The sequence below is a fragment of the Euphorbia lathyris genome, chromosome 7 (assembly GCF_963576675.1).
Source record: "Euphorbia lathyris chromosome 7, ddEupLath1.1, whole genome shotgun sequence".
NCBI lineage: Eukaryota > Viridiplantae > Streptophyta > Magnoliopsida > Malpighiales > Euphorbiaceae > Euphorbia > Euphorbia lathyris.
Window position 1 is genome coordinate 49,718,250 of NC_088916.1, and position 72,089 is coordinate 49,790,338.

General features: G+C 35.5%; 3 protein-coding genes and 1 pseudogene across 7 annotated transcripts in view; 1 reads left to right on the plus strand and 3 right to left on the minus strand.

Moving 5' to 3' along the window:
• The first annotated feature begins 24,700 nt into the window (after positions 1–24,700).
• Positions 24,701–29,796, plus strand: LOC136234801 (triacylglycerol lipase OBL1-like). 3 transcript variants are annotated; one of them, XM_066024281.1, is made up of 5 exons: positions 24,701–25,276; positions 25,382–25,575; positions 25,653–25,686; positions 28,575–29,177; positions 29,365–29,534. In XM_066024281.1, the coding sequence occupies exons 1-5, from the start codon at positions 24,961–24,963 to the stop codon at positions 29,397–29,399; spliced, it is 1,182 nt and encodes a 393-aa protein (XP_065880353.1). In that variant the 5' UTR covers positions 24,701–24,960; the 3' UTR covers positions 29,400–29,534. The 3 variants fall into 3 exon arrangements, with proteins under 3 accessions (XP_065880353.1, XP_065880352.1, XP_065880351.1); XM_066024280.1 differs by having other exon boundaries at positions 24,703–25,276; positions 28,695–29,182; positions 29,365–29,796; XM_066024279.1 differs by having other exon boundaries at positions 24,704–25,276; positions 28,575–29,182; positions 29,365–29,795.
• Positions 29,797–30,645: 849 nt separating this feature from the next.
• On the minus strand, positions 30,646–33,752 carry LOC136201066 (DEAD-box ATP-dependent RNA helicase 35-like; annotated as a pseudogene).
• Positions 33,753–56,132: 22,380 nt separating this feature from the next.
• On the minus strand, positions 56,133–60,794 carry LOC136201053 (uncharacterized). 2 transcript variants are annotated; one of them, XM_065991601.1, is made up of 8 exons: positions 60,432–60,794; positions 59,963–60,122; positions 59,696–59,788; positions 58,943–59,608; positions 58,327–58,687; positions 57,644–57,725; positions 56,581–56,803; positions 56,133–56,408 (listed from the first exon to the last, which is right to left on the minus strand). In XM_065991601.1, exons 1-7 carry the CDS (start codon positions 60,624–60,626, stop codon positions 56,597–56,599), a joined length of 1,764 nt encoding a protein of 587 aa, XP_065847673.1. In that variant the 5' UTR covers positions 60,627–60,794; the 3' UTR covers positions 56,133–56,408; positions 56,581–56,596. The 2 variants fall into 2 exon arrangements, with proteins under 2 accessions (XP_065847673.1, XP_065847672.1); XM_065991600.1 differs by having other exon boundaries at positions 59,948–60,122; positions 60,432–60,793.
• A 9,779-nt stretch (positions 60,795–70,573) lies between these two features.
• The window catches only part of LOC136235788 (uncharacterized), a 9,247-nt gene continuing 7,731 nt past the window's right edge, over positions 70,574–72,089 (minus strand). For both annotated transcript variants that reach the window (XM_066025816.1, XM_066025817.1), the window contains 2 exons: positions 71,925–72,048; positions 70,574–71,148 (listed from right to left, as the gene is read on the minus strand). In XM_066025816.1, the coding sequence (XP_065881888.1) occupies positions 71,056–71,148; positions 71,925–72,048 (217 nt within the window). In that variant the 3' untranslated portion in view covers positions 70,574–71,055. The remainder of the gene's footprint in view (positions 71,149–71,924; positions 72,049–72,089) is intronic.

Consider the following 72,089-nt stretch of genomic DNA (forward strand, 5'->3'; position numbering starts at 1 on the left):
ACCAACTTCGGGGGCGATTGATGGATATTGAGACACAAATTGGTCCATCTGTAAGGCAAATTCAAACCATTCTCGACCGACTGCATGCCTTGGAGAGGTTAGCTCGTGACTCTAACAATTAGATTCCTAATTCTTTTTGGTTGTTTTTTGAAAGGAGGCGCTATATCCAATCCAAGACCTCCCACCTTAATATTAGAGGTGTACCAAACTGTATAGGCTTATTTTGGCAAATTACATCAGTATATGTATTTTGGTACTTGGCTAGTTTAATATTAACTCTAGCTTAGTTTATTTGTAACTTTAATTATATTACTTATAAACATATATTTTGTTAAATGAATTTATATTATTTGTTTTATTATGGAAGTTCTTAATATAAAATTTTAGTTTAATATTAGTAATAAGAATTCACAGCAAAAATATTACAGGAGCTGTCTAGAAATTTACAGACGGAAATTACCGTCGGTAATCCGACAGTATAATGGTGGGCGACGAAGTGAGCTTTTAATTTTCCGTCAAAAAAACCGTCGGTGAATTTTACAACCAGATTCGTTGCAACCAAAAGCTCGTCTCTAACGATATTCGATACACAACTTTTAAATTTGATTTTGAAACCAAATAGTGGTTGCAAAGTAACGATTTGTAACTTTGCAACCAACTTAACAACCAATTTATTGATTGCAAACATTGCTACCGTAAGGCTAGACGTGGTTTCAAAGATTTAGCAACCTAGCAATTAGCAACCGGTCCATTTTGGTTGCTAAAAACATAAATCTGGTTGCAAAAGTGTATTAGAGACCGATTTAGCAACAACTTTCTGGTTGCTAATTACTGTTTTTCTTGTAGTGTTCCCTCAACTTTCCTAACTTCCATGCCACATCACCCAACTAATTTGTGGTTAGAGAGAGTTTTAAGGCTAGACATAAATGTGAGCAGAGAGTTAGTCTTCGTGGGTTAGCTTGTGGTTCCGTTTGGTACGTGTTGGAGAAATCAGATGGACCGAAACGAAACAATATATGCTGAAAATGCAAGTCACACGACGTGCGAACTTATGTCACATGGCGTGTCGCTTGCCTTCATGCATGCCTTGTCCTGAAAATATAAGTCAGCACGTCGTAGAGGTTGATTTTTCTTTTGAGACAGGAACTCGGTCACACGTCGTGCCGATTAGGCACACAGCATGTCGCTTGCCTGGCGATATTTTTTTTTACATAATTTTTATTCTAATTGAAACTTGACTCTAAAATAAGTTATTATTTAGATAAATTACACCCATGGCCACTAACTTTATCCATTTTAATATTGTGGCCACTAAACTTCAATTCTTAATAGTATGACCACTGAATTTTACACTTTTTAACATCGGTGTCCATTCAACTTTAACTAACTCCTCAGAATGACCGTTAACGACCTCAAAATGAAAATATTCGAAAATTACTATGAAAACCACATTTTTTATTTTCCAAAATCATATTTTTTTGGAGCTTTCACTCTCTAAAAATTCTTTTTCTCTCTCCTAACCAAACAACACCTAAATGATCTTAAAACGAAAATTTTCAAGAATTAAAGTTCCTTAGAATATCATTAACTCTTCGAATTTTTTATTTTGAGACCGTCGATTGTCGTTTTGAGGTGTTGAGTGGCAACCGATGTTAAAAAGTGTACAATTTAGTGGTCATACTGTTAAGAAAATTGAAGTTCAGTGACCACAATGTTAAATGGGTGTTCAGTGGCATGGATGTAATTTACCCAAATTTATTTATAGGACCAACACCCTTCTAATAATAATCTTATATTTTTTTTTAAGTATTTTAGAATTTTTTGATTTTGTGCGTATATTATAAAAAGAAGTATCTGTTAACAATATATATACTTTAGGTAAAGGCTATACGTTCGATTTTCTTTTAAGTAGTCCAAAGCATAAAATATAATATAATATATTTATATATTTCATTTATATATTTTATTTTTATTTTTAGCTACTATTTGTTTATTCTTGTAGTTACCGAGAGAAAATAAAAATAACAACAATAATAATAATAATAATAATGGTTAGAGAATGAAGCAAAGAGAAGAGAAGGCATGTGAAGATTTCCACAAAGATCCCAACATCCATATATTGTTGTATTAAAATGAAGCTTGTCCTATTAACTTAGGGCATACATCTTTTACTACAAAAGCCTATGAACTGTATTAATTTCCCCAGACAGCCATTTAATATTTACAAATAATGATCAAAATCATGTTTATTATACCTTTTTATTTTAGTAATGCAACAGAGCCACGTCGATTACAAAATCAGCACATGTTCTATCTATCAATTTCTTTTTAATTTCCTTTTCAAATAATAATAAATTTATATGAAATGTTCACACCAAACGTAGATATGGCTTGCTAGGCGCTACCCAATTATCAGAAAGATAAAAATAAAATAAAATGTATAAACAATTAGAAATATCATAGAATGATTGTTAATTAATTTAATAGTGAATATTGAATTTGTGGAAAAAGATATCATGTCGGATTTTTATAAATATAAAGGGATCAAGAACTTTATAATTATAACTAAACCATGAGAATCCAAAAAAAAAAAAAAAAAAACTAAACCATGGATATCAATTTACATGGATCAGACATCGTCGAAAACCTAATGAAGTTCAAGAAAAACTTGACTGTGTCTTTGTTAGTAATCAGTAGCTGAGTTGATTTCCTATTGGATCATCTTTCAATACGTTAGCGCCATTATCTGACCATAGTCCTATTCTCCTTCAGACAACTTCTGAGATACAATCACACCCCAGCAAAAGGTTTATGTTTGAAAATAAATGGATGAGGGAACCAGCTTTGGTATCCATTGTGAGTAACGGCTGGACGATGTCTGTCAGATCTCCTCTCTTGGATCGGTTGGCTGAAATGGCTGGTATCCTGAACACTTGGGGTAGAGAGCTTTTAAAGGCCGAGAGAGGTGAGATAAGAGAGTACTCGGCCCGTTTGGAACAATTACGGATGGGGGATTCTATTCTGAATGCGGAAGAGTTTGAATTGACTAGACAAAAATTGGTTGAACGACTTGTGCAACATGAGGATCATTGGAAACAACGTGCTAAGTTACTATGGCTCACGGAAGGGGATTCAAATACTAAACTCTTTCATGCGGTTGCTAACGGAAGACGAAAACGAAACAGGATTCGGCGCTTGCAGAAAGCTGATGGTACATGGGTTTCTGCTAAGAATGAATTATGCTCAATGGCACAAGATTACTTCAGCGAGTTGTTTGCAGGAAGTTTAAGTAACCATCAGGAGATATCTGATCTAATTACACCTAAAGTCACAGTTGCCCAAAATGATCAGCTTCTGACTCCGTTTACCATTGATGAATTTCGCAGTGCTTTATTCGAGATGCATCCTGATAAGGCCCCTGGCACTGACGGCTTTAATTCGGCAGAAATTTTGGCCGGTTTTAGGTCATGATATTTTTCAGGCTGGATGTAATTGGTTGGAGCAAGGTACATTTCCTAAAGGCATAAATGATACTATAATCACTCTTATACCAAAATGTGAGGAACTAACAACTATGCGTGATCTTAGACCCATTGCACTTTGTAATGTTGTCGATAAAATTATCGCTAAAGTGTTAGCGAATCGGTTGAAACCTTTACTTCCTGCACTTATCTCTGAAAATCAATCAGCATTTATTAAGGGTCGATCCATTTATGATAATGTTCTCATAGCTTTTGAAGTGATCCATAGTATGAAGCGGAATAGTTGTCGCAAAAAAGGTGCAGTTGCGTTGAAAATTGATATTAGCAAAGCCTATGATCGGGTAGACTGGAATTACTTGTTTGCTATCATGGCTAAATTAGGATTTTCTGATCGTTGGTTGAAGTTGATCAAGATGTGTGTCACATCTATACAGTACTTAGTAAAAGTGAATGATCAACTTGTTGGCTTGTTCTCTCCTGAGAGAGGTCTCAGACAGGGGGACCCCTTATCTCCCTACTTGTTCTTATTCTGTGTGGAGGGCATGTCTGCCTTGTTGTCTAATGCAGAACATAAAGGCAGATTACATGGGGTCAGGGTATGTCGTAGGGCCCCATCGATATCTCATTTATTATTTGCAGATGACGCCTTTTTGTTTTTTCAGGCTAATATTGATGAAACCAGGGAAGTGAAGAGGCTGTTGTCTGTGTATGAGCTTGCTTCAGGGCAGGCGATCAATTTTGCGAAATCTAGAGTCCTTTGTAGCAGCAACGTTGCCCCTATCTTTACTGATGCCATCTCTCATATTATTGGGGTATTCCTCCCAATCAACACTGGTCGCTATTTGGGGTTACCCTCACTTGTTGGGAGAAAGAAAAAGGCTATCTTTGCCCACTTCAAAGCTAGATTGTGGCAGAAATTACAAACTTGGCGAAGTAGACCTATTTCTAAAGTAGGAAGGGCAATTTTCATCCGTGCAGTGGGTCAGGCTATACCGGTATATTTTATGAGCGTTTTTATACTTCCAACTTCCACTGCAGATGAGCTTCAAAAAATGTTGAATTCTTTTTGGTGGGGTAATAAAAAGGATGGGTCTCGGGGGATTAATTGGATGGCATGGGATAAATTGTGTGTTCAAAAGGATGATGGAGGATTGTGTTTTCGTGATTTCACGGCTTTTAACTTAGCAATGTTAGGTAAACAAGGATGGCATTTGATGCCATCCCCAAATTCTCTTGTTAGTAGAATTTTCAAAGCCAAATACTACCCAGAGGGGAATTCTTGAGTGCTCGGTTGGGTCACTCACCTAGTTATATTTGGCGGAGTATCTGGAGCTCCCAATTATTGCTTGAGCAAGGAGTTCGTTGGAAGATTGGGAATGGTCAAAAATTCGTGTTTGGCATGATCCTTGGCTTCGTGGGGAGGGTCTAAAGAAAATTACATCTCCCATTATTGCGGGTTTGGAAGGATTAAAGGTGGCTGACTTGATTATCCTCAATTCATCTAATTGGGATGTTGAATTGCTTCATGAACTGTTTTCTCCAAAAGATGTACATGCAATCGGACGGACACCAGTAAGGGTTTCAAGACGGCTCGATTCACTCATTTGGCATGGTTCTAAAGATGGCTGTTATTCTGTGAAAAGTGCCTACCGATTAGCTAAGGAGGGGTTGGAGGATAACACGGAATTACATATCACTGGGTATTGGAACCTCACTTGGAAAGCAAATGTCCCTTACAAAGTCTGGTACTTCTACTGGCGCCTTATTCGTGACTGTTTACCTAATAGAGTTCGTTTGAGAGTAAAAGGTGTTGATGTATGTGAATCTTGTGTCATGTGCTCTGAGGATATTGAGGATGCCTGGCATTTATTTGTTCTATGTCCGAAGCTGCAAGATGTTTGGGAAGAGGCGGGACTGCTACATTTTTATCACTGCATTAGCTGCTGTTGCAGAAAATTTTTCTGCATTTTTCTTTGTTGTGTGCAGGTCCGGAGGTAGGATACAGGTCGAGAAATTTATGGTTACTCTTTGGAGTTGGTGGCATGCCAGAAATACATTTATATGGCGTCAGGTATCCACGACACCTGCTGAAATCGTGCATGGCGGGATGCGTTGCCAAGTGTTATCTTGCATTTTCATATAGTTTTTAATATATTTTAATTATATTAGTCATACATTTTAAGATAGTTTTTAATATTTTATAACTGTTTTATGTTTAGTTTTTTTGTTTTAAGAAATAATGCTTGTTCCATATGTTTTTAGGTACTATTTGAGGCAAAAAGGCAATTATTGAATCATTATTGAAGTAAATAAAGTTGCCTAGTCAGAACTTCTTCTAGTTGGTGACTTTGTAGCAGTTCAAGAATGAAGAAACCATTATTCTTTAAATAAGTCTTCATTGTCATAAATTCATCAATAACCATCCAAGGAATGTTATGACTATTTGAAGAGTCTTTGAATGCTCAAAGAGGAGTTACGCTACTTAATGCTCCCTTAACCTTCTCTTTAATTGCATTAAAGTTAAGAAGTTGCAAAGAAGAATTCAATCCTCCATTAATCTTCTCTTTAATAACATTAAAGTTGGAAGTTACAAGGAATGCATGAAGGCATGTGCAACTATAAATACCTAATTTGGGAAGAATGAAAGGAGACCTGGAACAAACATGGAACAGACCTCACCACCTCTTTTTAGCTCTCCCTTTTAGACTTTTTGTAGTTTTCTTTTTGTTCATTTCCTTTCTCCCTTTGTAACCGATTCTAGTTTCTATTTCAAAGTTTATTCTCTCTTCATCTTTTCTTTTCTTCTCTTTATAATTATGTTTTCTAAGTTGTTTTCTATTAAATTTTTTATTTTCTTTCCATCTGCCATGAACTAACTCCTCCATAGCTAGAGTTATGGCAGATCCTAATCGAAGTAGATGATTTACTTTCAATCCTATTTCAGGTTCATGATTTATTAATTAGAGAATTAAACTATGGAGCTTAATTTCCTAGTTAGATATTTGGCCAATATTTAGCTAAATTACAATTAATGATTTTGGTTGACCGATACTAAGATAATTAATGGAACTACATAGTTTAGACATGTGTCTATGCGGTGCGGTTTTCGGGGTTTAGTTTCACGACATAACTTTGAGGTTATTTCAGAGAACTTAATGCTTTCATTATACTTTTATTCTTGACTGAACCAAAGCTAGGCTAATTGTATGTGAAATAGGATTAATCTTGACTGGACCAAAGCTAGGTAAATTACTTTAGGAAATAATCACAGTCTCTAGATTAAAACTTAAGAACTTGGATAGGATTATAGTTGATTATATATATTAGGTTAGGTGAAGTTTTGCTCTAGTGATTCACATCATATCTAAACTCATTCTATTTCCTTACTTGTTTACTTTATTTAGTTGTTTTAAATTCATTAATTTCGTATCACAACCAATTCAAGTTTCGATTACTTAGATAATAGAAATTCACAAAAATCAATAGCTATAAACACAATCCTCGTGGGAACGATACTCTACTTATCCTTTATTACTTGATCACGATGGGGTGCACTTGCCCTTAGTTTTGCACGATACACATTTCGAGCATCACCAAGCGGACTGGCAGCAGGCACAAGCCTTGAAACTCGGAACTCGACAACCTCAATCTGCCTCCCTGTGTGATTCGCTTTGGCACAGACCACCGTTGGGGACATTCTCATGCTGCTCGGATATGGCACTCTTCTCAGCGACTAATCGGACAGGTATGGGGGCTGTTCTAAGGGATTCAATAGGGCGGTTCATCCTTGGCAGAACAAACACAGTGGATTACCTTATGGATGTCAGGGAGGGAGAGGCTTTTGCACTCTTACAGGCGATCAAATGGATTAGGGAGCTGGGCTATCAGAACGTTACGCTGGAGATTGATTCCAAAGTGACCAGTATTGCTATTAGGTCTACTGCAATTGACAACTCTGAGTTCGGTGATATTATTACGGAGTGTAAGAGCCTTCTTGAAGATAATAACGGATTCTCTGTCCGTTTTATTAGGAGACAAGCAAATAGCGTGGCCCATGCTTTGGCTAGGTCCGCTTCTCATAATGCGAGTCTGACTCTTTATGATGTTATTCCAAGTTTTATTTCGTTCTCTATGTTGAACTATTGTTGTTCTTTGGCTCATTAATGAAACTCCTTTTCAAAAAAAAATTGTATTTTATATAATAGTTTTTTTTGTTAATAAATAAGAAAACACAAAAGATTATAAATGTGATTAATTTCTGATTAGTTGATATAATGTTTTTTTTTTTTACTATCTTGCTTATAGTTAAATAATAATAATAATAATAAAAGAAAAGAGGGATCGAATAGAAATATGTTGGTTGGTTGGATTGGGTGATAAGGGTCCCAAAAGAGAAGAGGGAGGACAAAAGACCTAATCTTTTAAGGCACAATATTCTTTATGATTGGGTTGGGTTGGGGGTGCCTCTACAACAAACAATTCATCCAATCTTTTTTTTTATATATTATCTTATAAGTTTGATTGGGGGTACCTTTTTCTTTCTTTTTCTTTTCAATTGCTCTCTGGCTAAGTAAAGATAATTTTTTAATTATTTATATGCTTAGGATAATAATAAAAATATATATCTATTTTTATATATACTACAAAAATATTGTAGAATCTCTATGTGAGATTCAAGATTGTGTGAATCTTGTGTATGAACAAGATCAAACAACTAAAATATCTTTTAAAAAAAACATAGGCGTTCATGTCTTGGTAAGTTGATTTCCAAAAGTGTTTGCTTTTCTTTTAAAATGAGTTCTTTTTTCTATCCTAAGGAGCTTCTAGTGAATATTAAAGTTATTTTCAAAAATTGGAGCATTTAGTGATTTTTTTATTTATTTTGGATTTAGTGTCCTTTTGTTTTTTATTTGTTTTCATTTTTCGAATTATTATGTACCTTTTAATTCTAAACAAGAGATAAAAATCGTTTAGTAAAATTTTGAAACAACTACTTTTAGCAGAATATGACACTAACACCATGATACATATTAATGACGAACGAGTTAATTTAATCTTAAATCAACAAAAAGGTTTCTTCTCTAGCTAAACTAGAAAGAGTGAATCCCAATATTCACGAGCTAAACTCGTAGGAATTGTAAAATCCCTCATTGTTAAAGGGGTGAACCTTAACAAAAGCTCACAAAGAGAAAGATAATATTTGATTGATAAAAATTTAAACATTACAAATGAAAGAAATGAATTTATATCATCTCAAACCCTAATGAACAAATTACATAAAAGTCCAATTTACATAAATAATTAAAGGAGTAAGGTTAAGGTTAAAATGTGGTAAGGATAAAGGGTGACAAACTTGCAAATAGGATGGTAGTATAAGTTGTAAATAAGGAGAAAGTTGGAGTGAGGGTCAAATCTGATCTACATGGCTGCCCACATGGCATGTGGGTTTGGTGTTGAGCCTCTGATGTTGAAAACAAAAATTCTAAAAAGAACAGCAAAAACTACAAAACAAAACTCTAAAATTTAACTTTAACATTTTTTTATGAAGTGCATATTTAGCTGTAATGTATCAAATGTTTCAAATTTAATTTTAACATTTTTAGGCAAGGTTGATTTTAAATACATTATCAATAATTTGAAAAAAACGGTTTGATTGTTATTTAACCGTCACTTAGGACTGTTCAAACATCAATTACGTCTAATATAATTAATGTGTCACTAATACAATTACAAAAAAAAAGTTTGTTATAATGCTAACAACTAAGGCCCTGTTTGGTAAAGAGCGTTTTGGAATAAAAAGAGCGGTTTTGACCAACTTTAGAGGTTTGACCACTGAAACCGCTAATTGGAGTGTTTGGTGGAGAGAGGTTTGGGAGTGAGTTTTGGGATGAAAACGCTAATTTAGAAAAAGCTCTTAAAAGGAGCTTTTTCAATTAGCGTTTTGCAATATTAAAATTAATGGACTTCTTTAACCCTAATAGATAGACTCCCTCTTCTCCTGCGCCAAAATTAATGCCCTTATTCGTCTTTTTGCACAAACCGCTATTATCAATCAGCTAATTTTTACCAAACAGGTCTACACAAACAGCTAATCAAATTAGCTAGTCAAATCAGCTAATGTAATCAGTTAACAGTTAACAGCTAATGCAATCAGCTAACAGCTAACAACTAATTCCCAAACAGGGTCTAAGTTTGTCAAATACAAGTTAATCACAATTTTTTTTTGTTAATGTGTTGAAAATATTTAATCTGTCACTAATATAGTTACAAATAACCAACAAAAAAAAATATATGAAACTACTTTAATTTATTGACAAACTTTTTTTTGAAGGTCTAATGTGACAATTAAATAACAGTCAAATCAGTCTTTTCAAAATTTCGGTAACGTAAGATTAAAATTGATTTTTTTTGGAAACGTTAGAACTAAATTTATACAATTTTATATATTAAGGTTAAACCTGCATTTCTTAAAAAACGTGAGGTCAAAATTTAACAAAGAAAACCAAAAAAAAAGTCGTGTTAAAAATATATTTTTTTTGTATAGGAAAAATAATCATATAAGACAACTATTATTTTAAAGAAATAAAGTAGAGTAATTGAATTATAATAAAACAAATATGGTTCAAGGAAAAGGAAGGATAGTTTCAAATAATAATAAGAAAGTAGACATTTTACGTAGATAGTGGAGTGGGCCAATTTTAGGCAAGCCCAATCCAGATGAATGTACAGAGTGGATGAGCCCAAGTTTCAATATTGGTCTATAATGAGGCTGGCACTAAGGAATTTGGGAGAAAGTAAATTGAAAAACTTCATGAAAACAATGTGAAATGTTTGCCTCCACAGAGACTTATCCTGTGAGTATGAATTATTAACTTAGATACCACCCGATTTAGATAATAAAAAAAAAAATACAACTTTTCCAAATTCATGTATCAACTATGACAACACCAATCAGAGGATGGGAAAAACATTCATCTGTGACAAGGTTGTTAAAAAAACTTGACGCTAGTCTCATGTACAAAGCCATAAAAATGAAAAGAATTACTATACTCAGCCTCAAATTCTCATTCCTAGCCTCTGGAAAAGACTAAAATACCCTTCTATCAAATTTCAAAATTCTCAAATCCTCTCAAACACTCTAAACCCTCTTGGATCAAATCCAGACTAATTTATCAACGAAAACATGGATCGGCGGATGGGCATCAAAGGACTCTGATACATAATTTCGTTTGATTTTGTTGATTTTTGGATGTTTTTTGCATCAGAGTTTGATGTTTTTCGAAATCCGAATCGGGACATGGGGCGTGCGACGATCACACCGTCACCACTGGTGCGGCGTATGAACATCACCTGTGGTGCGGCGTGATGCCCATACGCCCGTGTGGTGTATGGACAATTTTTTTTTTTTTAATTTAGTTTAATTTAATTAGATTTTTGTTATTTTTAGTTTGTTTAATTTAGTTTAACAAAAATTTTATGTTGTAAATTTTAATTTGTTAATTTTAGTTGTTCTAAATTATAATTTGTTAATTTTAGTTAAATTTAGTTGTTGTAAATTTTATTTTGTTTAATTTTAGTTAAATTTTAGGTGTAGATGGAGAGGGAGAATGTAGCCAAGAAATCTATCTCGTCAGCAGCTAGGCAGCTAGATATGGATGTCGATGATACGAGAAGGCATGATGTTGATATACACCACACATTTTAATACATATTTGATACTTCATGGAGGAACGGAACCGGGCGAATTGACTTGTTGTAATATTTTAATATTTAGAATTCTTTAGAACTTATTATTTTTAACACATTTTAATACATATTGGATACTTCATGTATATTATTTAATTATAAATTATAATTCAAATTATAATGTTAATAATTAAAATATTTAGAATTTATGTTAATAATTAAAAAAATCACACGTGGGGAGCGGCTTGGACTATATTACATTGGTGTATATGAATCTATGTGTTTTAATTGATAATATTTATTCATGAACTTATATTATTGTTACAGGTTCTAATCAAAATTGTATGGTATTTACAGGTTTTAATTAAAATTTTGTAGTGTTAACAGGTATTTACGGGTTTAATCGAATAACGGGCTAATTTTTTTTGCCCTTCCGACACACGGACGTGTGGCTATCATGCCCCACCGTGAGGTCGGACGTGATAGCCACACGTCCGCGTGTCGGGAGGGCAAAAAAAAAGAAAGCCTTTTCCACCCTCAACCCTTGAAAGGACATTGTCGTCCTTTCACGGGGCTAGGGGTGGGAATTTGTGGCTGGATATAAAAATAAATAAAATAATGTGCCAATAAAATAATGTTATTAACAAATGTACCAATAAAATAATATTAATATCATTAAAGATAACATATAATAGTGTTGTTAGTTTTGTTAGTTTTTGGTTATTTAATATTTTATTTAAAATTTTAAAAATGACATTAAATTTAAGAGTGGATTTTCTAAAAAGACCGACTAGAACCACCTAGGTCCACCTAGAGCCGTTTTGGGCCGCCTAAGTGTCCAAAAATTCGTAAATCAATTTTCGCTGCCGATTTGAGAAAATTAGGATGACGTTGTAAAAATCTCCGATGAGGCATCCCTTAGACCAATTTTTAGAACAACTGCCTGTGAATGCAGATTTACGAGTCCGGTAGTGTAAGCAGTTTTACCCGACGAAGATAGAAGTATAAATGAGTTTTGCGTTGCAAATTATTCAAAGAGCATTATGAAAATCTTTGAATAGCAGATCTGAAAATGAACTAAAATAAATATAAACATCATTTTTTGTAATTTTGGTATATGAAGGGTATTTTTGTAATTATGGCAAGCTAGTCGGAAAATCCTGAAGTGTTGAGACACAATGGAAACATTGCGATTTTACCCTAAGAAATTGTTTTGTTCTCCGAGGTGGGGCCCGAGCCACACTCTTCCCCTTTTGGTACTCCAATAAATAGAAACTCCCATTACCAATTGGAGTGAGAGAATTTTAAAAACCTAAAGCGAGAAAGAGGGAAACCATTTTTAGGAAAATTGAGAATTTAAGAGAGAGAAAAGATTATTAGGAGATACAAGAAGCGACTTAATCATACTATGACGAAACATCTAAGAGAGATGACAATAGTGATCAATGAGTTTAGTGATGCTGGTCACCAGTTAATTGAAGAGAAGAAAGTCCAAGTTGTATCCGCTCATCGTCAAATAGTTAGGAGCATATGAAGATGCACCTGACACACTCTAAAGGTGTCTCAACATTCGAATCAGTTGTTCACCACCTTGAACTTGAGGAGGACCGCCTTGCATCGATTAGTATCACTTTTTAGGCCAACTATGTTGGTTCAAGCTCAGCTGAAAAAGTTCCAACTATGAAGGCAAGGCACGTATGCGTTTCAATGGAAAAGGCAGGGAGAAGGGTAAAGAGCCCGAGCAGCTCTAGCAAAAAATGAATAGAAGACCAAAGAACAAGAAGAAGGCAAACATGTCATATGTGAAATGCTTCAACTACGAACAGCAGGGGCACTATGCAAAAGATTGTACTTCCCATGAGTTACATTCTTTTAACTCAAGTGTGAATGAATTACATGTATCAAACATTGTTCTTTTAACTAAGTTAGATCCTATGTGAATTGTTGATTCGGTGCAACAGACCCTATAGCTAAGGATAAAGACGCCTTTGTTGAATTCCAATGAGTGCCAAGAGGAAAAAAGTGGATCTACGCTGGGGAAAATTTACGAGTTGAAGTTTAATGGATAAGAGCTTATAGATTGAATATGCGTGGTGGTCGAACTCTATTTCTTTAAGATGTCCTTTATGCTCTTAAGGTTCGAAGAAATCTCCTTTCTGCAACAACTTTATTGAACTTGGGGTTTAATTTTCTCTTTAAAGGTAACAGTTTAAACTTGTGTTTGAATGATGAATATTTTGGTTCTGGTTATATTAGAAATGTTTTAAATATTTTCGATGTTGATTTGAGCCATGATAGTAGTTTTTCCCATTATACTTTAAAAGGAAAATGTCTAGAAAACCATTTGCTAAGGCTACTAGTGTCGAAGTTCCTTTACAACTAATTCACTCACATGTCTGGGGTCCAAGGAATGTGAGGATTAGGCATATGGCTTACTACTTCATCACTTTTATACATGACTATACAAGGTATGGTAACATATACTCGTTGTCTCATAATTTTGAAGCACTAAGCTATTTCAAGGAGTTTATGAAATTCACCGAGAATCAACTAGAAAGAAAGATTAAAGCTTTGAGAACTGACCATGGTCAGGAATATCTTTCAGATGAATTCAAACCTTTATATGACGAAACGAGATTGGACCTTAATTGTCCATCCCTTATACTCTGTAATAGAATGGCGTTGCTGAGAGGAGAAATATATCTCTTCTCGATATTGTTAGGTCAATGATAGCTGAAGTGAATCTACCAATTTTATTAGGGAGATGCATTGTTAATAGCCACTTATGTCCTAAACCGAGACCCTCCAAATCTATCACATCGACCCCATATCAATTATGGGTAAGTCGAAAACCAGATTTGAGTATGCTCAAACCTTGGGGTTGTACTGTCTTCGCCCATGATACCCCATTTAAATTTGGAAAATTAGGTCCAAAAGGTAAACTGTGTATCTTTGTAAGATACCCAGATGTATCAAAAGGATATGTCCTAGTGGGAGAAAATGAAGACATATTGTTGAAACACCTTTTCACATGATTTTGATTTGACAAAATTATTTAAGTTAATCCCATAATTAAACAATTAAATTTAAGTGCTTTGATTTAATTGTACTAATGAGTTTGTTCAATGTTGAGTAAGTTAACTAACAAGAACAGGAACTAAGAGTCTATAAAAGAAAGACAAAACAAAGTCAGCAAGAGCAAGTCACACAGCAGAAGCTGAGTGGAATACAACTCAGCTTTGCGAAAGAAATGTCTTCTTTAGAAAAGCTTGAAGGCGAGACTGCTAAAGTCAAGAGGAGTAGTCGTCAGGTCAGCATCAATAATCCGTCAATTTGGAAGACAAGGTCTGACTAATTTCTGAAACAAATCAGAAGCCTCAGAAATTTGTCTTGAAGACCTTTTCGAGAAGCATGGACCATTTGATAAATTACTAAAAGACAAACCTGGCACAAAAAGACAAACCTGGCATAAGAAGATGAATCTGGCAACCCTAGCTCCTGGCGTAAAACAGAAGACAGGATTGGCCTACAGCTCAGAAAGCTGACCAAGTGGTGACGGAAGAAGACCGTTTTCCCACAACGGCTATGTCGAAATTCAAATCATTGAAGCCACAAGATTGCTATAAAAAGGCCAAATCATCACTTGGATCTTATATACATACAACAACATATAGACAGAAAAAGAAAATCTTCACGAAGTGAAAATCCAAAATAGAAGCTGTCTGAAAAGAAAAAGCAAGCTCTTACACCAAACTCCAATCATTGTGTAAAAGTCTAGATTGATTCAGTCATCTAAAGTGTTCTTTGTTGTATTAAGAACAATTTATTATCATTTGTAAAAGGTTAAAAGAGTGAAGCTGAGTACTCGGTTATAGTACTCAATGGTACAGAGAAGCTGAGTACTCGGTTATAGTATTCATTGGTAGATAGGATTGAGTAGACGAATAGAGGACGGTACTCTTGCATACTCAGTTGCTATTGTAAAAGGTTTGTGCTCTACCTTTAAAGAGCTCAGTAGAGGATTGAAAAAGCTCGGAAGGATTCCGGGGACTGGACATAGGCGGAGAGGCCGAACCAGGATAAGTCTGCTGAGTAACTTCTAACCCTTTCTCTTGATATATATATTTGTATGTGTTGCTTGCTTAAAATTACTCAGTAAATAATCTGTATAAGCTGAAGCTGAGTAATCTGAGTGCTGAGTTGGAAACTGAGTTAAGTGTTACTTCCCAACTCACAACTGAAACAGCTCTAGTCAGTATCTGATTAAAGCTGTCTCACACCACACTCAGCCCTGCTGACCTGAAACTAAGTTAAACTATCAAACATCCAATTAAGTCAGCATTATTAATCGAAAAAGTTATATTAGTTCCTAACCCCCCTGGAACTAATTCTAATTACGTTACACGGGACCAACACAGATATGTGACGAAATTAGAATCGTGAGACATTGTCTTTTTAGAGAACGAGTGCCTTGAGTTAAGAGAAGTGGACCATGGCCTCATTTTATTTAAGGAACTAGAATAAAATGAACCTCTCCATTCGAGTGGGAGAAATTTTGAGGAACAAGAGCGAGATCCAGTACATCAAAACATAATGAATCATCTAGATCATACCTTAAGTGGGAGTGGGATTCCTAATTCTTATTAGAATATGGATCTTGGACTGAGTAGAAGCATACCGAACTATGATGAATATATTCGACATGTTTATCAAGATTCAGAGCCATATGCACTAAAAGGAAAAAAAAATCGAACGACACCAATTTAGTATTGAATGTATGACTCTTTTAGTTACCCAACATGTTGCGGAGCCGAGGAATGTCCAAGAGGCTCTCTTATATTCTAAAAAAGACAAGTGGATTAAGGCAATGGAGGAAGAAATGTCTTTCATAAGATCAAACCATGTTTGGTAGTTGGTTGATCTACTAGAATGCTGTATTATTGGGGTTTAGTGTCCTATAGACAATTGTTCTAGAATATAAACCAGCTGTAAATGAATTGTTCTTTATGTCATTTGTTTTGATAAGATATGGTTTCATAACTGTATAAAGGCAATTACTTTTAAGAACTAAATAAGTCAAAATAAAAGGAAATCCCTAAGTTTATTTAAAGTGATTATAAAGTGTTCATACAAGCATGAAGTGAGACAAAACATTATAATAAACTAATAAACTTAAAACCACCCCAAGTCAAGTAATATGTTTTGAATAGGGATTGACATAATACTGTTGAGACTTGCATGTAACAATGTTTTCTGTCGAGACAGCGAGCTGATCTCACAAGCTTCAAATATGCGGATATCTGGACAGTTACATGAATCCAGTGAAAAAGTTCATTAGGATTGGAGACTGGCTTGAGATAACAGGATGGATAGATTTATCCTTGTCACCTGTTAATCTCATTGGTATTAATAGGTATAAGTAATCCTTAGACTCAAAGGAATGTTAATTAGTGATTCTGGATTATGGAATGTGATGCTTTGATCCTGTTCTAACACGATCCATAACAGGGATGACTCTGGGGTGTGTTCGGCAAACGTTGGGTATCACATGAAGTAATTGCAGGGTAGTTAACATTGGATTGAGCATTTGTCACTCCTGATAAATAGGAGATACGTCCAAGGATCGCTTGTGGAAGACTTGACTCTAAATCCTTGCAAGGTGATAGCTTAAGACTTGAAATGGAGATTTCACTTAACCTATCTAATTGGAGTTAACTCGGCCTGCACAAGTAAAACGAACGTCTCATTATATGTGACTTGACATAATCCATAGTCATAAGATTCTGTTCAAGGATGTAGTTGATAAAGGATCGAATTATACTGTAACTAATACGGAAAGGTCAACGACGGAATCAACCTGTCTTCTTATAGCTCTAGGGGAATGTTTCGGATCTGCCAATCACAGTTCGCGCACTCATTCTGTTATACAAAGATTGAATGTAATTTTGAGAAATTAATTTAATGGTTGTATACGGCTAGAAGCAATAAGAACCTAATGGGTCACACATAAGACTTGGAACCAAAAAAAGAAATGGATATTAATTAATTGATGGAAGCCCAACTTAGTCCACTAAGACCCATATATGGAGGGGGGGGCGAAATTCATGTGCTGGGACACATGTGGGAATTAATTTAATTTCGACAATTTTAATTAGATTATAATTGTGGATTAAATTAATTATAGGATAATTAAGTTAGAAGGTTTATTGAGATTAAATTGCTTCTAATTATTATCCTATTAAATAAATTAATATTATCTTTATATATTTAGATATAATTATAGATAATAATAACAAGAGTATTATTCGGAATATAACTCTTAATAGGTAAACTAATTCTATCTAACTAGGGTTTAGATACAAGATGTTATATATACCCCCTTCCATTGCAAATTTCGGCCAACCCTAGTCTCTCCCGCAGACTGAGATTTTCGACCCCTACAGTAGAGGACGGAATTCCACCAATTGCTTCCATTCGATTGATTTTATTTCTTCCTTTTTCTCCTTGATCTTGTGTTGATTAATTAGAGGCAATCTATCTTGATTGCTATTACTTGGTTGAGTTCTAATCGTTTACTTATATGTTTTGTTATGTTCATGAAAGTAGAAAAGACATACAAAAGGAGAAATTCTTTTTGCTCCTCCCACATCAGGTCAGTTCACGATTTCACGGATTCCCAGAGATTCAACCGTCGGATCGTCACGATTTTTGGACAGGAGCTTCTAGACATATTCTTCCTTGTTTTCACCGTTGGGATTGTCATTCGGGGATCTAGAATGTCTATTCGGGTAGAGGCAGATTGGTTGACAGATTCCATCTCTTTTGAACTTGTGGGAACTTCGTTTGCAACGGTAGATTGATCGTCATAAAGGTATGTTGAAACCCTCTTTATATGAAATAACGATTAATGGATCTTGGGAAAAGGAAATAGGTAAAAATTTTATATTTCCGCTGCCAAACGTTTGCTTATTTTCCATCATGTATAACTATTAAGAACAAATGGGTTCTCAAAGTTAAGCGAACGACGGATGGAAGTATCGAAAGATACAAAGCCCATCTGCTCGCTAAGGGCTATACTCAACAGAAATGGATAGACTTTGAGGCGACATTCTTACCTATTGTAAGGTTTGCATCGATAAGACTTGTCCTAGCTATAATGGCAACTTTATTAGAGTGACATCAAATGGATGTAAAGACTCTTTTCTCAATGGAGAATTGCATGAAGAAATGTATACGGAATAACATGTAGGTTTCATTGAAGCAGACTACGAACAAAAGGTTTGCAAATTGATTAAATCAATTTATGCCCCAAAATAATCTTCTAGACAATGGTATATTCGATTTCATAATGAAATGATATCAAATAAATTCAAGTTGATTGAAGAAGACCATTATGTCTGTACAAAGAGCTCCGGTAGAAAATTTGTCATTTTGTCACTATATATAGATGACATCCTTTTAGCTAGAAATGACATTGAATATGTGAACCAAGTTAAATCTTGGTTAAGCTCATGTTTTGAAATGAAATATATGGGAGAAGAGGCATATATTCTCGGAGTTAAGATTTTAAGAGACTATTCAAATAACTTGTTGGCACTATCTCAACATGCTTATATCAACAAAATTCTTGACTGATTCGATATGCAGAACTGCAAGCCCATTGATAGCTCAATTTTAAAGGATTCGGTCCTTAGTACTGACATGCGTCCTCAAACATGATTTCCATATGAAATGTTATGTACAAGACCTGATATTTGTGACATCATTGGTATTATGAGTAGGTATAAGCCCAACCTTGGACAAACACGTTGGTAAGCGGTTAAGAGAATAATGAGTTGTCTCAAAGCAACTGCATATTATTCTCTGTGCTATTAAGTAAAGGTCTCCAACTAAAAGGATACACAAACGTTGATTGGGTGGGAGATGTGGATGAGAGTAATTCCACGTTAGGCTACATTTTCTTGCTAGGAAATGGGGCGACATCATGGAGCATCAAGAAATAAACATGTGTAACATTGTCCACCATGGAAGTAGAGTGTGTGTCATACTAATTTGCAGAACAACAAGTAGTAGGGCTCGATAGATTCATAAACCATCTGAATCTTACTACCTCTAATACTGCACTAGTGATAAATAGTGATAGCCAATCTTCTATTAAAGATCAGAGGTTCCATAGAAAGACGAAGAATATAGAGATCAAGCATCACTTTGTTAGAGAATTAATCGCACATAAACAAGTTAGTGTGAAGTATGTTTCTACTCATGGCATGGTAGTTGGCCCCCTTACTAAACCTATCAAAACATATGTTTGTGTGAAACATATTAGATCAAATCATTTGCTTAGGATCTAAACACATTTCTACTTTCATGTAATTGTAAAAACATGATTATCCAATAAAGTTCTTTGGAAATTTTTGAATACATGAGTGATAATATTATATGTTGATATTTGTTGTTACACATTGGTATGCATGTCAAACAAAGAGGTAGCTCACTCACACGAGCATTTACCCTTATTTTGTCATAACATTGATAAAAAGAGTAAACCAGAGCTAGCTCAATAAACATCAATCGCCCTATATAAAGGATGGACTTAGTTTCATTTAAAGAGCAAAATAAATATGTATATGTGTGATATAATGTATAGACATATAAGAGAGTTATATGATATCAAGGTCACAAGTTAAGAGTAACTTGAGAAATTTTGTTTTTAAAGTCAGAAGTAGTCTCTGAATGGTGTAGACTGAAGTTAGATGTTTTGGGACATCTGAACTGGGACTTTTATATGTTTTTTTTTCTAAGAAGGCATACTCTCATTTTAGAAACAAATGGATAGAACGCCATAACACATGTTTTCGTACCATGTGTGCTTAGCGATCATGAGATAGTAAAACATCAAATATAATGGATCTCAACTTTTCCTAGTGTGAGACTGACATCATAAAACTATGTTTTCTTAATTATTTTATCCTAATGGCCCTTAACTTATTGTAGAAGTATGATCTAGTTTGACTCATCTTGGAAGGAAATTCTGAAGGCCATGAGATAATACGGACCATAAAAGAACCCGACCATTTAAGCAAATTTGATCACAATGGAAAAAACACAGTAAGAGGGAAATAATTACATTTAATCACATCTGAATGTTTTATTTATCATTGTCCACACACTTGATGCATATGTGCATATTTGTGAAAATATAAAATTGTAATTAAGATCAAAGTATTACATATGGTTGTGAGGTGGATTCTAGGATAAAGCGTGCCATATGTCACTATACATTTTCAAATAAAAAGGTTATGTATCTCTAACGAGTATATAGTAGCTGCTTTGAAACATGCCCATCAAGACCCTATATATCTCCAATGAGTATATAACACTAGTGCTCTTGAATGTATGTCGATCGCACGAGCTATTTGTAAGTATGAATGAGATTGAAAAAGAGTTGGATTACGTGCCATTACATGCGAGTGGTTGGAAATGTTCGGGTTTGGGTTGAATGTAAAGTTCGCCCATGAATGGAATGGGCAACACCCAAAAGAGAGGCAGAGAGGCTAGGGTTTGCCCTAGCCACTTCCTATACATAGACTATGAGCTATCTAACCCTAAAAAGAAGAATACATAAGAGACAACGAAATGTTGCTTCTCTCTCTCCCTACTGTGTGTCGTCCCTTTCTTTCTCATAAGTGCAGTCGCTCTTAGTTCGTGGATCAGTCATTTCCTAACAAATTAACTTTGGCGTAGTTGAAACATGACCGGTAATACGAAGGTCGTGGTGATTCATTCTTCCATTACAACTCACATTAAAGGTTATTCGCATGAACTAATCTGATAATCCGAATAACATATGTGATAAATAAAACATTATATTAAAAAAACTAAAGGGTAATATCCTCAACAAAAATTTCCAAGCTATCAACCGGAAGAATCGCCTTGAAATTTTGTTTTTTTATGGCAAAAACCTTATATTAAAAAACTAAAGGGTAATATCCTCAACAAAAATTTCATCCCGCACGAGGGATCGAGCCCATCCTGCCATCAAGTGTGCGGCCATGAATAGATGGCAAGGGGGGATAAGCAAGAGCTGTGCTTACTGTGAATCTGTCTCATAGCCTTCAAAGCGTGGACAAGAAGGAAAGCTGTCTGTGAATAGAATCAATCCCTTCTCGATAGCCTTAGGAAGAGTGAATAGGCACAGTACAGGGATCGAAGGAAGAAAGTAGCCAATTCTCTTTCTAGCTAGTCTTCCTTTACCAATGGGTTTGCTATATCCTCTCATAAATCATGTCATAATGCCAAAATTCTATAGTTAATGGATAATATTATCTACCAGAACCCCCTGCCAATTCGACCCTTCCCATTTCCAAGCTATCAACCGGACTGCTTCTTGACAGTCTGAAGTAGCCATCATGGAGAAGAGGGCCTTTTGAGCCACCCCAAGACTTCATTGAAGAGCCATTAATTCGGCCTAAAGAGCATATGAGACCAATCCCAACGATTCTCCCCCTGCTAGTAGAACCGCACCAGCTTGATCCCGAACCACGAACCTAAAGAAGCTAGAGCCATTCACTGGATTTACTGTAGCGTCACAGTTCATCTTGAACTGTCCAGCTAGTGGCGGAGTCCATTGGTCCTGTAGAGTCTGGTTTCCGTTAGGCGCATGTTCCACCAGAACCATGAAACCCTCCTACCGGGAACCATCCATTAACACCCCTTCCACACAGTGAAGAGCTTTGGTAACCTCTAACCGGACCTCCTTGCGAGCCAGTCGATTTCTCTCGAATCATAAAATCTAGATAATACCGCAGACCTGAGCCAACTGTCTAACCCCAACCACATCTGAAACCTCCTCCATCCATTCCAACATACTAACGCCCCGAATTTGATAAACTTTGACCCCCACATTCGAAGCTTTCCAATACTCCTTCGAGATAGAACAGTCCCAGAAGATGTATAAAAGAGACTCTCGATGCCCCCACACTGCCAGCACCCCCTGAACCGGTATATGCCACCATAAAATTTCTTCATTGCACGGTAGGCAGTTCGTTCTGGCACACCAAATCAAATGCCCCACCTTAGGCAGAAGCTCCAACTGCCAAAGCTTCTTCCAGAATATTGAAGGCTCGAATGAGGAGGACACCCGACCATCTTCTCCCAATGGTTCAACTGAGCCACCTAATATCCTAACCTCACCACGTACTCACCGTCCTTCGACCCTAGCCAGAACAATGAATCTGATCGATGATTCCTACTTAACGGGAGACAAAGAATTGCAGCAGTGAAGTCTAGAGTACAGCAGTGTTGAATTAGCGCCTCCTTCAACCGGAACCTGTCAAAGTCAAGAAAATAGGAAACCCACTCAGATGGTAGATTATTAAGAAAAACAAGAGCTCGATTGGACGGAATCAACGGGATCCATCTTTATTTCAGTCCCTAACTATTGATTTTCTTGTAGTGGCAACATATTAATACTTCTACCTACCCCACCCTCCAACAACTCTCTTCCATAATCACATGGCCGGCTCCCAGGAGACTACACCATATAAAGCTCGGATTATACCGAGAGAAGGTGGTAAGAACATCATTCCGGGGATAATATTTCGTCTTAAAAATGCGTGCACAAAGGGAATCCGGAGACTTCAACAACCGCCAAACATGTTTAGTCAACAATACCACATTAAATGCATAAAAATTCCGAAAACCCAGCCATCCTTTATCCTTTGATAGACCCAAACCATCCCATCTCCCATCCAATGAATATGTCTCCTCTCCCTGTTATATCACCCCACCAAAAACGTGCTATCATTGTTGCTTCAAGGAAATTCATAAGCATATACAACATAATTAGTCAATATTTTATTTGGAGTCATCTATTTATCCAGAAAATTACAAGTCATATAACAATTATGAAAATAATTAACTTGCAAGTATGTGCTGTGTGGGACCAACTCTTGAGGTATGTATTTTAATTTTAATTTTCTTAGAAAGAATAATTCGAAATTGGAATGTCACAATGAAGCAAAATGTTGCTTCAAGGAAATTCATAACAATATAGGAAATAATTAGTTAACTAAAGATAATGAAAGGCCCACTCATGCACGCGGAACACTACATTCATATATCATAAGCCAATTCATACTCATACCACGTAAATAAGGGCTGTCAATAAGTCGAAGCTCGTCGCTTCGTTGTATATAGCCTCGATGATATTTAGCTCGATTTATAAATGAATCGAGTTTAATATGATTTTAAGACTCAGTTTGTAAACGAATTGAATTTAAATATAGTGAAATTCGGTTTGAGAGTTCACAAGCAAATTTAATTATAAGTTCGTAAATAAGTTCATGAATGAGCTCAATTATAATTATAATGTTTATGAACAAATTCGTAAACAAACTCGGTTCGTTTTATTAATAATAAAATTTATAAAGAGATAAATGTAAAACTACGTAATTATGTGTAAAACTTTAATTTATAGGTTTTATGACTACATAGTTTTATATTAAAGAAATTTCAATGAGATTGCAAATTTATGTTCGACTTCCCATTGTTCATTTATAATTAATTAATGAACATAGTTAATGAGTTGATTGTGAGCAAATTCTGTTAACAGAATTAACGATCAAAGCTCGTGAACAAAATAAACGAGCTACTCGCATTGAGCTCATAATCAAATAATTTTTTGAATGAACCAAGCTCTAGCTCGTCCATTTTTTGCTGAACCGATCAGCTAGGCTCAATTTCAATATATATATATATATATATATAACATTCGAAAATATATAGTTGGAGAAATAAACTTGATCAACTCTTTCTTATTAGATCAGATAAGTTTCAAATTATCTTGAATAGAATATTTTAGTCATGTTATAATTAGAAATTCGAGAAATTATACTGTGTGTCAGGCATACCACGTCATAATCTGATGTGGTATGCCTGACCAATAAAAATAAAACATGTGGCACTTTTAATTAAAGTTTAATAATTTAAAAAATATATTTCACTTCTCTTCCGGATCAGCGACCTTCCCCATCCTATTTGATGTTCTCTTCATACAAATATATTTTTTTAATTATTAAACTTTAATTAAAAGTGGCACTTGTCTTATTTTTATTGGTCAGGCATACCACATCAGATTATGACGGGTATGCCTGGCATACAGTATAATTTCTCTAGGAATTCTAGGTGATTAGCTTCTCTATTAAAGAAGAGATACAGTGCAAAAATACTCTCAATATTTGCAACTAAAAAATGATTTTACCTAACATCAGTACAATTATTTATCCAATAATAATGGTAAGTTGAATTAATTTTACTTACAATTATACCCTAAAAATTTGCTAAGTTGAACTAATTTTACTTTTCAACATGTGTATATTTATCCAATAATTTGAAGATTCAACATTGGAAAAAAATCTAAATCTAAAATATATAACAACTAAGCCAACAATTAAAATATATATATTCTCAGATCAATCGAGTCGTTTGAAAAAAAGAATCAAGAATATTATTAATTTATAATCTTTCTCCATCAATCACTAATTAATCTAATTAAGTCAATTCATAAATTATATCAAGACATGAATTGGCAAAGCACATATATAGTTAAGAATTGAATCTCGAAGTAATTAAAGAAATCCCACTAAGCAATTAGATAACCACAAATGATTGATGCTTCAATAGTTTACGCCAACCTCTCTAATCTGCAACCATTACGAAATATAGAACTGCTCCTCCTTCCCAATATTCTCATTATTCATTAGCGTTTCTGCATTTCGTGTCCGTGTTGAAGATGGCTTATAGGTATAATGGTGAAAATTTGTGTGAGAAGAAAATGGTGGTTGATCCAGAGAAAGCAAGCTGGTTTGGTCTTATCAAACTCCTATTTTCGTCGGATGTAAAGAGTAGAGATTTTATTGAATGTCCAGGAGAAGATAGGCTGAGAGATTTCAATCATCGATGGCTCATTTTCATCTCAGTTCTTGCTCAGAAAATATTTCTGAATCTCAGAATTCCTTTGGATCGGATTGGGAATGCTATTGAAACTTGGTTCAATCTTCTCCACGTCAATGGTGGGATATTTAATCTCTTTCTCAGGTTTATCAAAGGTAATTAATTATTTAATTAATTCAACTATGCTTGATGCTTAACTTGTGCTGAGATATTAATTAAGTAATAAAATATGATTAAGTGGTTAATTAATTAAATTGCAGGAGAAGTGATTATGCCGGAGAGGTCATCAGGTAGTTTTAGATCGACGGCGGCAAATTGTGACTGGAGAATAGAGATGGATAAAAATATAAAAGGTGGAGATACAAAATATAATTCAGGTTTGGCTTTCATGGCTTCTAAATTGTCATATGAGAATGAAGAATGCATCAAATCTGTTGTTACAGATCACTGGAAAGTAAGTAAAAATTATTATAACTGGGTATTATGGAAATTATGGTTTTACAAATTTATTTAATTTTATTTTGGGTACAGATGGAATGCTTGGATTGTTACAACTTCCAAAATGGTAAGTAGAGACAAAACTTGATTTCCTTGCACTTCAATTCAATTCAAGTTAATGTGTTATTGCTTAACTCACAATACTGTACTATAATAATGCATGCTGCTCATTTTTTTGGAGTGCTCATCATTCGGATTAGATTTGAATAGATTGAGCTTATAATCTTTTATTTCATATTAAATATGTACTTAATAGAGTGAAATGATGTAATAAATTTTATTGTATTATATTATTAATTTTTTTAATTTAAACTAATATTTATATTTGACTAAGTATATCTTAAATTTTTGGACCTTTATCATTTTGAGGCCATGTGCGGAAGGGCTCATTGCACACCCTCATCTACCCCTTTGGTATTTATGAATAATGTAAAATATGTATTTGTTAAGATAATGAGACAAGAAGAGTAGTTCAAATGATAAAATGTAAGAGTATGACATTTTTTCCGTAGATACACTACTAATTGTCATCTCTAAAATGATTATCTAACCCCCCTAAAGGCTTTCTATTCCCATTCTTTTTCAATACTACAGGATCCCTCTCTTTCCTCCTAAAATTTTACTTTACCTTTATTTTAATTTTTAAATTTTATTTTGATCGTTGTACTTGTTTATTTTGCCACTTTTACTAATTTCATATTAGGTGGTGTTTGATAAAACTTAAAATTAAGTGCTGAAAAAGTAATCACTGAATTTTAAGTGTCAGATATTATAAATGCTTAAAATATTAAACGATATAACTGTTTGATAAATACTAAAAATAAGTATTGAATTTAAAAATATTAGCTAATAATATTCAATTTAAAATTCTAACTTAAATTTTTTAACTTACAAGAATAAATGATTTTGTGGCTTAACTAAAATATTTAAGTTGTGTTAGCAACAAGCTTAAAATCAATAAACACTAAAATGTATTAATTTTAAGTGTTAAAAGTTTTTATTATTAATGATTTTTTTTAATGATATCATTAAGGATCTTAGTATATAGAGTTATTTATTTTACTTTTTTACTCCTAGCTAATGCTCCCTACTTATGTGTGTGTTGTTTGTTTGTTTCAATGGTCTAATTATGTGCGTGTTGTGATTGTACGGGGTGTTTGTTAGAAGGGATATAGGAGGTGGGATAGGGATAAAAAATACGAGATTAGTTATACCGTGTTTGTTTGCGAGATAGAAGAGTGAGACGGATGAGAGATAAGCTTCTTATCCCTCAAATCCTATACCCAGGAGGGGGTGGTATAAGGAGGTGGGATAAACTCCTGCGATTTTAATAGGATGGAAAAGTCCGTCTTATCCCTCAAATTAATGTTATGTAGTTTAAATAAGATTAAAATAGTAAAATGTATTATTTTATCCTCATTTATATCCCACATACCAAACATTGAATAATAATTCTCGACTATCATATTTTTATCCTTATCCCAACCATTTATCATTATCCATATCTCAACTTTTATCCTTATCTCGATCCTAATAGAATACCAAACACCCCGGTAGTGTATAAGAATAAAGCAACAAGAAATAGCGGGGTATTCCTGTCAAATATAAATAAGTACAATTAAAAAGGTTAAATGCACTGAACTTACATAATTGTCTCAAAATGGTCACTCAACTTCAATTTGTTCCAATAAAATCATTAGAGTTTGAGTTTTATTTCAATTAGACCACTCCGTTTTCAATGGTTAAAAGACATCAAAATAATGACATGGGTGACATGTTGACTCAGAAATCTGACAGAAATGAAACGTGACAGCCACGTGCCGGTTATTTTTATGAAAAAAAACTAAATTTTGTTTTTTTCATAAAAATAACCGACATGTGATAGCCATATGACGCATACGTGGATGTCATAGGTCGTTTCGGTTAGAGTTCCGAGTTGGCTCGTGCTGTCACCTATGCCATCATTCTGATGCTTTTTTATCACTGAAACCGCTAAAGTGATCTAATTGAGACAAAACTCAAAATTGAGTGATTTTATTGAGACAAATTGAGTTGAATAATCATTTTGAGATAATTATGTAAGTTCAGTGACCAATGTTGCATTTAACCCAATTAAAAATTTAGTTTAGTTGTCATTTCAAAAAATAATTATAATTCTAGTTAATTGGATAAATAAATGGCAAGCATTTGATTTTTGAATTAAAAATGATTGAATATATTGAAGTTTAATTAATATATATTATATATCATATATTTAAAATATGACTTTAATTATTAAAGGAGGATATCTCAATTATAACAGCTCTATTTTAGAGGTAGAAAGTTTTGGGTTCAAACTCATTTTCTTAAAATATCTATAGAAAATATGATTTCAAAGTGCAAGCTATGGGTAGAATTCTTCCAATGATGAAAATTAACAAAGTAAGATTTACTTTATTAAAAACAAAGTAATCATAGCTTTTATCATGATTTCAAGTTTGTTTTAATTTCAAACAACACGTCAAACTTTATATATCTTAGCTTAATTTAGTAATGGTTGGAGACATGCCTAACTAACTAATTAATTAATTAATTAATGGCAAGTGCTTATCATTTAATTGCATTGAGTGATAATTAAGCAGGTGCAGTCAAAAGTGGTTTAGCCTAGTTTAGATTTAGACAAAGAACCTAATTAAAGAATGATTTTTTTTTGTTTTGTTTTTTCTAATTATTTATATGTAGTTGAGTGTTACTGCTTGATATCTAAAGTTATTATAGTATAAATTTACATATACACACCCATGAAATTGGTATACTTCTTTTTTTAAATCAATAAAGTCAGGCATCTAATCTAATGCTAATCTCAAAATAATCACAGATTTAATTTGAACAACATAGATATAAGATTTTATGTACATGTATTTTTACAATTCATATATATATATATATATATATATATATATATATGTTTGACAGAGTACTTGAAGAAGAAATCAACACAGGCCTTCATTCTCCAAGACACCAAAACAGACCCTAATCTAATAGTGGTTGCATTTAGAGGAACAAACCCATTTGATGCAGATGATATTTGCACAGACGTTGATATCTCCTGGTACCAGTTTAATGGTGTTGGAAAACTCCACCGTGGCTTTACAAATGCCTTAGGCCTACAAAAACATGGTTGGCCAAATCAAGTAGATTCAGAAACCACCCATTTATATGCATACTATGAAATCAGAAGAATGCTCAAACAGATATTACAGAAGAATCAGAATGCTAAGTTTATAGTGACAGGACATAGCTTGGGTGGGGCTTTAGCAATATTGTTTGTGGGTGTCTTGATTATACACAAAGAGGACTTGCTGTTGGATAAAATTGAAGGAGTTTACACATTTGGGCAGCCAAGAGTTGGGGATAGGGAGTTTGGGAGTTTTATGGAAAAGAAGATGAAAGAGTATGATATTAGATATTTGAGATATGTTTATTGCAATGATATAGTGCCTAGATTGCCGTATGATGATTCTACTCTCTTGTATAAGCATTTTGGGCCTTGCCTCTACTACAATAGTCTCTATCAAGGCAAGGTTAGTTCTCTTTCAAATTTAGTATCAGTATCGTCTTTCAAAAGATGCATATATACCTCTAACGTAAGAAATTTAATATCGTCTTGACAGGCAATCCTATTGCTATCAGTAGTGTATTTCAGAATCCTATTGCTATTAAGTAGTATATAGACTGATCATTAGCATTTACTTTATAAATGCAGATTTTAGCAGAAGAACCAAACAAGAACTACTTTAACTTGTTATGGGTAATTCCGAAGAACTTGAACGCCTGTTGGGAGCTGATAAGGAGTGTAGTGATACCTTGGTTGAGTGGTAAAGAGTACAGAGAAAGTTGGTTTATGATAGTGATGAGGATAATTGGGTTGGTAATTCCAGGGCTTTCTGCTCATCTTTTTCAAGATTATGACAATTCTACCCGATTGGGATCCTTGCCTCAACTTCGCCATCACCAAGATTAATCTCCCACTCAAGTGCAACACATTCGTTTTAATTGTCCAAAATAATTATTTCTAGGACTGCTGTTACTAAATCTATAATTAAGCACAGACCAGATATTTTCTACAAGTATATATTGTTGAGTCTTTTAATTGATGGCACCGTAGAATTAGAAATGTTAATTTCCATGTGTTGCATAAACTAATTAACTTAGAACATATTACTTCATTCAAAATTAACTATAAATGTGAAATTTGTGTTGAAACTAAATTAACCTGATCTTTATTTCATAAAGTTGAAAAAAATATTGAACCTTTTGATCTTATATATAGTGATCTTTGAGATTTGAAATTCGTCCAAATTGGAGGAGGTAATAAATATTTTAATACTTTCATTTATGATAAGAAATTAGACAAAACGTCACATGAATTATGAAAATGTAAAAAAACTTCTTTATAATTACTTCAAAATGTGTTGGAGTGTTTTGCTAATGTAATCCAAAGACTGAATTGCATTTCCGTTGGCTATGCACCTTACAGAAACACTTACTTTAAAGTGCATGAATAATGAGATTCATAAGAAAACAATCATGGAATTAAAGAATGCTTCATTCTTTGAAAACATTTTGTCATGTAAAGAAAACAAAAATGAATTTACATCCAAACGGCTCTAAAAACTATTGATGAGAACAACGAGAACCCTCAACAAAAAGTTGATATAGAGCCTAACATTGAGTAAGAGGTTGAACCTAGGAGTATAGAAAAAAATTTGGACCAGATTTCCTAACCTCTGTCATAGAGGTTGTACCTTTTAGCCCTATATGGAAAAAGGCTATAAGTTGACACCTTTTTGTATAACAATAACTATATTATAAAAACAGTCTTAATTTAAAAACATACAAATAACAGATTTAATTAATTTGCAAGTTTATAAGTTAGTGGGACTGTTTAAAGCACAGTTTTTTTTTCTACTCTACCCTAAATATATTTCATTATTTTATACATCGTGCAAATTCATTTTTCCCTCTTGTGAGAAGATTGTGAACATGGTAAAAAAAATATATTTCATTATATGCAGTTATAGTGGGAATATTGATTATTCACAAGTGAAAGGAAGAGGCTTGTAATGTACAGAATTTGATCCCAAATGGAAATTTACAGTCTGAAAGCAGCAACTATCTCCTGTTGGTTCCTCAAGCATTGTGAGTAACATATTTAGGCAGGCTGAGGCTGAGGCAGAGGCAGTGTTGCAGATAAAGTAAGAATCAAGTCATTGATTCACACAGAAGAAGGCCAAGTTTAAATCCTGACTTGAGAGAGCTACCAGCAATTGTACATATACATATCTTTCTTCTTTCTTGCAATGCCATCGACATCATCAAAAGTCCCATGTGCTGCTTATGGAAGATTGTTCTTTCCAGTTTCCATGACCTGCCAAGTGAGAGATGCCTAATGCCCATATCAATGAGGCCAGTGTAAAGATAATTATATTTCTCCTCTATATCCTCCAGAACCGAAGTAATCCCTTCTAGAATTAGCAAGTTGCTGGGATCTTTGATGCTCCAACTTGGGGCAATCACAAATGCGGTGACCAAGCCCACCACAATAAGCACATCCCTTGACTCCACTGGCATCAGTGATTGTGTCTCCATCTTCCATTGGATCGTTCAACTCAGCAAGGACAGGTGGAATTCTCTGCTTCTTGCAACAGGTGCTTCAAATCAAGGAGTGTTGTTTCACTCTGGTTTTTGTTAATGAACGTTGTCGCAATTCCTGTCTTACCACATCTTCCTGTTCGTCCAATTCTATGGACATAGTTTTCAATTTCTGCAGGCATATCGTAGTTTATCACATGCTGAATATCAGGAAAATCCAACCCTTTTGAGGCAATATCAGTTGCAACCAAGACATCTTTTGTGCCTGCTTTGAAGGATGAAATAGCATATTCTCTCTCTTCCTGGTCTTTCCCTCCATGGATAGCCACAGCCTCAACACCCTTTAGGAGGAGATACTCATGAATGTCATCCACATCAGCCTTGTTTTCACAAAATATTAGGACAGGAGGTGGTGTCTTCTGTAGACACTCAAGAAGGTAAACAATCTTAGCTTCCTGCTTCACATACTCTACCTCCTGAATCACATCTAAGTTTGCTGCTCCTGCTCTTCCAACATTGATGGTAACCGGCTTTACGAGGGCGCTTCTAGCAAAATTCTGAACCTTGGTCGGCATGGTAGCAGAAAATAGAAGAGTTTGACTTTGAGCTTTAAAGTGGTCAAGTACTTCCCTTATATCATCCTCAAAGCCCAAATCCACTAACCTATCAGCCTCATCCAATGTCAAATACCTAAAAGGAAAAATCAGTAATGTTATAAGTACAGGGTACAATTTACACATAAAAAGAAAAATAGGACATATTTGCATCAATTTAATTGGCAAGAGGCCGCTCCTAAGACTCGAACCCGTGACCTCAGGTCACACGGCAACAACGTTTTACCGTTGCGCCAAGGCTCGCCCTCTATTTTTTTATCTATATAAATATAAAAATAGAATACTGTAACCTTCCGGCTCCAAATATTCTAAAAGCATAACAGGAGGCTGAAAACAGAAGAACATACTAATACCCAAACAGCAATGTGTTCGAATTTAATGCTTAAGGAGCAATCTGTGAAAATCCACTACCAACTAGAAAGTAAATAATTGGTCATGTAGGAGAGTGATCCCCCCACATCATACCCAATTCCCAACAAGAAGACCATTAGCACACACACAAGTTCATCAACAAGAGGAAATAATGCTGTTAATCCCTAGCTAGCTAAGGGAAAAGGTGGGGCATAAATCTATTTAAGGCAGAGACCAGCTACGATACACAATAGCAATGGTAACAGCAGGCAGCAAAAAGCAATATCCCACAATGAATCAAGTGAATTTGATGAAAACCACAATTTGCAAGTGATAATTATGGTATGGATATTGTAATTCTTATGGAACTAAGAGTGGTTACCTGCAGCTATCGAGATTCATTTTTTTCTTTGCTAGCATATCCTTGAGCCTACCAGGAGTTGCAACAACAATGTGCACACCCTTTTTCACAATCTCCAACTGTAACCTCATGTCCACTCCACCAATACAGAGTAATGGCCTCAACTCTGGATAGCCAGCCTCTCTCATAGGAATCAAAAACTCTTCCACCACTTCATAAGTTTGTCTGGCAAGCTCTCTTGATGGGCAAATAATCAAACCAAAAGGCCCTTCGCCTGGCACGATAGGCATCATAATCTCCTCTTGTAAAGCAATCATAATCATTGGAAGTACAAAAACCAGGGTCTTCCCAGATCCGGTAAAAGCAATTCCAATCATATCCCTTCCGGTTAAGATAACAGGAAGCCCCTGCACCTGAATGGGGGTAGGCTGCACGATCCCTTTTGCTTGTAACATCTTCAAAATAGGTTCTGGAAACCTCATATCTCTAAAATGTTTTATTGGTGGTGGAATATCTTCCCCATCACCTATAATGTGCCATCGTTTTCGAACTAAATCACACTGATTACTGGACATTCGTCTAATTTGAAGCGGCGGTTTCCATCCAGTCAACAGAGGCTCAGAATAGGTGATGCCCTTGGCCAATTCACGAACCGACATCAACGTTTTCTTGTCAGGTAAGTGCTCTATAATCTCCTTTTCCTGCTCCACAATCTGATCCGTCCTACTAATTTCACGTTGATCTCGCTTAAGCTGGGAAGCCTTGACAAGGAGGCTGGGCTTGGCTTCTACCAGAAGCCCTTTCTTCACTTCCTCATCTAAAGCAGAAGACTTTGCCTTTCTCATCTTTTGTGCTTCCACTGCTCGACGCTTTGCCACAGGAACATATTCTTCGTAATCATAGTCTTCCTCCATTTCTGCAGCAACAAGGATCAAACTTAGCCAGTGCTAATCGAAATTGAAAGTCACTGGACCCAATTAAAACCCTAAATTAGTTTCAATGAGTTGAAGAAGAGGGCCACAAATTACAATAGAAAGCTTTAGGGTATTAAAACCCTAAATTTGTTTCAATGAGTTGAAGAAGAGGTCCACAAATTGCATTGACCATCCGAGAACACTGGAAACTTTGGCTACCATCACCACCGGCCGGAATCCCGGTTTAATTTTTTAATTGTTTTACTTTTTTTCCGATAAAACATCCATTTGTAATATATAATTTTTAAAAAATGATAAACTAAAAAAAAAAATCATATCAGGAACAGTTTGCAGTTTGAACAGAAGTAGTAAATAAGTAAAATAACGACAAACAGAGATTACAAATTCAAACAAAATAACGATTAAAACATTATAATTGCTTGCTCAAACTAATTAGATATTGTTAAGCAGCTTAAGAATAGAAGTGCTGAACAGAACTTCAATGCGCATATATCAAGTGCTAAGTTCTTCAAGTGCTTCATCATACAAATCAAACTTCCATTGAACACATATCAATTTGAGTTCAGTAACTCAACTTTATCAACAACAACAACAACAACAACAAAGCCTTAGTCCCGAAATGATTCGGGGTCGGCTAACATGAACCATCATATAAAACCGTGAAAATCAAGTCGTGTCAGCGACACAGATTCGCTCCCTCCACTCCGTCCTATCCACTACCATATTTTCCTCAATTCCCAATAAACTCATATCACTCTCGATCACCCTCCTCCAAGTTTGCTTAGGTCTTCCCCTACCCCTCACCACTACATCCCTTTGCCACTCTTCGGTTCTCCTAACCGGCGCATCAAGCGCTCTACGTCTCACATGGCCAAACCACCTTAGTCGGTTTTCTCTCATTTTATTCTCAATAGATGTAACCCCTACTTTTGTCCTAATTATTTCATTACGCACCCGGTCCTTTCTCGTGTGACCACACATCCATCTCAACATACGCATCTCCGCCACCGACATCTTATGGATGTGGCAGTGTTTCACTGCCCAACACTCCGTACCATATAACAATGCTGGTCTAATTGCCGTCCGGTAGAATTTTCCCTTCAATCTATTAGGCATGCCGGGATCACAAAGGAAACCCGTAGCACTCTTCCACTTCGACCAACCAGCTTTAATCCTATGGGCAACATCTCCATCTACTTCTCCATCCGTTTGGATAATAGATCCTAAATACCGGAAGCAATCCGAGGCCTGAACAACTCTCCCATCTAGGGTGATTGTCCCTGCCTCCCTACTCCTACGGCCGCTAAACTTACACTCCAAATATTCTGTCTTACTTCGACTCAACTTAAAGCCTCTAGATTCTAGAGTTTGCCTCCATAGTTCCAACTTCATCTCCACTCCTTCTTTCGTCTCATCAACCAACACAATATCATCTGCAAACAGCATGCACCATGGTATACCATCTTGAAGTGAACTTGTTAGTTCATCCATAACGATGGCAAAAAGAAATGGGCTTAGTGCGGAACCTTGATGCACTCCAATCGTAATAGGAAACTCTTCAGTTTTCCCAACACTAGTACGTACACTCGTGCATACTCCCTCATACATGTCCTTTATGATGTCAATATATTTCCGCGAAATGCCTTTCCTTATCAAGGCCCACCAAAGTACTTCCCTTGGTACCTTATCATATGCTTTCTCCAAGTCAATGAAAACCATATGCAAGTCTTTCTTCTTATTTCGATAGTGCTCCATTAATTGTCTCATTAGATGGATGGCTTCCATAGTTGATCTTCCCGGCATAAAGCCAAACTGGTTTTCCGAGATCTTCACCGTCCTCCTTAGCCTTTGTTCAATCACTCGCTCCCAAAGTTTCATAGTGTGACTCATTAATTTGATTCCCCGATAGTTGGCACAATCTTGGACATCGCCTTTGTTCTTATACAAAGGGATTAAGGTACTTTTCCTCCATTCTGATGGCATCTTATTGTTTCTCCAAATTTTGTTGAAGAACGTCGTCAACCATTCGATTCCTCTTTCTCCCAAACATCTCCAAATCTCAATAGGGATGCCATCAGGTCCTACTGCTTTCTTCAACTTCATCTTACTTAATGCCATTTTGACTTCACCCTTTTGAATTCTCCGCAGGCATTCATGATTTATCATATCGTGATGGATACTTATATCTCCAACATCTTGTTGGCGATCTCCATTAAATAAGTCATCAAAATAGGACCTCCATCGTTCCTTGATATCCTTATCTCCAACTAGGACTTTCTGGTCCACATCCTTCACACATTTAACTTTTCCGAGATCTCGCGTCTTCCTATCTCTCATCCGAGCAATTCTATATATGTCTCTTTCCCCTTCTTTCGTATCCAATCTTGTATACAGATCCCGATTCACCTTTGCTCTAGCATCTCGTATGACCTTCTTTACTTCCCTTTTAGCCTCTTTGTATTTTTCGTAGTTCTCGTCACTCCTACATTTCCCCAATAGTTTATAGGATTCTCTCTTACTCTTTACTGCTTGTCGTACTTCTTCTGTCCACCAAGATGTGTCCTTACCCGGTGGCATGCTACCTTTAGATTCCCCTAGAACTTCCTTCGCTACTTCCCTTATACTATGCTCCATCTTATTCCATATTGAATCTATATCTGAATCCATATTGCAAGTCCAAATATCTTTTTTGGTCATCTCATCCACAAATTTTTGTTGATTCTCCCCTTGCAATTTCCACCACTTAATCTTAGTCTCTACTTGAGGTGTTTGTTTTCTTATACATTTCCTACTTCGAAAATCTAGCACCACTACTCTATGTTGGGTTGTCGTACTCTCACCAGGGATCACCTTACAATCAATATAACTCTTTCTCCAAGCACTCCTTACTAAGAAGAAGTCAATTTGGCTCGCATTACCGCCACTCCGATAAGTCACTAAGTGGGATGTTCTCTTCATAAACCATGTGTTCATGATACTCAAGTCATAGGCTGATGCGAATTCCAAAATATCATTTCCTGCTTCATTCTTATCTCCAAAACCATACCCTCCATGAACACTCTCAAACCCATCTCGCCTAGAACCCACGTGTCCATTGAGATCACCCCCTAGTACCATTTTTTCATCCCTAGGAACCTGTTGCACCACTTCCTCTAAGTCATCCCAAAAAGCTTGTCTTATAGACACATCTAATCCTATTTGTGGCGCATATGCACTAATGACATTCACAACCTCATCCCCTATCACTAGCTTAACACTCATAATTCTATCGCTCTTCCTAGACACCGCTACTACCTCATCAATATACTCCCTATCAATAAGAATACCTACTCCATTTCTACCCTTATCCTTTCCTGAGTACCAAAGCTTATAACCCCAATGAGCTATCTCTCTAGCCTTGGCTCCAACCCACTTGGTTTCTTGTAGGCATAATATATTTATTCTCCTCCTCTTCATAACATCTACAATTTCAGCTAATCTTCCTGTCAAAGAACCTATGTTCCATGTCCCAAAGCGTAACCTACTACCCTTACCCCTACCCCTACCATTACCGTGGACTAGCTTATTTACCCGCAACCCTTGCATATTTGACACCACCCCCTCAACTTTATCATATACAAAAAAAACAAACAAACACTTTACTAATAGATCATTCAGACAACTCAGAAGAAGAGGGTCTCTAAATGGGCTCCTCTCTGATTCAACGAAATAGTAAAAAGGAAGACTGACCTTAGCGGCTGAGGGAAAGAAAACTGCAGCGTCGTCTTCGGAGTATTTCTGCAGGTAAAGAAGAACTTTATTTATCGAAGAACTTATGAGCTAAAGCTTCAATCCCAACACGGACCTTAATGAAAGCAGTTCAATAAAAAAGATCTCTCGCTCGAAGGGCTACCGTCCGGCCGGCGGAAGAGTGAGGAGAGAGCGTGAGAGAGAAGGAGGAGAGCTAGGGTTTCATTTGGTTTCAAAAGAGGGCAGCGGGTTTAAATAAGAAACTAGCAGTATGCCGTGCTTTGCACGGAAAGCTTTTATTATTATTATTATTATTATTATTATTATTATTATTTGGGACGCAAGTATTTATTAAATGAATTATGTAAATTTTGATTTAAAATTTTATGAAAAAATGTTTGATATAATGAATTTATAGTCCCTAGAAATCTATTACTATAAAATAAAATAGAAAATATTCTTTAAAGTCAAAATAATTTAAGAGATGGTAAATCAAATACTTGCTTAAATGTATAATCTTGATTTAAAAAAAAAAAAAAAAAAGCTAAATCTCTACTTAAATATTGATCGAATATATTGATAAAAAGTGAGATAGAGGCTATGTTTACTTTGTGAATAAAAAACATATCATGTAGCTAAGTTCATTTCTGTTTAAATTAATGATTTCTTTATGCAATTATTTTCGGAAATAGCAAGGATAATCAATTATTAAACAACATCTTTCATCTACATCCATGGTTCTCCGGCAAAACACACGTTCACCACCTTAAATATTTGTTCTATTGGTTAATACTTAATGATAGGTTTTTCTAATTTATCATAATATTTTGTTTTTCCTTTTTTTAAATTCGATTTTGTATTGCTTTTGTTTTATAAGATCAGAATTAGAAGGTCCATATTTTGATTAGAATAGTTGAATGGTATTCTCAACCTATATAATTAAGGGCAAAGAATAAATTGAGTATAAAATATGGTTTGTTTAGCATCGGTTGTTTTTCACTTTCACTCAGTCTCCCTTTTTATAAGAAAATCGATAGAGTAAAAGAAAAATAAGAGAAAATGGGCAGACCTATAACATCTCATGGCTGGTTTGAAATTGAATTTTCAGTATTGTTCTTTTGTCCTCTTCTTCCCCTCTTCCAAATAAGTTCCTTGTGATTTGTATTTTTTCGAGTAACATCTCATATTTGCTCACAGTTCTATCAATAGTCACAAGAAACAGTTTTGACACAAATTCTATAAGTGCGCTTCTCATATTTATCATAATTCACTCCCAAAGAAAGGATAACCAATAACTTTAATCAAGAATAGAAGATAAAGAAAAATAAGCACAAAGAGCATTCTCATATGAATAATATGAAGGGAATATGTTAGTCAATTGGTAGAATATAATAGTGTAATAAATGTGAGAAGATCCAACAGCGAAGTATCTTGAACTCTCGTTCTTTCTATTGTTGGTTTGAATTAATGGTTCTCTTTTATGCAGATATCCATTTGCAAATAGCGAGGGTCCTAGAACTCACACAGGGAAAGAGATATATGAAGTTATCAATTTAGTGTATGAACATTACGATTTCAAGTAAAAAAACTCATAATTTCATTGTCCCTGGAATATCCCAATCCAAATTAGGAAATATAAGTTGCAATTGCTGAGAAACTATCCTCACTAAAGCTGATGAGCATTCTTTTATAATAACTACATGCTTTTGGGAAACTTCCTAGGAACGGTAGACTTGAGGCAAACTTAAGGGAACCAAAAAGTCATTTAATATTTTAATATGTATTTTGTGAGCCAATTAAAAAGCAGGAAAATTAGAGGTGTCAAAATCAATCAATCATGGAAGTCAAAGTGAAGCAGTTACTCAAGACGTAATTTGAAGGTGGAGAACGTGACTTAGTAGAAGAAACAAGAAGTTACCACCAACGTTTATAAAAGAAGAAATCACGATGGAAACAACTGAACATACACTCAAGTAAAACTTTAGCAAATTATCTCTAGACTTCGTCAATATAAATTTCTCAATTATTTTCATAGTTTTAATTTTCAAAGTTCAAGTTCATTCAAGCTTCCAATACAATTTTATTTTGTTTGTTCTTAATCATTTCTGTAAGGTTTGTATCATTTTGGTAATCGAATGCTTTGGAATTTTACGGTCTCTTTATTCCTCACAGTTGTTTGATATTTAAAAGTTAATAGTCACAATTTTATTCCAGAGTTCGAGAATACTATAATTCTCTGGGACGTCCGCTTTTTCTATAAAAGAGCCAAACAAAAATTGGCACGCTCGGTGGGACACAATCACAGTGCCGCCAAAAACTTGATAAGAACAACAAAGAGCATGTAGCAGCCCATTCTGAAGAAGAAGAAGAAGAGAATAGCAACACGCAATGTTCCACATATGGTGGGACAAATTAAACGGGAAAAAAATGTTAGCTAATCATTGACCTCTGTAGAGATCCAAAATTCACCATTCTTGGAGAGATATTTCATTTCCACTGAAAATAATCTAGAAGCTCTGAGGAGCAACATGGATCAGAAGATGGATAAGATATCGCAGCCAGGAGTCATCAAAAGAAAACCATGTTTCTCAAGGCTCTTTGGAGTCCATTAAAGGATGTGGTGTGTCCGGGCTGAGAAATCTCAGATTCTGCCCTTGATGGAGGAGGTCATCTTTGTTGGTCCCTTATAACGTGACAAGTTTAGTTCCAAGGGGGGATAGGAACTATTTAAAATTTTATCCGTTTAGGCTGACTTCTTTTCTAAAGAAAAGGTTTACACAGCGGCGCTAAGTAATTCTAAGACACAAGCTTAGTCAACTTGTGACTAAGTCTGCTTCTTTACTTGAGTCATGAGATAGCACTTAGAGTCTATTCCTGAACTCAGCTTCTTAGTGCACTCAACTCAGCGTGAGTTTGTTACTTAGTCAGTTTTTATAGTAAGCAATATATGTAAAGGAGTTTAAGGTTAGAAATAAGTTACTCAGCAGACTTATCCTGGTTCGGCCTCTCCACCTACGTCCAGTCCCCGGAACTCGTTTCGAGCTTTTTGAATTCTCTACTGAGCTCTTTAAAGGAAGAGCACCAAACCTTTTACAATAGAAGCTGAGTATACAAGAGTACCTTCCTCTATACCTCTACTCACTCCTATATCTACCGCTGAGTACTATAACCGAGTACTCAGCCTCTCCTTTCTATTCTTCTAGAAATGATAAAGTGTTTGTCCTAAACAACAATTGCTAAGACACTTTAGATGATTGAAAATCACTCTAGACTTTTACACAATAATATGGAAATTGGTGCAAGGTTTTTGCTTTGCTTTTCTCACAGAACTTCGTGTATGAATTTGGACAACGTTTCGGCTAATTGAAGATCTGCATCGAATAAAGCAAATGAGAGGCCTATTTATAGTGACACTTGAGGCACCGGTAATTTCGAATTTCGAAATAACCGTTGGAGGGAAACAGCTTCCTGTCGTTGTCACTCAGTACGCGCTCAGTGTCGTTGGCCAATGAGATTCTTGCATCTTCTATCCACGGCAGTGCTCGGTGGCTTTTCGTCTGGCAAACAGAATGTTTCGACATTTTTGGCAAAATCTTCCAAACAGCTTCCTGCGCCTTCTGAACTTTACCCAAAGTAGAAATACTTTGTCTATAAGTTGGTTCTTGTTTGTCGCTGTCCTGACTGCTTGTTGCTTAACTCAGCAGCTTCCTCTTGAAGCTTTTGCTAGAAGGTTTCTCGATCCTTCTTCATGCTGAGTCGTCGTTTTGCTTAATACGATTTCGTTTCATCTTCTTGGGCCGTGATGTCTTGATTATGTTGACTTGGGCTTGACTCCCACTCATGGGCTTTTAGATTTTATATCTTAATGTCTTATAGATAAATAAACTCAACATTGAACAAACACATTAGTATAAATAAATCAAAGCATTTAAATTTAATGTGTTAGAATATTTTTTATCAATTACTTAAATAATTTTGTCAAATCAAAATCATGTGGAAATGTGTTTCAACAAACTCCCCCATTTTGATGTTGGCAAAATTATTCAGTCAAGAACTCAGTGTTGAGCTCCCCCATGATAGTTGACCTTATATTACTCAGTATGCTCCCCCTTAAGGGTTGAGCGGCTGACTTAGATTTACTTTAAACATTTCAAGGTTTAATCAAGTAAGTCTAAGGTCGGTTTTCAGAATTAGGTCAGCTCATGGAACATATTCTTTTTTTTAACTCAGTTTATGCGGAAGATTTAGATATCAGAGAGCGTTGAGTTTTTCTTTGTTCAATGTGTTTTAAGAAGATATGTAAAAGAGGTCAACATTTTGATCAACACAGCATACAGTCATAAAGCAATGTAGACAAATAACACAGTTGATTTAGTGAAGATGCGTTTAACTATTCAATACAAAACATAAGTAAGCATCACATACGATTGGTTAATTTTAAAAGGATAGATGCATGCATAGTTTTGTATTTAGGTGGTCAGCACAACAAAAATACATAAGGGAAAGACTACAAGTTTTAACAAAATGAAATCTAGTCAGTCCTAGTCAAGCTATTTCTTCTTGTAGTTGAGTTGGGCTTCATGCTCTTTATCTTTACCCTTTTCCTTTTGTTTTTGCTGACTACCTGAAGCTTCTTCTGAATGATGAGTTCGTTGAGCATGGTCTTTCTCCCCCTTTTTGCCACCATCAGCAGGAGGAGGAATGAAAGTGTCTTCAATGGCAGCTAGAGTTAGGCGTTTAGAGAATGCATTTAGCTTTCGTGTGCTGGTATTTATGCCGTCAAAAATGGGAACACCATCATCCAAAATAGCTCATGGAATCCTGATATCTGCAGCACTCAGCATACTCAGAATATATGCTTGAGACTTTCCAACCCAGTGTATGTTGTCAGTGAGCATTGCAAAAGCTTGATGAAACATCTTCAGCAAAGACGAATCAAAATACTGACGTTGAGCATTGGTGTGTCGCACGTGGTTGAAAGTAACTCGAGAGTACTTCAGGATTTCGTTTGTTTTGAGCTGGTCAGTTTCCATCTCTTCCTTGCTTAAGTTTAGCAGACGCACAGCCTCACTAATTTGCTCAATGGAGCATTGGGAGGAGGAAGAGAGTTGGTGATTGGTTTTCTCCTACTAAGTATGAAGCTGGTTGAATAGTTGATGAACTTCAAGAAGTTGCATAAGTTGTGTTCACAGCTGACAATTGATGAAGTTGACCCTGTAGAGAGTTCATGTGATCAACCATGGTCAGCTGGAGTTCGTCCAGCTTCGTTATAGATTCCTGCCTGGGCTCTTGAGATTGTAATGAAGTCATGACACTCAGAAGATCCTTCAGACCTTTGATCTCAGTAAGAAGCTGAGTGACAGATGAAAGCTGAGTTGGCTCAACATTAATAGACCCAGCGGCATCGGCGTTTGTTTGATGAAGGTCCTGGAGAAGGGCTTGAGCTGAGTCAATGATTCTTCGACCAGACTCAGAGGCAGTAAGATAACTGAAGGATCCATCATTTATTGGCCCAGATGCCGAAAGAGGAGTAGAACCGAATGGAGGCGGTGTTTGGTTCTGCTCAACATTAGAAGTGCCAGCATGATCAGCGGCTGGTCTTGAATTAAGATTTCCAGTAGAAGCTGACTGGATTAGATTCTGCACTTGGATTTATGGAAGAGGAGGATCGGCAGAATGTGTTACTTGCTCAGGGTCAGGCTGAAGCTGAATAGGTGTTGGAAGTTGAGGAAGTTCAGTGTTCACCTGAGCAGGTAATTCTTTAGCTTGCTCAACATGTTGAGGAGCAGGATCTTCGAGCACTTGCTTGGCATGATTTTGGCTAGGGGAAGCAGTTAAGTCGGCATGTTCCTTCGGCTGAGAAACAGAGGCTTGATTTTCTTGTTGCTCTGGTTGAGACTCAGGAGGATTAGAGAAGAACTTAAGGTGTACTTCTATTAGGTCAGTGATCTCATCCCTCAGCGGTGAGTCACCCATGAGGTCAATGACGGGGGCTCGATATGCCTTCTTCTTCTTAAGTCTTCTTAGCCTCTTTAGCTTTGGAGGAGTAGGGTCAGCAGGAATGGACTCAATAGAGTCAGTAGGTGAAGTTTCCCTTTGAACAGTGGGATGATTTGCCGTTGGCTCAGCGTCTTCTTCTTCAATCTCCTCAGTGTAGATTGTGCCATGTTGGTCAACGTCTGATGGCTCATCATGCTCATCCTCCACTGTTACCTCATCATCGAACTGACCACCCAGTTCTTCTTCTTCTTCATACTGACCACCAAATTGGTCTTGTTCTTCCTCTTCTTCTGACTATTGTTCAGTGTCAATGTCTTGACTCTGTACATAATGTGAGTTAGGAGGAATGACAACATCAGTTGGAAGGGCATCGATAGGACTTAATTCAGAAGAGATTTTCTTCTTCTTTCTTAATGGTTGCTCATCAACATCCTCTCTTTCTTCTACCTCAGGCTCAGCTTGCCTTGGTCTTTTCTCAGCTGACCTAGGTCCATCCTGACCTTGTTGAGGTTGAGGCTTAGTTCCTCTAGATACAAATTTAAGCTTCTTTGGTGCAGAGACAGCTTCTTTAGAGGTGCTTTGCACAGCTTTCCTTTTTCTTTCTGTTCTTCACTTTCGAGTCACCTTCCCCTCAGTTTCCTGGACAGCGGCCCCTTTCCCTTTCTTGGGCACTATTGGTTGATCTTAGAATAGACCAAACAGTGCCGCAGCAGTGATCTCTGTCCCTATTGCGTGGATTTCCTCAACTAAGCTCACCCTGTGATCCTTAAGGATTTTGGTGATGATGGAGCCCAGCCTAAGGGTTCCGATACTTCTTTGGAATCCACCTATTATGAAGACAGGCATGTTTATCGGCGTATAGGTCAGCATGTGCCAGATAAAGCACTGCTTAAAATTTGTCGCTGAGTTGGTGCAGTTGATTTTGGGGTAGAGAAAATTGGTCAATATGTAGTGGGCCATCTTCTAATTTCGACCCATGGAGGTACTCGAAATTTCTCCTACATGACCAGGAGGTTTACAGAACTCAGCGGAGTAGTTGGTTTTGTCTTGGTCACCAGATTTATGAAGAATTGCTCCTTCGTTTTTCAGCTTGAGTAGCGAGGCCAGGTAAATAGGGTTGATGAAAATGTCCTTCCCTTTTACCTTGGTAACCATGTAGTCCCGGTCATCATCCGCGACTTTTAGGTTAGCGTAGAACTCTTTAACTAACTCTGGGTAGGTTTCTTCGCGAACAGAGAGAACAGCTCGGTCCATCCATTGTTCTTTATCCAGTCACAAAAGGGTTGCTCAGCTTCCACAAAACCCCGTGAGAACCATCTGGAATGGTCTACCTTATACCCCCTCACACTCTCGTAAACTGGAGTGTAGGTGCGTTCCACAGGCTTCTTTGCCTTATCCTTCTGTTGTTTTCCTTTTGAGGAGGCAGCTTGGTCAGCTTTGGTTTGCTTGCTCGGCGTAATGACCTTAGAGTGGTCACGCTGGGCAGGAGATGAAGGATTTTCATCGGAGCGATTAACGGCACCGGAGACATTCTGAGAATCTTTCGTCATGATTCTTAGAGAAGTTTGAGAAGTTTGGGAGATTTTAGGGAGAATATGAGAATACCAGAAATTTCTAAGCGTAAAGAGATAAAAGTGGGAAATCATCCACTATTTATAGAGGTGTTGAATTGATCCTACGCGTTGAGGTGGCCGTTTGACCTCAAGATACTCAATCGACAAATATTCTGGCATTTATGACACATTCGGCGCGTGTATTTTCTAATTATTGCGCTTACGTCATCCTAGGTGGCTATTTAATTCGCGTGTTTTGCATTAAGTTTTGCAACAGATGTTTACTCAGTGTTAAGAATTCCAAACGTTTAAGGTTTTGAGTAGTCAGTGTTGCGCAAGGGATAATTCGTGTGTTTAATCACTCAGTTTAAGATAAACACTCAGCATGTATATTTACCCAGCATGTGATAGTTACTAATTTGGCATGATTCACTCAGCATGGTAATCAACTCAGCATGTATATATCACATATTATACTTGGAATTTACTGAAGAGGATTAAACATACCAATGGCTTCTCTAAGTATGTTGAATTGCTCACGAGCCAGTGGCTTTGTGAAGATATCAGCAAGTTGCTCATCCGTTGGGACATAGGTCAGCTTGATCTCTTTCTTGAGTACATGATCTCTGATGAAGTGATGTCTTATGCTGACATGCTTCATCCTACTGTGCTGGATTGGGTTCTTTGATAAGTCAATGGCACTCTTGTTGTCACATTTGACTTCAATTGTTTTAGTCTGAACGCCATAATCTTCAAGCTGTTGCTTAATCCATAGGACTTGAGCAACACAGCTTCCAGCAGCAATGTACTCAACTTCAATGGTTGACAGGGCTACTGACGCCTGCTTCTTGCTGAACCAGGACACAAGACAGCTTCCAAGGAAGTGGCATCCTCCCGAGGTGCTTTTTCGTTCAAGCTTGTCTCGTCCGTAGTCAGCGTCAGTGTATCCAAGGAGTGTAAACTCATGAGTATTGGGATACCACAAACCTGCATTCACTGAGCCTTCCAAATATCTAAGGATTCTTTTTACAGCTATGCAATGAGATTCCTTAGGGTTAGATTGATATCTAGCACAATAACATACTAAGAATTGAATGTCCGGCCTACTAGCAGTTAAGTAAAGTAGAGAACTAATCATACCTCGGTATAATCTGCTGTCTACTGACTTACCACTTTCGTCAGCGCAGAGGACAGTGTCAGTGCCCATAGGGGTAGATATTGGCTTGCAATTTTCAAGTTCATACTTCTTCAATATCTCCTTAGCATACTTAGTTTGACTGATGAAGATGCCATTTTTCCCTTGTTTGATTTGAAGTGCAAGGAAGAAGGTGAGTTCTCCCATCATTGACATTTCAAACTCAGTCTGCATCTGCTTACTAAATTCCTTGCACATTGATTCGTTAGTGGCACCAAAAATAATGTCATCAACATATATCTGAGCCAATAGGGTATCTTTACCCTTTCTCTTAATGAATAAGGTTGTATCAGATTTACCTCTGACATAATTTCTAGTCAGCAGGAAACTGGTCAGCCTCTCATACCAAGCACGTGGTGCTTGCTTGAGACTATACAGAGCCTTTTTGAGTTTATAAACGTGGTTTGGGAACTTGGGATCCTCAAACCCTGGAGGCTGATTAACATAGACTTCCTCGTTTATAACTCCATTAAGGAATGCACTCTTAACATCCATTTGAAACAATTTAAAGTTCATATAACTTACATAAGCACATAAAATTCTTATAGCCTCTAGCCTTGCCACTGGGGCGAAGGTCTCACCGTAGTCAATACCTTCTTGCTGACTGTAGCCCTGAGCTACAAGTCTTGCTTTGTTTCTGACCACGTTCCCTTGTTCATCCATCTTATTGCGAAAGACCCATCTTGTTCCAATGGTCTTCTGGCTTTTTGGTTTTGGCACTAAGTCTCATACTTCATTTCTTCTGAACTGATCAAGTTCTTCTTGTATTGCATTCATCCAGAACTCATCATACTCAGCCTCAGCGAAGTTCTTTGGTTCCTGAATTGAGACGAATGCTACGTTGCTGAGGTATCTCCTGAGTTGATTCCTTGTCATCAGGGTGTTCTCAGCGGCATCAAGAATGGCACTCTTTGAGTGTCCTCTTGGTATTCTGATCTCTTTTGATAGATTGATGTCTTGTGCTGGTTGTGTTTCAACAATCTCTGCAGGTGTAGATTGGTCAGTGAAAACAATTTGAGTTTCACTTTTACCTTTGGTCAGCCCTTGAGGCAAAGACTCAGCGGCTATTTCTTGGTCAGCGGGAGCTGAGTGGGGATCATCCTCAGTCAGCTACATGTTTCTTCCTACAGGGTTAGTTTCATCGAACTCAACGTGTACTGACTCTTCTAAGACCTGAGTTCGTTTATTGAAAACCCTGTATGCTTTGCTGTTTGTTGAGTAGCCTAAAAAGATAGCTTCATCAGCTTTTGAGTCAAACTTAGCTAGGCTGTCTTTGGTATTTAAGATAAAACATTTACAACCGAAGGCACGAAAGTATCCAATGTTGGGCTTTCGTCCTTTCCAAAGTTCGTAGAGGGTCTTCTTTAATATAGGTCTAACTAGAGCCCTATTAAGTATGTAGCACGCTGTGTTAACAACTTCTCCCCAAAAGTACTTTGGAAGCCTATGCTCACTCAGCATTGTCCTGGCTATTTCAACCAAGGTTCTGTTTTTCCTTTCAACAACCCCATTTTGTTGAGGCGTTCTAGGAGCAAAAAAATTATGGTCAATGCCGTTGGCTTCACAGAATTCAACAAACTGTTGTTTCTTGAATTCTCCACCATTATCACTTCGGATGTGAGCTAGCTTAAGGTCTTTATCATTTTCAAGTTTTCTTACTAAAGTTGAAAACGTCTCAAAGGTTTCATCCTTGCTACTCAGCAAGATGATCCAAGTGTACCGAGAAAAGTCATCTACAATGACCAAGGAAAATCTTCTACCACCCAAGCTCAGCGGCTGGACTGGACCGAAGAGATCCAAGTGTAGTAACTCTAATGGACGCTTAGTTGAGACAATGTTTTTACTATGAAAAGATTGTTTGGTTTGTTTTCCAGCTTGACAAGCGTGGCATAGTTGATCTTTTTCAAACTTAAGTTCTGGCAGTCCCTCAACTAATTGCTTTCTTGCTAATTTGGCTAGGAGGTCCATGCTTACATGACCAAGTCTCCTGTGCCATAGCCAGGAATTTTCTTCCTTTGACACTAAGCATACAATTTTTGAAAACTTCTTTTCTAAGTTCAGCATAAAGACATTATCAATACGAGGGGCAGTTAAAATCAACTCATTTTTTTACCCTCGTAAATTTTACATCCAGTGTCATCAAATATAACTTTTCTCCCATTGTCACATAGCTGAGCTACGCTGAGTAAGTTATATTTGAGTCCGCTGACTAGGGAGACTGACTCAATAGCAGGATTACCACCAACGGTTCCTGACCCTACTATCTTACCATTTTTGTTGTCTCCAAAACTTACACTTCCACCTCGTTTACGCACAAATGTGATGAACTGAGTTTCATCACCAGTCATATGCCTCGAGCATGCGCTGTCAATGTACCACATCTTTGACTTCTCAGCACACCTTAGGCTTACCTGCAATATAGCTAGTTGCTTTTAGGTACCCAATTCTTTTTGGGTCCTTGTTTGTTAGGTTCAACAGGTAGAGCATCATATTTCATTTTATGACGACACACTTGGACAGTGTGTCCATTTTTCCCACAGAAGTCACAGCTGACCTTCCATTTAGGATATCTCACTGACTGGTCAGCACCCCAGTGATGAGCGTGCCAGCACACCTTTGTGGTGTGTCCTTTCTTCCCACAGAAGTCACACTAGACATTCCGCTGAGGATTCCATCTCTGCTGACTAGTACTTCGGTACTGAGTGTTCAGAGGAATATTTCTTTTATTCGGAACCTTGAGTTGGTTCTGAATAGATGTGATATCCTTTTTCAATTTCTTAGAATCTGATTGGACCTCGGAGACAAGCTTTTGTATAATTTCTACGTTACTATGCAAATTTGAGTTGTCTTGGAGAAGATATCGAAGGTCACTCAGTTTGACCTCCCCAATCTCGTCACATCGCCTGCTGAGTGCTCTAACCTTTTTGTTACACTTTTTGACAAGTGTGTAGAGGTCACTCAGGGCATTAACCATTTCATTTCTGAGCAAGGGTAGTGATATTACCTCAGTTGAGTGTTCCTCATCGTCAGATGCAATGGAGGGGTCAGTATGCTCAGAAACACAAGGCTCAGCAAGCTCATCTGCCATGAAGCAGATCTTTGCTGACTCAGTGGCATCGTCTCCTGATGATGATGACTCATCACTATCACTCCAGGTTGCCACCATTGCCTTCTTGTCGTTCTTCCTTTCCTTCTTCAAAGTAGGACAGCTTGATTTGATATGGCCAGTTTGATGACATTCAAAGCATGTAATGGGCTTTGAGTTATCCTTCTTGTACTTGCTGTCGCTTGACTCAGCTTTGTACTTATCAAACTTCTTGTAAGGCTTCTTGGAATATTTATCATTCTTTCTGAACAGCCTTTTCATCTTTCTAGTGAACATTGCCATTTCTTCATCATCTGTTGAGCTCCCATTAGTGGAGTCAGCTTTCATGACAAGAGACTTTTGCTTCTTGTCTTCAGACTTTTCCTTCACCTCGAAATTCTTCATTGAGATCTCATGGGTCAGCAACGAGCCAATGAGTTCATCACACTTATAGGTGGTTAAGTCTTGAGCTTCCTTAAAAGTAGTTTTCTTGGCTTGCCAGCTTTTAGGAAGACTCCTCAGTATCTTCTTGACTTGCTCTTCCTCAGTAAAGATCTTGCCAAGTCTCTTGAGCTCGTTGATAATGTTTGTGAACCTTGCGTTCATCTCAGAGATTCCTTCATCATCATTCATTTCAAAAAGCTCGTACAACCTCATGTGCTGGTTCACCTTGGACTCTTTCACTTTGTTGGTTCCTTTGTAGGTGACCTCCAGCTTCTTCCAGATCTCATGCGCTGACTCACAACCTGAAATTTTGTTGTACTCTGCAGCATCTAACACACAGTGAAGCATGTTTATAGCCGAAGCATGATTTTGTAGCTTCTTGAGATCATCCTCTGTCCATTTAGTCTCAGCTTTAACAACCGTTTGGCCGTCAATAGTTTCAACAGGAACAAATGGGCCTTGGACTATAGAAAGCCATGCACTCATATTTGTTGCCTGAATGAAATTTTTCATTCTGTTCTTCCAAAAGGTATAGTTAGACCCGAAGAACAGAGAAGGCCGAGTAATGGACAGTCCCTCGGGTAAAATCTGAGTTGTCTGATTTCCTGGGAGGAAACGAGTGCTGTTCTCAGCCATAGTGGGGATCAGCTCAAGATAGTTATATCTTGCTCAGTGAACTGTTAGGCTCTGATACCACTTGTTGGTCCCTTATAACGTGACAAGTTTAGTTCCAAGGGGGGGGGGATAGGAACTATTTAAAATTTTGTCCATTTAGACTGACTTCTTTTCTAAAGAAAAGGTTTACACAACGGCGCTAAGTAATTCTAAGACACAAGCTTAGTCAACTTGTGACTAAGTCTGCTTCTTTACTTGAGTCAGGAGATAGCACTTAGAGTTTATTCCTGAACTCAGCTTCTTAGTGCACTCAACTCATCGTGAGTTTGTTACTTAGTCAGTTTTTATAGCAAGCAATATATGTAAAAGAGTTTAAGGTTAGAAATAACTTACTCAGTAGACTTATCCTGGTTCGGCCTCTCCGCCTACGTCCAGTCCCCGGAACTCGTTCCGAGCTTTTTGAATTTTATAGTCTCTTTATTCCTCACAGTCATTTCATAATTAGAAGTAGTAAGCGCAATTTTATTTCACAGTTCGAAAATACTATAATTCTCCAATACGTCGGTATTTTCCACAAAAAGTCAAATACCATATTCCCCTTTATTCTATTTCTTTGTCATGCATACATTATTCTATTCCATGCACAATATGGCACCAAAGTGTTTATGATGGTGGTATGGTATCACTTGCACTAAGTTTGTATTATTAATATTATATTCATTTTGGTTCCTAGTACATGAGACGATTTAAACCACATGTCACTAAATCAATTAATCTCCCATTTTTGTCTTCTCTTAAATACTTGGCTTTGATTTCATTTTAATCTTTTAAAAATTAAAATGGCAAAAACAGAAGACTGGTGAAAAAAAATGATTTGGGGTTTTGATTGATGGCCTGAAATAGCATATAGAGAAAATAAGTACTTTTTTTCTTTTTGCTGTTGATGAGGTTCCTAGTTCTATAAAATTTCAGTACATGAATATCATGCGCAAACAGATGGTACTCATATGGCAATTTTATTTGCCACCTACATTCATGAACCTTTTGGCTGATAGACATGTTTATGGGCTCAACTGAATCAAATCAAGGCTGGATCTAGGCAGGCTAGATGTTATGCTGCTAAAAATGGAACTGTCTCATAAGATGTCAAGGCTGAAATTGACCTAAAATATTAAAGTACAAAGCCTAGATGTTTCAAAATTGAAGTATAAGGACAAAAACAAGAAATGCTGGCAAGTAAAGGGGCTAAATTTTACAAATATGCCCTACTCAGTCAGTAGTATTTACTTTATAATTGCATGTTTTATCGGAGGAAACTACTTTAATTTGTTATGAGCCAATCCGAAGAACTTGAACGCCTGTTGGGAGCTTAAAAGGAGTGTAGTGATGCCTTGGTTGAGAGGTGAGGAGTACAAAGAAGATTGGTTTATGATAATTGTACAAAATTTTTAAGTTTTTAATAAATTTCACTCAAAATTTGAACAATTCATGAATTATCCAAAATATATGGTATTATCTCGAAAATAATTTATTGAGGAAAAATTGTGCTGTTAAGACTAATTTGTCATATTTCGGTATAAATCGGTGATATCGAATTATATTCAAAATGCGACTTAATAGAATTAAGGTATAATTTTAACCTATTATGAATTTTATTCGAGACGTGTTCCTCATATTTTGAATAAAATTGAATTTGCTTCAATTCGAGTTATAATTTATTAATCAAGGTTCAGAGGTCAATCAATCGAATTAACATTTCAATACTTATTTATTTGTCGTAAACAATATTTAGGAATGCCTATAGTCTGAATTGTGAATTATGATGTAACATCGTATATTAAAGTTAAAGTTAATATTGACTTTGGTTGCGATTTTTATTATAATTAAAAGTTTAGAATATAGTCTATTTTTAAATAGCAAATTATGACGAATGGATTCGAAAATTGAAAGTCAATAAATTAATGACAATTGAATGCTTAAAAATGGAATTTTTGGTAATAAATAAATATTGCATTATTAACATAAATATTTCTCTTATTATTTTTGTTCTTTTTTTTCACAGTAATTTTGACAGATCCAAATGCCCGCTCATCAACGTCAAAGATACCCGAAAATGCTCACTTTAAAACTGGATACAATTTTTATATCCCGAAAAGCAAGATCGGAACGCACACTCAATTCAAGAATATTCTAAAAAACTGATCAAATCCTATTCAAGTGACTAAGTTATCTCATTGCGGTACAAATCCCAACAAATCGGAAGTTTAGAGGATTATTCGTACGAGTCCAATAAAATCAAAAGCATGGATAACCGTCAGTTCAAGTCTGATTCCAAAGCACGGGTAATTGTTAGTTCAAGTCCAATAAATTCCAAAGCTTGGAATTTTGTCCGTACAAGTCCAACGGAGTCTGCTCGGGTCAGAAATAATTCAAATTCAAGCCGGATCCACATCAAGCTCGGGTCAGAAATAATTCAAATTCAGTCCGAGTACACATCAAAGTTCGGGTCATAAATAATTCAATCCAGGTCCACATCAAATTCGGGTCAGAATTCAGTCTAACAGCGTAAGTCCGCAAAAAAACACAATTCCAAGGACCAAATAACATTTTTACCAAAAAAATCAATAATTCAACGAAGATGATCTCATTCAGCAGCGGCAGCAGGGGTATCGAGAAACTTTACTCTGCAAAATGGGCAAGCAAAATTACGTATCAACCCCTGAAGGGTACAGGGAATTAGGGAAAAATCATGAGCAATAATTGATAGGTTCAATTCTTACTACAACGGTTGGGATAAGGATAAAGGTTGGAATATGAACAAGGATAAATAGTTGGAATAAGGATAAAAATATAATTCGAGAATTATTATTCAATGTTTGGTACGTGGGATAGGGATAGGGATAAAATAATACATTTTACTATTTTAACCTTATTTAAACTACATAACATTAATTTGAGGGATAAGATGGACTTTTCCATCCTATTAAAATCGCTCCTTATACCACCCCACTCCTGGATTTCCTGGGTATAGGATTTGAGGGATAAGACTTATCCCTCATCTGTATACCTCTTTTATCTCACAAACAGACGCGGAATAACTTATCTTATGTGTTTTATCACTATCCCACCTCCTATGTCCCTCCTAACAAACAGCCCCTAAATAGAGGAGATCCCGTACGTAGAAAGGGGACCGGGAGTTAGAGCAAAAAACACTGTAATTCACTGTAAGAAAGGAGAAAGCATGAAGTTGTAACAGAGTCTCATACATAAACCAAGGTAGCTAGACTACCATCCTTTTCGTGTATCCCCTGTTTTCCATTTATATGCTTTCTTTTTATTTCATGAAGGTTTCATTCATTTAATATATCTCATTATATTTCCTGTTCTTGCCTTCCAAAATCTAAAAAAGAATGGTTGCAAGTTTCACCCAAAAAAAGGACTTAACATTTCACTAGTAATAACCACAAAACTTCATCATTTAGAGAAGATTAGTCACCCTTGTCATCATACCCTTTTTACTGTAAAAATCAATCTCATAGATTGGGTGAACAAGTAAATAAATTTCGGTTTTTTTTTTCTACCAAAGGCTTCGAATCCAGGACCCCAATAAGGTCCAGTATCTGCAAATTTTACCCTATGAATGTGATGACCCATGTCCAAGAGTTCTAAGAACTCATCCGAACACAGTAAAAAAGGAACCGAGACCGAGAAGAATAGAGTGAGCAAGAAGAACAAACCCGAGATTTCTCTTCGCCTTTAGCTTTGCATGTCAAAACGAAGTCCAGTCGGATCCCTTAGGAAGTCGAGAATATCACCGTGGTAACCGACCGGCGGGACCTTCAAAGGTCTGATTAGAGTTAAAAGAGATCTAGAGAATCTATCTTAAAGGACCAAAGTAAATGAGTAAGGCAAAAGAGGGTTAAAGGAAACTCAAAATCTGCCCAGGCGAAAGAAACATGAATCAGAGAAAGGAGATGAACTTTGTATCTATAAAAAGGAAATTAGGAGAGATGAGAGACTTACGGGGTGTTTGTTAGGAGGGATACCGGAGCTGGGATAGGGATAAAAAATACGAGATAAATTATTCCGTATTTATTTGGGAGATAGACGAGTGAGACAGACGAGGGATAAGCTTCTTATCCCTCAAATCCTATACCGGGGGAGGGGGTGGTATAAGGAGGTGAGATAGGCTCATGCGATTTTAATAGGATGGAAAAGTCCATCTTATCCCTCAAATTAATGTTATGCAGCTTAAATAAGGTTAAAATAGTAAAATATATTATTTTTATCCCTATTCCTATCCCACATACCAAACATTGAATAATAATTCTCGACTATTATATTTTTATCTTTATCCCAAACATTTATCTTTGTCTTATTTTAACCTTTATCTTTATCTCTATTCCAATAAAATATCAAACGTCCGTTAGGGTGGATATAAGGATGATAGATTAATGGGTGAGTTTTGCTTTTAGGGAAGGCTTGATCAATTCAAAGGGGTGATGGATCCTGGATCCATAAAAGGGGGGCGAATGGGCTTAATAATGGTCAAGTTCACATTTTTAAATTAAATGTCCAAACCATTCATCCATTTATCTATTTACAATTGTTTTGGTGTATTTAAATTGTTATTTTTTTTTTTTGGTTTTGTAGTCTTACTTTACTAATTCTGTTTGTTTATTAAATTTTAGAATATAATCTTCAATTTGCTTTTTATATTTTCATGTCTAAATCTAGTTCTGGATTGAGATACATGTGATTCTAATTAGTTTTAACACATTTTATTATCATTATTTTAGGTTGTTATAATAAAATGTATAAACTTTTCATACCGTATATGTAATACGCATGGGTAAAAAAATAAATCAATTCGAAATGTTATTTCGGATTAATAAAATTAACCAAATTAATTCGAACCGATGTGAAAACGTCGTTCGGATTCGTAACTATATCAATTCGGATTGATGTGAAAACATCATCCGAATCTATAACCAAATTAGTTCAGATTGATGTGAAAACGTCATCCGAATCTATAACTAAATTAACTCGGGTCGATGTGATAACGTCGTTCGAATTTATAACCAAAATAATTCTAATCGACGTGAAAACGTCATTAGAATTCAATACTATACCCAATAAACGCGCACGAGTACCCAGTTTATGTCGACAATTCAAAGCAAAACAAATAACAAACACATAATGTCATAATAGTACCGATACGTCGGGCAGGGTAGGGTGAGATCGCATCTCTTCCCTACACGTAACCGAAAAAACGAACCTAAATCTCTCCGAAGACCGTCCTTATCAAAACCAAGCCATAAAGAGTCAATCCAAACAGATAGGGCGACCAATCACGCCCACACCCATATTTCCAAGTGATGATTGGTGGCGACTCGAAACCTTTAAACACGAGAAAGGCGGATCGAGCCGGCCACGCACCCCGACCTGCGGAAAAACCGGAAGCCAGGGTGCGACAATAATGATGAGGATAATTGGGTTGGTAATTCTAGGACTTTCTGCTCACCTTTTTCAAAATTATGACAATTCTAACAATTGCAAAGTCTTGGAGGCATTCTAACAATTTGTCAGAAAGTGATACTACTGATATCTCATGTACAGAAAGTGTTGATTACCAGTCCAAAATCATAAACACAATCACAAAAACAGATTTTAAATTCACACAGAAAAACGAACAAGAAATCAGAGTAGAAGTTTGCAGTTTCTGAGTTTCTGTGTTTTTTTTTCCGCATAAAGGGAGAAAAGACGTTCTTTATGATTGGAAAATTAAGTAATTGTTTTTCATTCGATTGCTTCCCATTTTATAATGGGGTGACCTGCCCGAAATTTCAAGTTATTTCTACTGCCTTTAATATGAAAACTCTCATACTTGAAGTAAAGAAAATTTCTGCTATCTTAAAGATTGATTTGAGTTTGTATGTTCAGGAGTAAACAAAATGGTTTTCCTTTCAAAATATACCCAGCAAGCACATAAAATACTTCCAGAGAAAAGCCTAAGCGAGGCATTTCAAATTGCAAACCAAAAATGTCATATATGAGAAAATATGATCGTCCATATACATACATACACTAATGCAACTTAGCACTCTAATTTGTCTGATACAGAGCCCACAACATTGCGGTTGAGAATTAATGGCAATGTTTGAGCTTCATCCCCCTGCAAACCTGCTTTGACACCAAAATAGTGTCACTGTAATTGTGTTATCGATCTGCTGCTGTACATCTCTCTTCACTGCAGGTGGATTCAACTTCAACCTGGCCATAGATTTAATAAAATTTAAACATGTTCTGTGCTATATTTACCAAATTTAAGTGTCCGCATAAGTTTTTCTGTTCCGGGGAAAACCCACATTTTCACATGTTATATGACACTTTTGCTTTGTCTTAATGACAAAGCAATATTTAGCTTTATTAAGCACAGCAATACCTGGCAAGGTGAGGCATTAAAAAGCATGGCATGTGAAACAACCACTGAAGGAGCCTATTTGGCGGGTTCTGCGAAATGATATAGCCTTGTGGGAAGACCTGGAAACTTGGCTTGCCTGGTTTGTTAATACTGAGCTCCTCATATCTTGGGCTCTCTTCTGAGCTGATCTCAACTTGTTCATAATCCTATCCATAGATGATGATCTCTTTTTTTCAAGCTTCATCTGAAAAGAGTTCTTTTTTCATGTCAGCAGAGCCCACAAAAAGATAAAGTGTCTGCTTTTACAAAATAAATGCAAAGTGAAACACGAATGGTGACAGCTGGCAACATATCAATCTAAACGCTTACGTGGATATATGTTGGGTAGCTCAGAAAAGATGATGATTATATAGAAATACAAAGATTATCTCACAAAAGCTACCCCCGTTATATTATATCAGCATTCAAGAACCAACAGACAGCACTAGTGAAGTAAACAAACTGGAGATGTTACAAGCATGCTTCCGAACCATAATTTTGTATATTGAAATATGATAAAACACATTATCTTTCCACAGGTATGAGTCAAGGTTTTTGGGGGAAAATACACTCTTGATCCCTTGTACTTTTCCAGTTTATCTATTAAGTTCCGATATAAAGATTTTGTTTGATTGAGTAAACTATTATTCTTTCACTATTGAACACTTGTACAATATTATAATTCACATTGACAATCTTTTTCACCCAAATAACTTCATGCAAATTATTACTAGACCTTCAAAAGTGATAACAAACACTCGGATATAGCTTAAAATAATAGTTCAGTCAAGCCAAATAAAAATTTTGGAGCTTAATAGAATACGGGGAACTTCAAGGGTATAAAGATAGTTTTTCCTTTTCTCTTCTTCATCAGTTACCACTTTCTGAAATTCTAGAACAGCACTCTGAAGCTTAGTGAATTAAAGAAAGCAAGTTCTTTGAGTTACAATTGTGAGCAATATAAACAACACTAAAGTTGATCATTAAATGACTCTTAAGTTTCTTAAGTTAAACTGTATGAACAAACATGCAGGAAGAAAATTACCTCAAGTTTCCTTATTGCTGCCTCAGCTTTTGCCTTCTGCAGATTCTCCCATGCTGTGATTTTAGCATCCTCTCTTTTGGTCCTGGCAGGAAAAATAATGTGGTGGATATGTAACTCTTTTCGCCAAATTTTATCCCTCATATTTTTCAATTCATTCAATGCATATAATCAGTTCATCAGCTGTTTCAGTTCCAAGAAGAACAGTATCTAAACAAGGTACTATACCAGTTGTCAAAGCAGATTATAACTGAATACTAAGAAGTGCTGTTATTTTCACTGAACTAAGAAAATTTTCCACCCGTAAAACCTTACTTGGCACTTTTTGATGCAATCCAGGACGGACTCCGATATCAAATATAAAAAAATTCAATTTAAATATGTAATTAACTTCATAATGTTTCATTTTTCAGAGTAATGGCATTCCATCATTCTGTATTTTTCCTAGCTAAGTAAGCTATTGCAAATTTTCATTCATATCAGCCAAGTGTCAACTTAATCAAGTTGAAATAAGATGGAACATTGTGCATTTTTTCTTGCTTTTTGTTAGTCAATATACGACTTGGAAGTTATTTAGGGAGGTTTGGTGGCCAGTGCTTTGTTAGGGATTAATTGTATCATAATTAACCTGGCCAATCAACCAAAGGCAAATAATGGAACTAGGGAAAATGATCTGGAAGACTCACTTGGAAATGCTCTTTGAAACTTCAGAAACATCCCAAGCTGAAGATCGATCATCAACATTTTTCTTTCTCCAGTCATTTACAATTTCTGAGCTTTTCTTCCGGTGACGAGCCTTATGTTTCTTAGACCATCTCGTGACAGTAACCCTTTCATCCACCTGGACATCCCTGATCTCTGATTTAGAGGAGATACTCTGCAGTTCCACAATAGGTAGAGCCGAAGGAGTAGAGGCGGAGAATGAAGGCCTCCTACTCGAGGATGAATGTTTGCTACCGTCAGGACTCATTTGAGTTGCTATATCCCTTCTTGAAACAGCAGACGATATATCCGTAGATGCATCCTTAGCACCATCAAGCTTCTCATCTGCAGATTCAATTCAAGAGTTGACAGCCAAGATCAGAAAGAATTTCAAGTTACACTAAACAGAAACAAATAGTTTTCAGAAAGATAAAAACGAGAAAAGCAGGCTCATGTAAGTAGAAGAAAAGAACATTTCATCAAAGATTGGCCCAGAGCATGCTTAGTTCCTTTATGATATAAGAAAGAAAGGAAGAACCAATTTTTCCAGATTACTAGGTTGAAGGAAATTAGTAGAACTGGAATGAGTAGAATAGTTACCTTGGGAGGGCAAAGAGGACTGGCCCAACGCTTCCGAGCACCCGTGCACACTAACTGAACGCGCCATGCAAGGTTCTGTCCGGACAGGAAAAGCCGCACCCTGGCCATTAGACCGAGTAGCCAATCCATCTGCGGCAATAACACCAGCTGAAAACGGAGAACCAGTCATAAAGTTTCCCGGATTCCCCCCATCAAATAGTGGCATGGCAGGGGAATACAACGAATAATACGCAATTCCCGGAGGTCCAAGAGGTCCACTCTTAGACTTTGGCCTCCGCTGAGGAAGTTGAAGCGAAGTTCTTGCCGCACCATCCCCTGAAACAGGACTAAATATCCACCTCTCAGCATCCTCCCATTTGGATGGTAACGTTCTCCCATTATTTAAAGGCAGCAATGCAGCATTCATTTGGCGCCTATTGCCATAGGTATTTAGTGGCACTCGTTCTGAGCTCCAACCTTTCTGCATTCCAACACTAGCGTGGCGATAATTGGGTGTGCCAGGGCTAGGAAATGTACCGGACTTGCGAGACGATATCGAGCTTTTTTTCATGGCTCCCAGTCGCGGGGACGAGGCAGCAATAGCATTGTTCAGATCGAATGAAGCAGGTCTCCGTCTATCTGCCTTCTTCGTAATCGCCTCAGATCTGGATCTCCGTTCCTGACACTCTAGATAAATAAATTAATCAAAGCAGGCCTTAAGATGCAGAACCAAAAGTTAATTTAATTGTTGACTAAGTTACAAAGTTTGAATACCTTTAAGAGCAAGAGAGAATGAGCTTCTCGCTGAATCAGTGAGATGGCTATCGTCTTCTACTTCTGTACTTGCTTCACTGTTTCCTTTTTGAACTGCATATGATGATTGATGAAAGGAAACAGCGAGGGGTGAGCGAATTTGAAATTTGAGATTTCTGTCTCTGTATGATTTTTATGTTTTCTTCCGTTTGTAATTTTTAGTAAAAACTAAGAAAATAAAGCGAAAAATAAAAAAATCTCAATTAGCTGCACCTTTTGCTTTTTCACCTCTTCTGAGTAGACGAGAGTGAGCTTGAGCGCGATTTGAATTGCTGTATACAGTGATTAGTTTGTTTGGATCTGGATCTCGATCTGGACCACTCGAAGTTTCGTGAAGCTCATTACCGCCGCGGTTACCACCAGTAGCGGTTTCATGTCCTGCCAAATGCTGCATCAAAATCACTGGATTTTAGCGCCGGATAAGTGTGAAAAAACTTTCTCTAATAAATTCCTCTATGGTCCTCAAAATGTAAACAGTTTCATTTCACATAATCAACACATGGAATCCACAATCACTCCAAATCCTCCACGATATAAAAATTGAAAAAGAGAAATGTCAGTCCGCTGAGTAGCTAGAAAAGATAAGAGAACACAAAACTCCAGAGCAAAAATGCACCATCATGAGCAATGCAATGCAAATTACTGTAATTAAGTTTAAAAACAGCTCAATTTCATGAAAGTGGAAGATTAAGTTTACCAGTGAGATTTCGGAGGTGAGAGAATCACGATCGTGAGCATCTGAAGCAAAAGAGCAGCGATCGACACTGGCAGAAGCAGAAGAGAAGAGACTGAAATTAGACTCAAGAGTAAAAATCACAGAATCAGGACTAGCATCCCGAGCTCTAACACCTGATCTAGACAGGCTCCGATCTTGAAATCCCAACTCCGACATTTTTCAGCTCTCAGTTGCTTGCTGAATCTTCCTTCCCGTCACATGGAGAGAGTAAGAAAAGAAAGTGAGATTGAGCTTATTTGGCTTACGAGAGAATCTGGTTCCATAGCAAGGAGCATTTTATGGCGGGTTGCCACTTAGGAATTATTTATGTCGTAATCAGTTTTTCTTTTTCTTTTTCCCTTTCTAAAAAGAAAAAGGCGTGAAAGGAGAGATATAAAAGACAAATAATTTTTCGGCTAATTTCATTTTAACAATTTGTGAAGGTGATTTTTTAGTTATGATTATGGGCTAAGTGGGGTTTTGCCCCCTTTTAACGTTTGGGCCTAAATTCATGATTCTCTTGACCTTGAATTTGACCGGTTGATAAATGACTGTAGGGCCCACATATCTCAAGGAAAATTATTTAATTATAAAATTAAAATTATATATAATAAATAAATTTTGTTTTTAGGTTTTAATTTAAAAAATTTAAATTCCACTCTATGAATTTTAAAATTTAAATAGTGTATCTTACACCCTTAATAAAAATAATATTTTTACTAGATTTAGATATTTAAATTATATTTGATATAATTTTAAATAAAATTTTAAAAATAATTTTGTATGTAAATTTACTACGTATAACTCTCAACTTGAACTTACTTGATCTTATCCACACAATTAGTCCTAATAAATAAATAACACAATTAAATAAAACAGTTTAAAATAATAAACATATTTTTATCAACAATTATATAACAATATTAAAAGAAAAATCATCCAAAGAAAAAAATCGAAATAAATTCTCGATTTCGAGTGTTCAAATAAATCAGACAGTTATTTCCTTGAACACTATTTGGTGAATACTTTTCAAAATAAACATAAAAACTTTTAAATTTTATCATTTACTAATATAAAATTTCTTATAAAAATAGAAATTTTTAAAAATTTAAGTTGTTTAGAATCATATTTTTTATTTTTTAAATCACAAGTTTCATTTTAAATAACTTTTTTCTTTTAACCAAATAACACTTAATTGGCTTTAAAATCAAAGAATTAAAAAATTAAAAGTGGTTAGGATATCATTTTCATCCGCGATGAATAATTATTTTTTATTGAAGTGGTAAGAAGTAAAATTTAAGAATTTTTATGTCCCGTATTTTAAAGTTTAAGGGTAATAAAAACAATAAAGCAAAGTTGAAGGGCCACAGCTGTAATTTATCATCGTATCTCTATGTTCTGTTAGAAGCGTGTGGGGTATTAATGAGTTTGAGCTAGGTTTTAGTTTATTATTTTAACCTGGGAGCAGATGAAGTAATGGTATGGGGGACAGTAAATCTAAGAAGCAGAGACAAAAATGATTCACAGGTGAAATTTTTTTGCTAGTGGGTAAATCATAAATGATGTCACTATATTATGAATTTACCGTTAGAGATAGATGACATGTGACTTGTAATTATAGAGTTTGGTGTGATAGAAAAAGAAGTCAAATCCTAAAAGAGTAAATGAAAGTAATTAGCAAAAAGAGACAGGTGTGATATACAAATCAACACAGTTTATCTACCAAATAAATTACTATTATCTTCAATAACTTACTTTGTTTTGCAATTTGACCAAATAAATTAGAGAAAGAAACACAGTACCAACCATAAAAGAAGGAAGAAAATGATATAGGCTTGGAAAAGGGTGGAATTGTTAAGAAATGGAAAATATATACGTAATCTAATTCTCTATTCTATTTTTCTTCCATTTACGACACTTGTCATGCTCTTTTACTTTAATCATATTAATTTTAACCAACTTTGACCTTATTAGCTTGGATTAAGGTGTAATCTAGAAGGAGTAGTTGTCTTCTTTTATCGATCTATCATGCGGTTTCGTTACTGTTAAAAAATCGTTTTACTCTCTTTATATTATCTCATTAGCCATCAATTTAGTTAACGTGATGTATTGATTATTTGAATTTATTCAAATTAATATACTAGCATTTTAAACTTACTTATAGTAATTCATTATTTCGTGAACTTGTTTAAAATAATATAACTTTCAATTTGTCAAAAAAAAAAAATTGTTCAACCGTTTAAATTTAGAGGATAAATAATATCAACTTAAACAAGTTCTGATGGCTAATGAAACACTCTATAGAATCAGGGAGACAATTAGTTTTTCTATCAAGTTCATAGTCTTGATAACCCAATTATAAAAAATATTTTTTTTTCTATTTATCCGTTAATCTTTTCTAAATTACAACAGTTTTTTCATTAACTTTAATTAACAAATCCAAATAGGTCTCCATTTTTATTTTTCGACCCATTAATCATTAATTATTCAGAAAATTATCCACATTAACCTTTGATTTAAAAAAGAAAACCTTATATGACAGCTAAAGAATTTACAAAAACTTCTTTCTAAGAAAATATTTTCTCTCTTACTTTTTCATAGTTGGTGTTTTTTTTCTTGTTGGTTACCTCACTCCAAATTTTCTTGATCTAAATAACATAACTTGAATAAAATGATAAAAAGAAAAAGTTTGTCAGAACAAATTTTGTTGTAGAAAAAGGGTATTGTTTGGCGAGGAAACAGTGGGTGTGTGATAGCATTATGTTCCCATAATAAGTGGCGCTCTGTTTGCCCAACTTCTTCGTTTATGATTCTGTCTCCTTATTTTTTTATATACAACCAATACCATCATGTGAACTTCTGTACTGTCCAACACTTGCCTTTTCAATTTTCCCCTTGCTTTCTATCTAATCTTCTTTTCTTCATAGCATGGGATTATTTTCATTCTGACTTTTCCACCGATTGCCCATATCTACCTTTTATAAATCAAACTTAGACACTAAATAAATCAAACTTAGACACTAAAAAATGATATTACGTCTCTTTTTTTTTTATATATAAGGAGTATATTTTTTTATTCCATTAAAGTACAACAATATAGACAAGAATAAAATTCCACACAAATATATATTATAATCGGTATAAAATTTACGAACGAACAAAAAAAAGATAACTTAGAATAGTAAATGCGATAAAAAAAATAACAAAAAGTAACAAATCTTATATTTATCTTATTCTAAATCCGCAAGAAAAGAAAACAGTTGTAAACCAATCGTCGTCATTTAGTTTTTTATGGTCAATTGGATCTGAGTCCTTTCTACTGGTACAACCTTATAGATCTATGCAGTGGCGGAGCTAGGATTTCACATCCGGGGGGGCTAAATTTAGCTCTGCGGTCGGATGTTATTTTCTAAAGTCCAGCCCGACAGGGCTGGGCAAATTTTTTTACCGTCAATATGATAAAACTGTTTCGTTTTAGTGTGTTAACTAAAGAATTAAGAGTCTCTAATGTGAAAAGCGTAGAGATATTTAATTTTCTATAAGTTCAACTTTGTAGAATGAACTTAAATATCAATTTAGTTTATAAATTGTCAAATTAGTAAAAAAACGTAAAATGTTCATATTATGATTTATTGTTTCGATTTAGGATGTTGTGCAAGAGGAGATTGTGTTTAAAGGAAAAAAATAAAATTAATTAATAACAATGATAAAAAAAATAAAATAGATGATAATATTGAGGATTTTTTTTATCATTAGATAAAATAATAATAGAAAAAATAAGGGTTAATACACATATTTACCCCTGTATTAACCCAAAAAAATAAAAACAGATTTTGGTTTAAAGAGGGATTTAAAGGAAAAAATTTATAATTGGTTAAAAAAAATGAGGAGCCGAGGATTTGAACCTGTACCACAAGGCTGAAGAAGAATAGCCCTTCAACAACAACTTAAACCAACCAGGCAAACTCAATCATGTTATGTGATCATGTCCACAAGATTTAACTTTTTCAGGGGAGCTTCTTGGCACCGAAAAATGCCGGAGACCGGGGGGGCTTCTCCCCCGAGCTTCGGGCTGTCTCCGCCTCTTGATCTATGGATCTACATATAAGATAATATACTTATGTTCTTGCTAAACCTGAAAACCATATGGTTATTGCGAGAGAGCAGATATAGCATCATGTAAATTTTTAAACTTAAGATTAGACTTATTTTATATATGAATAAATTTTATCTCTTTAAATAATCATAGGACTAAATTAATAATTTATTCCTATTTTTTTTAAAGAATTTATTCCTATCTTTTAAAATATGGGTTTATGTAGATTGGATTGGTTTTGGGATTTAATTTTAAATCATCACACACAAAAACTAAACTATGTCAAAGAAAAACAATGCCGTAGGAAGCTCGTATTCCAAAACATTTGAATTTTACTAATTCAATCTAGACTTATTGTTCCTCGTTCAAATTTTCAATACCAAATCAAAACTAGTTTACTCGATACATTTACATGTTAGAATGTAGGAAAAATGAAAAGTCAATACCTAAATTTTTCAAATTATATGAACATGTTGGAATCCAAACCTGCATAATATTCATAATTTTTGCATGGGTAAAGTTCAAATAAAACCCATGTGGTTTCACTAATTTTCAGATAAAGGACTGTGGTTTACTTTTTGTCAAAACGAGGATTGAGGTTTTTAACTTTAACAAAATAAGGACTTTTTCAATTGATACTATTAAAATCATCTTTGACGACTTCAAAAATGACATATTTTAAGAACTACTAATATTCTAAACAACTTTAATTCTTCAACTTTTTTATTTTGAGATTGTTTAGATGATGTTTGGTAAAGAGAGAGAAAGTTAATGTTTAGAGAGAGAAAGTTCCAAAAATTATGATTTTCGAAAATCGAAAATGTAGTTCCATGGAAAATATGACGTTGAACAACTTTAATTCTTGAAAATTTTCATTTTAAGGTCGTTAAAGATGGTTTTAATAGTATTAATCCAAGTTTGAAACCTTAATCCTTATTTTGAAAAAAAAATAAACCACAATTCTTTATTTGAAAATTAGTGAAAGCACAGTGGTTTTCTTTTGAACTTTACCCTTTTTGCATTTAGTTGGATAGCTTGTTTCATACGTTGTCCACAATACAAACAAACTCAATATTTTTATACTATTATATACTATACATGCTTGTCACAGTATTTATATATAATAGTAACACAAACATGACCCATCATCTTCGAGCAATTAAATGCTATGTCATCTTTTGTCTAGGCGATGAAGCTTCACACCCTCTATGTCCATAGCATCTCCAACCTTTTTTAATTTCAATTCTTAAATTAAAATTTAAAAAGAGAATTAAAAATCAGTAGTCTTTTAGTGGCTACTTAAATCACTAAAAAAAAATTCCATCTTTTATATTGGCCCTGTTTGGGAATTTGCTGTTAGCGGATTACATTAGATGTTAGCTGATTACATTAGCTGGTTTGACTAGCTGTTTGTGTAGACCTGTTTGGTAAAAATTAGCTGATTGATAATAGCGGTTTGTGTAAAAAGACGAATAAGTGCATTTCTTTTTTTAATTTTAGGACCTGCAAACTAAAAGTATGGTTAAAGAAGTCCATTAATTTTAATATTGCAAAACGCTAATTGAAAAAGCTCCTAAAATGAGTTTTTTCTAAATTAGCGTTTTCATCCCAAAACTCTCTCCCAAACCTCTCTCCACCAAACACTCCAATCGGCGGTTTCAGTGGTCAACCCGTTAAAGTTGGTCAAAACCGCTCTTTTTATCCCAAAACGTTCTTTACCAAACATGGCCATTAACAGAGAGTCTCTCTTAACCTCTTAATATCTCCTTAATTCATTTTTTACTGATAGTTTACTATTGAAGAGTCTCTCCACTCACTATTGGTAAATATAACAATAATTAATAACTTTAATAATAAAATAATAAAGAAGTAAAGTATTGTTGGAGATGATATGTCTTGGTCACTCTTAAAACACTAAGATTCAATTATTTATATTATTTTTAAAGAGTTTATGGGAGCCTCTTGCATACACCAAAACTTATACTTGTTTTGTTTTCTTAATGTGGTACAACGGTGTTTATTTAGTTTATTTTCTCTTCCATTTTTATAAAAAAGATAAGTTTTAACTATTTATTAGAAAACTATTGTTGCTATTATATGAAAAGTCGTTTTTTTTTTTCAACGAGAATTTCTATTTTTCTAACAGCAAATATTAGATAAACCAAACAATCTATCAACTTATCTGGTGAATGTTTCATTAACTTAATAAATACTAAAAGTAATTATAGTTTTGAATAAGGAAAAAGATAAAATAGCAAAACCGAAATATATAATCTTTATCAATAAAATATAAACAAACTATCTAATTTCAATAAACTTGAATTCAAAATAAAAATTGACATCCCTAATAACCTCTAAATTAGCGGACGAATCGTTACAAAAAAGCAAGATATCATCCGCATAAAGTAAATGAGTAGGAAATACCTCCAAACCTGTATACTGAATCAGAGCTAACCTCCCCGAATCTCTGAGATAAAGCAACCAACGACTAAGAAAGTCTTCAGCAATCCCAAACAAAATAGGAGAAAGAGGACCTCCCTGTCTAAACTCTCTCGAACATTTAAATGGCCACAAATTATCCCATTATTCAGAATAGAAATTTTAGAAGCCGACAAAATATTCAAAATCCAATCCCGAATTTGCAAGGAGAAACCAAAAGCATCCAAAACCGCTAAAAGAAAATTTCAATCCAAAGTGTCAAACGCATTCTTAATATCCACCTTTAAAGCCATATTACCACCAAAACACTTTTTCCGAAGCATATTAGTGCCCTCTGAAGCCATAGCAATGCACTGATGAATACTCCGCTTAGGAATAAAACCAAACTAGTTAGCAGAAACAATATTTGAAGCAACAGAAGCAAACCTATCAGCCAAGATCCTGGAAATTAATTTATAACAAAAATTGCTCATAGCAATCGGTCTATACTGATCAAGTGTAAGGGCACCATCAACTTTTGGAATTAAAGCCATAATACTAGAGCATAAACCAAGAAGAATCATCCCATTCAGAAAAAAGCTCCTCACAACCTCATAAACATCCTTACCAACAATATCCCAAAAATGTTGAAAAAAGATCTCTGTGAACCCATCAAGACCAAGAGAGCTAGAACCATTCATCTCAAAATACAACCTTTCTGACTTCAGAGAAATCCGGACAATGAATAAGCAAATCATTCTCAACATCAGTAACCAATCTCGGCACCACCTTATAAACCAAATCAAAATTACCGGGGCTGCCCAAATCATTTATAAAGTTGAATAAAAATCCTCAATATGAGAGTTAATCAGCATAGTATTAGTAACCAATTGATCATCAATCCTAAGAGCCGAGATTCCAGACATAGCAGCACGATTTGAAGCCATTCTATGAAAGAACACTGAATTCCTATCACCATCTTTTAACCATTTCACTCTGCTCTTTTCTCGTAAAAAAACTTCTTTCCTACGAAGAGCCGCATCCAGATTAGAATGAGTCGCAATCTCCTCAAGATAAAGAGAATCAGAAAACCCAAACATCAAGATATCATGCTGCACTTTAGCCAAACTCTCCTCAGACTCAGAAATTGCAATGTCAACATTACCAAAAACATTCTTATTCCAATTTCTAAGGATCAGGTGAAGACACCTAAGCTTGTCACACAAACTTTGCATAGGAGGTAATCTAGGATGAGAACCATTCCAATACTCCACAACCACATCCCTAAGACTCGGATGAAGAACCCACATAGCTTGAAAATGAAAGCAAGAAAACTTCTGCGGCCCATTAGAAAAAGTAAAAAACAAAGGACAATGATCAGAATAATGCCGCAACAAAGTCGTGTTGCAGAAATCCGAAAAATTAGACGAAACTAAAACCTTATCCAAGCGAGACTCCACTCTAGCAGAACCAACCCTACCATTAGACCAAGTAAAAAAATTACCCTGAGAGGGACAATCCATCAACAAACCATTATCAATAAAATTACGAAAATCATTGCAAGGCCTAGCAGCAGGAACTCACCAAGCTTCTCATGAGCACATAAAACCGCATTAAAATCCCCCATAATAATCCACTGCCCACTCATCCTACTTTTCTGATCCAGAATACTATCAAACATAGAAGTTCTTCGATTAGCCCAAACACTACCATACACCACACAAACATAAGTATTAATTGATCTTAAATGCAACAGAACAAACTGCTCATGACGGAAACACATAGAAACAAAAGAAAAACGAACAGAAGAAAAAACTCAAAGAGTTGGCAAAACCGATCATTAATCGCAATCAAAGGAATGTCTTCATATAGCCTCCAATTTATAATAATAAAAAAATTAGAATATATGTATAAAGAGATTCAAATTTATCATCTCGCCTCGGATTTAAAATGCTAGAAATGGCCATGTGCTCATTAATGACAGTGGGAGCCTTGTGTATTTGGGGTACGATGTTTTGTTGGCAGAGACATGTCAACCCGGTTTGGTTGGTGTTAAATCCATCTAAAAAGTGAGGATCTAATGGGCCTGACCCAAATGTTTCATCATCTAATTACTAAATAAATTTAGGGCTTGATGAAAAAAAAAACTCTAAATTAGAAATATGTATTGTAAAATGGAAAATTATATAGAAATTCACATTTTAAAAATTATTTATAATTATGTCAAGTTATAATTTTAAATTATGTCAAACTAATAAAATCACTGTTTTTAATTAATTTAAGAACTAGAGTTTATAAATTAGGGGTCTATAATATATTGTCTAGGGTTTAGGATTTATGAATTGGAATTTAGAATGTTTAAATTGGGGTGTAAAAACATACTTTATTTGTTATATATAGAAAATAATGACATTCAGAATTAGGTTTGATAATCTGATTTAGTTATAATTTTATAGCTAATTATGATATTTAGGTAAGAAGCCCTGTAAAATTTAGAATTAAAAGAAAACCTAATAAAATAAAATCAACCTAACTACTTCATTAATCAACAAACTAAGTAATTACATAATGATTACTTTAAGTTGTAAAAATTTAGAATTTTAAATAAACCTAAATAGAGAATCAAAGAAACCTAATTGTTGGCAGACTGGCAGTTGGCTGGCGTTTTGCAATCTCGGGAGCAGTGGCGTTTTGCAACCACAGGATAGTTTCTCGGAGTTGGAAAGAATCAATGAAAATTCAATCAAAATTTAGGCTGATTTAACTAGAATGGAAGGACAACATTCTAATTTTTTTTAAAAAAAAAAAAACTTGGATCCAATATATCACTTTACTTCAAGCTAATTTAGGATGTCAAAGATCATTGTAGCAAGTTGAAGAAAAGTGAATAAATCATTTTAAACAATAAGTTCAATTGATAAAGAGAACACTCTCAACTCGAAGTATAATGACTACACGGGCTGTACAAAACAGAATGTTATGAGTTTCAGCAAATAGGCAATATGATTAGGACATATGAATGCTTTGGTCAGACCAACCCTTTGTTTATCTGAATTCCCTCATTGGAAAACTAACACCTCTATGTAATCGACCTTTCATAATCTCATCTCACTTTTCAGACCATGTATTCCATCCATGAATAAGTTAGACCAACAGTTCTATTCCTAACTCAAACAAACAGTGAAACATGATTTGTCACATTCATCCTGCCATTTTATACATACATATATAAGAAAACAAGTCACTGTCTTTCATCTTTTCTTTTAATATATTCAACCTCAATCAAATATAATAAGTTTTGAATGGAATAAATTTTACATTTTTAACTGCCTAATTTTTCTACTAACTAAGAATTTAAAATACCTAATTATAATTATATAAAATCTCAATACATCAGATAGTTAATAATGCATTAAAATGAAAAGATTAAACCGGTTCTTATCTTAATAAAACTAATTTAGCAAAATCAGTTAGTTGGAGATACAGCCCAATTCAACTTGTCTTTAATTCACCTGAAAAAGACTGGAAACTGAAGCTGGAAGTTTGTTTGCTAGTCATAGTCATAACTAATGTTAAATAAGATTCCATATAATATAGAGTCATCATCCTCTGCAAAATAACACTTTTCCATTTATGAATTGATATTTGAGACGTACCACTTCTGATGCTGATGTATTTAGCTTAGCTATCTTATCCCAACTCAACTCAAGGGCTTTAGTTAGCCATAAAGTATGGAAAAATGAATTAAATCTGGCCGTTACATATAATATGCTCAACCACCTCCCAACTGAGTTAACATATTTGGCAGTTACAACCACCATGGTTCCCTTATCCTCAAGGGGCGGAGCCGGCAATGGCTCAAAGGATAAAGATAGCATGAGGTTCATTGGCTATTTATGATTGCTAGACTAGACTACTACTTTTACAGGACCCATTCACCATATATCCTCTAGATACAACATTACAATTAACCCCTTTTTGGCTGGTTGTGGGCGAGGAGGGATTCGAACCCCTGAGACTGTGGTTCGTAGCTTGTAGCCACTTTCTAATAACTTACAGGAACTAACCATAATTACCCATAACAGATACATCTTACTCATTAAGCTGATAAGTAGCCCCAACTTCTGTGTCAATGAAGTATGCAGTTACAGCCTTCAACTTACCGTTCAAGAAGTTCTTCTCGACCTGCAACGATGAACAACAAGAATACAAAATTATACTGAGTACAGATCAGCATAATTATATAAAAAAAGGTATAAAAGAACAAGAAGTTGTTCCAAGCATTATTCTTGTGCATTCACTGGACCTAGTTAACATGATGATGAGAGTGAGTGTGAACAAGATATTCCTTCCAATCATATAAACAAATAAATAAAATTAAAATAAAGTAGAAATCTCTTAGTATTAGCAGACCTGTTTTGACAGGATAAACATCCTAAAAATATACATGAAGCAGCAAATAACTAGTACTGAAGCACTGATCATAAAAATGCCACAATGAGTAGGATGCAGACAAAGTTTTAATTACAAAATGTCACCATCGTCCATCCAATATCATGATGATCAACAAAAATAATGTGAGGTACAAATATAATATTCAAGGTCCCTTGAAAGTTAAAGGGAGCCATTAGAGCTCAGTAACAAACAAACAATTAACTATTGAAGATACAGATGATACACAGCCCTCCAACCCTTGCAAAGAGGATAATCTCATACCTCTAGAATCACCTTTTGTTATTTACATATCTTAAAAAGATCCTACAGCATCATTTTTATGTGATACATTTAGCATGAAAGTAGATCTCCAAATGATGTATGCGACATTCAAGAGGAATACATGCCCATAACCATCAAAATATGTCCTCTACTGCTTGTAGAAGAGGTGTGGCATTCAATCAGTAGCAACACAAAAGGGTATCTAGAAATTGAAGTGTCCCAAATGAACTCAATTGAAAAGTTACCTCTAGTGACCATGCAGGACCAGCAGATAGACACAACTCTGCCAATTGGTTGAGATCAACATTTCTCGGAAGAAACATGACAATCTTGCTAGCAATTTTCTTTGCAGTGTTGAAGAGAAAAAATCTACACGAGTATATGTCAGAAAAACATTGAGTTAATACCAT

Excerpts from the sequence above, each read along its gene's own strand:
- LOC136201053 (XM_065991600.1), bottom strand. The coding sequence starts at position 60,626 with ATGTCGGAGTTGGGATTTCAAGATCGGAGCCTGTCTAGATCAGGTGTT. Across the intron at positions 58,688-58,942 it reads GTCCTCTTTGCCCTCCCAAG|ATGAGAAGCTTGATGGTGCT; the intron begins GTAACTATTCTA and ends TTGAATCTGCAG. Across the intron at positions 56,804-57,643 it reads CAGCAATAAGGAAACTTGAG|ATGAAGCTTGAAAAAAAGAG; the intron begins GTAATTTTCTTC and ends AACTCTTTTCAG.
- LOC136234801 (XM_066024279.1), top strand. The coding sequence starts at position 24,961 with ATGGCTTATAGGTATAATGGTGAAAATTTGTGTGAGAAGAAAATGGTG. Across the intron at positions 25,576-25,652 it reads TTGTTACAGATCACTGGAAA|ATGGAATGCTTGGATTGTTA; the intron begins GTAAGTAAAAAT and ends TTTTGGGTACAG. Across the intron at positions 25,687-28,574 it reads TTGTTACAACTTCCAAAATG|AGTACTTGAAGAAGAAATCA; the intron begins GTAAGTAGAGAC and ends TATGTTTGACAG.